This window comes from Zingiber officinale, chromosome 3A (assembly GCF_018446385.1).
Source record: "Zingiber officinale cultivar Zhangliang chromosome 3A, Zo_v1.1, whole genome shotgun sequence".
Classification (NCBI taxonomy): domain Eukaryota; kingdom Viridiplantae; phylum Streptophyta; class Magnoliopsida; order Zingiberales; family Zingiberaceae; genus Zingiber; species Zingiber officinale.
In genome coordinates, this window is record NC_055990.1 from 72,757,085 (window position 1) to 72,829,173 (window position 72,089).

General features: G+C 36.6%; 1 protein-coding gene across 1 annotated transcript; it reads right to left on the reverse strand.

Moving 5' to 3' along the window:
• Positions 1 to 10,517: 10,517 nt before the first annotated feature.
• On the reverse strand, positions 10,518 to 41,651 carry LOC122051996 (transmembrane protein 120 homolog). The gene is made up of 10 exons (XM_042613365.1): positions 41,265 to 41,651; positions 41,111 to 41,189; positions 40,910 to 41,004; positions 39,450 to 39,554; positions 39,276 to 39,355; positions 34,541 to 34,631; positions 34,356 to 34,463; positions 11,252 to 11,338; positions 11,015 to 11,083; positions 10,518 to 10,905 (listed from the first exon to the last, which is right to left on the reverse strand). The coding sequence occupies exons 1-10, from the start codon at positions 41,514 to 41,516 to the stop codon at positions 10,786 to 10,788; spliced, it is 1,086 nt and encodes a 361-aa protein (XP_042469299.1). The 5' UTR covers positions 41,517 to 41,651; the 3' UTR covers positions 10,518 to 10,785.
• Positions 41,652 to 72,089: the final 30,438 nt, after the last annotated feature.

Sequence of the window (72,089 nt, forward strand, 5' to 3'; positions counted from 1 at the left end):
TATTTTGAAAAAAAAAACTTTTTCAAAATCCTTTAAAAAAATAATATTTGAAAAACATTTTCAAAATCCTTTAAAAATATATATAAATATTTAAAATTCTTAGAAAAATATTTGAAAAACTTATTCAAAATTATTTCAAAAATATTTGAAATTCTTTGAAAAATATTTGAAAAACTTATTCAAAATCATTTCAAAAATATTTGAAATTCTTTGATTGAAAAACTTATTCAAAATCCTTTCAAAAATATTTGAAATTCTTTGAAAAATATTTGAAAAACTTATTCAAAATCCTTTAAAAAATATTTGAAATTATTTGAAAAATACTTTAAAAACTTATTCAAAATTCTTTGAAAAATACTTGAAAAATTTATTTAAAATCCTTTAAAAAAAATATTTGAAATTCTTTGAAAAATATGTGAAAAACTTATTGAAAAATCCTTTGAAAATTAATTTCAAAAAATTATTTGAAAATTACTTTAAAAATTATTTCAAAATAATCATTTCTTATACTTAGAATTTAGAAGAAATTTTGTTAGAAATTTTAAAAGAAACACTTAGACTTTGAAGCTTACAAGAAAATTTGAAAAGCCAAGTGTTTACTTCAATACTCATTTTTTTTTTCTCTCTCCCCTCTTTGTTTTAATATATGGCAAAGGGGGAGAGTATAAGGAAGTTCAAAGAAAACCAAAAGGTAACTAAAATCCAAATATTCAAAAATTCAAAACTAAAAGAAATCAGTTTAAGGAGGAGCTCCTATTAAGGGGGAGCTTCAATGTGCTTAGGCGTTATCTATGCTTGTACTCATTTATATTTACCTTTATTGCATTTTTTCACTTAACTTTGAATTTCGGTTGCCATAATCAAAAAGGGGGAGATTGTTGGTGCAGGAAGCATCCGACGATCGAACCATAGTTTTGATAATGGCAAAGGTATTCAAAGTTAAGTTAAATTGTTATCTAATGTGTATGACTGAGTGTTTCAGGAAAGTCCTAGCTGTGGTTAGGCAAAGGGAAAACCCAAGGGGGTGGTAACCCTAGGTCATAGGGGGTGGTAACCCTAGGTCATAGGGGGTGGTAACCCTATGCGGAAAGTCTTGGCAGGTCGATGGCTTCAGGCAAAAGTCCTAGGGGGTGGTAACCCTAGGTGGAAAGTCCTGGTGTCGCGAACCAGGTGAAAGACTGGACTATCCGGGAAGTGGATGTCTAGCAGAAAGTCCGGAAGCATCGAGTGCTGAGCAAAAGTCCAGTCGATCTGGAGGATCGCACTGGTAGCAGGAAAATCTCCTGAGTGGAGTAGGTGAGGACGCGTTCCCCGTAGAGAGAACAGTAGGCGTCGGGTCGACCTAGGGTTTCCGGACGGAAATCCGAAGTCAGACCCGGACAGTCCGGAGACTGTCATTACTCATTATCATATTTATTATATTTTATGTGCTAACTTTGTGTTGCAGGGTATATTTGGGATTAATGTATCTTGCAAGGACCAAAGTGCGAAGAATAGCCTCGGATGAACAGTGTCCGAGGCGCCTCCATGGAGCTTGGAGGCGCCTCGGGTGCTAAGGTGACATGGCTGCACAGATCCTCTGGAGGCGCCTTCATGGTGCACGAAGGTGCCTTGGATGCTCCATTGGAGGTGCCTTAAAGGTGGATGAAGGCGCCTTCAAGGCGATAAGCACAGAATGGTCAGCGCTCATCTGCACGGTGGACTCGAAGCTGTGGAGGCACCTTCAGAGGCTTTCAAGGCGCCTTGGATGCTCTTTATAAGGGGACTTCGAGCAGCAGTGAGGGATAACAACTTCCAAGTGATTCTTCTGCATTCAACGGCTAACGAACTCATTCCGAAGTGCTGCAACTCGACACCGACGACCTAGAGCTTCAATTTAGCAGTTTAGTTGTCGGTATAAACGTTTATTTACGTTCTTTATTTTGCTTCTTGTACTTAAACTTGTAAATCTATTCGAGCCTATAGTTGTTGCCCACAGTAAGCGATCAAGGATCGCGGGCCTTCGAGTAGGAGTCGCTACAGGCTCCGAACGAAGTAATTCTTCGTGTCCCTCTGTGTGTGTTTGCTTTCCTTTTTATTTACTTTCCGCTGCGTTATTTCTGAACGAGTTTTTACGATTCCGATAATCGAACGAAATAGCCGTGAGCGCTATTCACCCCCCCTCTAGCGCGTCTCGATCTAACACAAACTCCTACCCCAAATCATAAACGGGGGAGCACAATGCTCTCATCTCCCGGTACACCATGACGGGGAGGGATCCCTGACGTGCTACCACGCTGCATCACACTACCCATGAGCGGACCAACGGAGCACCAAATAGAGCAAAACTGACGTGCTACCACGCTGCATCACGCTACCCATGAGCGGACCAACCGAGCACCGAACAGTGATGAAACTGGCGATATGCTCTACAATAATGGAGCAGACTATCACACAGCATGCAATATGCGAATGGTGCATGACCATATCCTGAACCAATCCATATATATATATATATAAATGTGTACCCTAGTACCAGTAAGTCGAATCCACAGATCTAGGGTATACAGGTCCTCTATGGTATAACAACCTAGGTCCGGAACATATCCACCTCCATAAAATATGTACCAACAATGTACATGGATCAAAACAAAAGGGTCTACGTATAAAGATCAGATATGATATAAAAATATAGGTACACACGCCAAATAATAAAAAATCCAGAATCTAGTCCTACATCAGTAGAGCATGGTATGTCGCTTACTCTAGGAATTAAGGTAACCATGGCAATAATCACGAGGCATAAACATGGATACATAACAAACGACAAAAACAGAACATGCTATGGGTATCAAACCGTGACATACCAAAGGCAAACATGATCATTGCTTGTAGCTATAAAATACTATGCATATCCAAATGACAATATCATAAAAGATAAGTCAAGAGGTACCTGCCTCCGATAAGAGGATCGTATCTAGTCCAAATCCGACGTCGAGAGGCTCGTCTCGCGTCAAAATCCTGTGTCACCAATATGTATACTTTTATTTAGCTAACATTCAAAGGAATGGCTAAATAAAATCCTTAAGGCTAAATTAGGGTAAAACCCTAATCAACCTAACCATCTAGTACAATTCATCTACAACAAAAATGATCATACCTAACTAATATCAAATTCGAAACATGACTATAATTTACCATGTATCAAAACGTACCTAAATCATTCCACAACCAATTAGGTATGTAACAATTCATACCTAAAACAACATGTATCCAGAACGTGTCAACTCAATCCATACACCAAACCCTTACCTTACGGCTGCTGGACCAAGATTCTGCTAGAATGAGGGCTGCCGGAATAGGGGAAATTGCTGGAGACCCTCCTCTCTGCCCGGATCACTGATCCACCGAAATCTTACAACTGCCGGACCCGATCAGAAGGGAAAAAAAATCCAGAGTTCAATCAAGTGTTACAACCAACTCACCTTGTTGGCTCTACAGTAAGGAACTAGGGCACGGCTCAAGAACAAGGAGTAGGCGGTGATCAACCAAGCAGCACACAAGGGAGGCTGCAGTGGCCGCGGGATGATTACCTCCGACCGAGGTGGCGACAAGGCGGCAGTGAAAGGCAACCGGCGATGGCGACAGGGCAGGGTGGCGTCGTCGGACAGCGACAAGAGGGATGAGGGCGGCGCTAGGGCAGAGAAGGAGAAGAGAAGAAGAGGGGAAATCAGGTTCGGCGAGGGAAAAGATGAGAAGAGAAAAGGATTTGCCACAAACCCTAGGCTACGGCTGAGGAGAGGGGGAACTGTCGCGGCGAGGGTTTGGAGAAGAAGACGGCGTCGGGTGAGGAAACAGGGGTGCGGGCACGCGAGAAAGGAACCGACACAGTAGAGGATCAGAGGAAAAAGGAATAAAGAAAAAGAAAAGAAAATTAAAAATAAAATCATGCATTTCCTCATTTAAATGGGGAAGCCCAAACAGGCTTTCCCGAAAGCCTATTTTTATCCCCGTAACCGAAGTCATACGGTCTCCGAAAAATTCCGGAAAAATTCTCAGAAATTCTGAAAAATTCCCTTATCATTATTCATCATTTTTCGGTATTTTACATTCCCCATATAAGTATCCAATCCTCTCTTGACCTATTTGACTTCTCTTTCACATATTATCAATCATCGAAATTCAAGCTCGAGACAACTCGAGCTTAGTCGAACTAATCAACCTTGACCCGAGAATGATTGCACCAACATATACATCCCTACCCTCAGTATTATCAACACTAAGGTAGGCAACACCTCCTTGATATCTCACACCAGATAAATCTATAACCCTTCCTCATCTTACTAATATTATAGAATGTTATTGTAAATTATGGCCAATATCAGGTATATAAGCAGTGATTTCAAATCCAGAGGTTAATCATACTCTGACAACTTTATGTAAGATAAAGTTTGGTTTTTTGGAGGTGATAGTGGAAAAGTTGACAAATAAGTCACTCTACTGTCACTCTACAGAACCGTACATGGCATTTGAACTACTAGAATCGTTAGGTCATTGTGTAGACTATCACTTACGCTTCCAAATTTATCCTAGTAGCTGGTGGAAAACTTTCATGAGGGTCAAGCCAGTCACCTAGCTCAAGATTAGTCTAATCATAAGAGCTAATTATCTAGATTACAAAAAAAAAAAGCTAAGATTGGCAAAATTAAGGTAGAACTAAGAATAAATTACTCCCAATATGCGTTTATATCGAGATTAAAATTACTTAATATAAGTGTAATTTTCTATAAGATTATAGTAACAACTATTGGTTAAGTTTGATTTAGACATTTGGAGTGATTCTTAATTTAGTTTTACATTTCATATTCATGAGGAATGATTTAATTGTTAAACATCTCGTGTGGGATTGTAAAGAGGTTATATAAATCTTCTCCTCTTATGCACGTTATCAAAGAGGAGAAGGATAATAGACAAACATTTCCTGTGCATAGGCCTTTGATGTAGCAACTTGAGGGTTGTGAACCAAGTAAATGACTGTGTCCCTTATTTTATTTGTTCATTTATTTTGCCAATGTATGTGTCCTTGCTAAGAAGTTAGCAAGAGAAATAGAAGTCCCTGGGGGTAGAGTGTCATGATTAGGCCCTTTAGTGATAGATTAGAGATTTATAGTTTGAGACTCAGCTACAGTATATTATTAAGAATTTTTCTTCTTAATGGGCAGCGGACCTGAGAATGCTAACTGTCAAGATGGGCCTCCATGTGCACTTTCCCAATTACCCAGGTGGCTGGTGGAAAACTTATGTAGGGTTGAATCAGTCATCCCAGATTCAATGTTTCTTAGTTCATCATATTTCTTTTTTAGCAAGAGAAATAGAAATTTTTATTGTAGATACGTTATTCACCCTTCCCTTTTAGTGATCTAAACTGCTTCTATTACACCAATATTGTATGCAACGGAACGGTAGAAAGATAAATAAATTCAAAGAAGACGACACAAAGTAATGATTATATGATACTGTAGAATCTTATGATTGGTTGATGGATCACTCCTAATAGCATGCTAAAAAAAATTTCCTCTTTAGACACCTTCTAAAGGCTGAAAAATCTCTTATAGTCCTTTTTTATACCACAATTACAAGAAGAAATAAATATATAATGACACAAGAAATAAGATTATTCAAAAGAATTGCTTTTAGTCACTGTATATCGTTGTAAATGCTCATGAGGTCTTGAAATGTAGCAACAATCTCCCTAGAACTGATCACAAGCATTATCTTTAAAATCTCCACTGCTTACTTTTGATTAATCAACTACTCACATCAGTCAGCTCCTCCATGACATGTGGGAACAAAAGCTCAATGATTACCAGTAGACCAACTTTAAGGGTAGAAGCATTAAGTATACTGAATATTTGGTGAACTGCCAAATACTAAGGTGAGTTGAGAACGAGAGGATGCCTCATGGAAATTCACTAAGCACAACAAGTGCTGCAAGGGAGAGAATGCACCCAGGATGTCTCAAGCTTAGGTGGGAGAGAATGTCAGAGAATGTCACAACACACTAATTTTTAAGTCTAAGAGAGATCGAGGTTCTAGATTCACTCTTTTTCCCACCCTCTTACCGCATGGTTTTTTGTAGGATTGTCAATAATGCTAGCTGGAGTGAATAGTGTCTTTAGGTTTTAAAATTTTTCTTAATAGATTTTCAAAATTCTATTTTGAAAACTTTTTAAATTCAAATTCGAAAGATTATATAGAAAAAATAGACATTTTTCACAGTTACAACTATACATTTAAATAATTTTTTTTTCAAAAATATTGACTAATAAAGAAAATGTGTAGTAAGTAAAGTAATCAATAAAGAAAATGAACATAGTGATTTGATATGGTTCAGAAACCCCATGGCCTTATTGCAAACAAAAACAATATAAGTGGTACAAGAATTAAACAAAACTCTGAGAAGCCCATTATTTTCAAAAGAGCTTTTGGAGTGTACTGGAAGTAAGCTTAGAGTGAATTGATGTCTTGGTCGTGTAACCTCATGTCCCCTTTTATAATTGTAAATTATTATACTTCAATCAACTAGTTGTCACCCATCTGTCGAATGGTCTCACAGTTCTGATCGTTAACCATGTTACATGGATTGAGTCCACTAGTCTGATATCCATCAATCCACTGCTTGCATGAGTTAGCTCTAATTTATTTTTTGTCGACTCAAATCTACCACATTGATCGCTTCGACTTCGTCTGGATCAGGACTATGTCACCAACTCACTATGCCCTTAGTCACTGCTTAATTGGTTTGGACATGTTGCATCATATCTTAATATTATTCCCTCCTAAAGATTTCCAAAGTATATATAGGTATGTGTGTATTAATAAAAGCCATTTGTGTGCATTTATTCTCTTTGAATCCATAATTGTTCTATCTTGTCCCTGAAACCACAATGTAACTAGCACTGAACACATTCACTTGGCGCCCTTTAATTGTTAACCATGACTTTCCTATCTGATTACCATCCAGTCTAGTATCTGGCAGCCATCTACATCACTGTTTACTTGATTCCTTCTGTATTATGCTAAAGTAGCCACTAATTCAACTTATTTTATCTGCAAAAGGCAACTCATTAGGTTGCTGGCTGGCAATCATTGCCATTAATAATGCTAATCACGTCACTTGCATGTGTACCTTAAACTCATTTTCTTATTAACAAAATGATGATGACTTAAGACTTAAATCAGAGTTTTGGTTCTTTACTTAGCTCATTTAAAAGGGAGTGCAGGAAGGATTCCTTGCCTGCCCAACTTTAAAACAAAGTCTCAGAAAAACTTCACCAACTTCAAAGTTGAATAAAAATGATAGTCCGATGCACGAAACTCCCACTATACGGATCCCAGAAAAAAATTCATGTTAAAAACATGTTAAAAATTATTAAATAAGCTTATTAATACTTTTTTTAACATGTTTTTATAAAAATAAGATGGTTTACAATTACTAAATAATATAAAGATGATATTTCATTAATTCCACCAAGTTATATATAATTATACAGTCAATGTTTACTTCGGTCTTAGAATTGTTATCGACAATTTACCGAATGGTGTACTTAAAGTTGTAGAATTTTTAAAAGGCTCACCTAGCTTTTAGATTTTTTAAATGGCATAATTTTTTACATTTTACCCTTTCCACCCATCACAATGGTATTGCATTACAAAAATGATGCTGTATTTCAAAAAATAATATCACTTTGGTGTTATATAAATCTTAAAATCAACATCGTTATTATGGTACTATATTTTGAGAATCAATCACATCTTATTTTTAAAGACAGAAGGAGAGTATGATTTTATTTTTAAAAAATCAGCACCCTAATAATTCTTAATTTTAAAAATCAACATCTTAAATGTTTTTAAAAAAATGGAATTTGATCGGTCGTCGTGTGAAAGGGATAAAATAGAAAATAAATCCGTGTTTTTAGGAAATTTGAAAATTAAATGTATCGCTAACGCAATTTTATAATTTTAAATGTACCTTTAGTCAATTAATTGCCGAATTATTTTGGGATGAATTAGAGAATAGAGTAGATTGTCTTTGTCCCAAGACATCATCCTCGGAGTCACTTGACAGTAACATAACGCAAAGTAAACTTGTGATTTGTTTTATTATTTATCTTACTTAGACTTATTAACAATAAGCCTGCGACACGTACGAGTTGGATGTCAGTCCGAAGTCGGGAAGAATGTCGTCATCGTGACTGCACATGACAATGCCTCTATGTGCCAATTTAGTTACTATATGAGTTAACAATCAATCAATCCATGCATCTTGTTCTTTCTGACAACTGATAGGGAACCTGTCACTCTGACTGACATTCAAAAAATTTCAATCCGATCATTCATCCATGTAGTAGTACTCCAAGTCGGTATGTTCTTCTGCAGGCATGTTTTGTCACATCGACCCTTTTATCCCTGGCCATCTGTTCGGTTAAGTGGGGGACTAAAGCAACTCTGAGAGAAGGAATCACCGTGCAAGAATCCAAAAAGGACCGGTCGCCTAATGCCACTTTTTTTTTTCAAGTCTTTCCGATGGGCCGAAAGGCGAGATATTGTAGGGTAGCTTGTGAGGATGGCTGAAGGAAGAAAAGCAACTGCTCGGCACTCAAATTCTACTACTCCCCACCACTACGTTAGGACCACATCTTTGTGACGTTGAACCACCCTCACCAGAAACCACCGGTTCAATTTACTACAACCTTTGGCTGTGTGGAAATGATGCTTGTCTTGTAATGCAAGACCAACCCTTCGGCTTAATTTGCTTGGACGAGAACTTAAATGCAGATACTCTGGCGTTATCTGCTCGAGGTACTAGTTTACTGAAGTGCTGCTTGTTGTGACAAAAAGTGGAGGACAATTTTGCAATCATCCCACCCATACAGGAATTGCAGGTATAATAATAACATAAAGGCAGAAGCAAAGCTTCAAAGGCAATTTTACTGAATCACTTAAAGTTTCAGTGTTATTCAAATCACATACTTAATTTTCATAATATCTAAATCATGCATCATATTTCTAAAATATCTTCTTTTTTTTTTAAGTCGGGTTTGTCTGAATAGAAAACTCCAAATCATTTAAAATCAAAACCAATATATTTCTAAAAATCTCCTTAATGTATTTATGTCCTCGGATCTACATTTGATAGCGTCAATTGAGAGCAATAAATTTTTAAACTTGCATAGACTTAATAAAATTTATCACACTTATTATAAGGTTTAAGATAATGATACTCACTAACCAACATCACTAATAAGTTCCTAGAACTCTCATAATAAACAAAAAAAAATCAAACTTTTAAATTTTCAAATGATGTAGATCAATCAGTCAATTTCATCTGAAACTAACAGATGGACATAGAGAACTCTAAATCACTTCAAATCAAAGTCAATACACTCCTGAAAACCTCCTTAATATATTTATATCCTCATATGTAAATTCAATAGCATAAATTGAAAGTAAATTTTTTTAAATTAGTAAAGTAAAAATTTCGAGATGTCATCTCAATTTATCTCATTGCTCTCAATTTATATTTTCAAATTTATATCTAATGGAATAACTGCATTAAAAAGATTTTCAAGAGTACATTAATTTTAATTTGAAGTTATTCAGGGCTCTTTAAAATTATCAGTCAGTTTCAGATAAAATTAACTAATGAATCTATAAAGAAAGAGCTGTGGTATTTCGGGAATATGTTATGTGATTTAAGTATTATGAAAGTTAGGCATGTAATTTGGGTAATATGAAAACTTACTTACATGATTCAGTAAACCCGGCATTAGAGGACAAGGAATCGGTTTAATGGCTATATTTTTACACCTAGAGCACATGAACACCCGTGGCTAATGTAATATTTGAAATTGCACATTTGGTAGTCTCTCAATTAGTTTTAAAGTGTTGATTTGTGATGCTTGCTAACTGAGACACGGTGAGATTAAGAAGATGGGAACATTGGGATTGTTTTAGAGTTGCTATGAGATTGAAGTGTCTCGTGGTCCATCTAATTTGCAGCCTCATAATACCTCAACAGAAAATGTTATTTTACTCGAACTTCATATCTATCTATCTCTAGTCTAGTTCAGATTTCCATTATGGCAAAAAAGCACCGAGGAGCACAATCTGCCGTTACTGATTACACTTTAATATCTATGATCTTAGAATGATACAAGAAGGCATTCCAGAATGGTAGACCTGCTGGTTATATTGAAATCTACATTACCTTTTTCCATGATCCAATAAGTTAATAACTCTATATTTGTAAGACGGCATAATGCCACTGGCCCTCTATCCCAGAAAAAAGAATCCTCTAAAATTGATTCAGAAATATAAAACTACTAGTCTTAATAACTCTAATCTTGGGATTTTTTTTTCCAAAGCATCTACACTAAGCACATGTGTCTATATTCACATATAAAAGAAATCTGCAGCAACTCTAGTATCTTTTCATATAGGATTATAAAACAAACTCAATTGAAGGCGCAAAAATCTGAACAAGCTCAACCAACTCTCCACAATTTTCTTCCTTGAACAAAGGTTGTACGAAATGAGTGGCATCCTAGTTGCATCAAGCAAAAAACCTTCAAAGACGATCCTGTTACTCTGTAAACTTATTACAAATTTATCTTTAAAAATTATGTCGAAGAAGACTATACAAGGAGATAAATAATACATAAAAACAGCAGCAGATGGTAGGTCATTAGCCTACTACTACCCAATCTCGAGTCAGTTGGGATAAAGCTAACTTCATGATCTCTCCTATTTGCTCTTATTTTTCTTGACTCTGGCTTTTACCTTTGATTTTTCCATCAGGGTCTGGACTGTGTTAACAAAATTGCCCACGGCCATCACAATAAGCAAGATTCCACAAACTATTACCTGAAGTTAGTGTCAGATAACAGATCATTGTTAGGAAAACAAGAAAATGAAAAGCACAAACTGATTTATTAAGGAAAAAAACACTGAATGGAGAGAAATATGAGATTGCCTGCCACTCAGATACAGCTCCAACCAAAGCAGTGCGTAGTAATAGCACTCCAACATATCCTTCGAATCCCTGAAATCAAGGGATTTGGTAATGTAAAACTTCATCAGCTGCTCAACTTAAGTTTTTGCCATCCCATGAATGTTCAGTTTAATTCTCACAGCGAATAGAAACAAAATAGCCATCTTTCAATTTAGAGTTACATAATATTAACGAGTAGCACCACCATAAGACCAATACCTGCAAAGTGAATAGGATTGGACATAACAACAACAGTTGACCTCGTACTCCAGCTGTTTCTCCCCACACAACATCCATTCTCTTTGCCTGTTCAAGGATAATTTTCATGATTGCCATATTTAACAATTATAGATTGAAAAATACCCAAAACTAGCTTCTGAGAAACCAGTACATGGATAATAAATCTTGCTCAAGGGTAAAAGAAATGTTTTCACGTTTAATAAACCATCACAATATGGCTTCCTTTTACCCTGTTTCAGCATGTCATCTAATTTTAAAACATCTTGAGTAAAGTGTAGGAAGAATGCTATCCTATTAGTTGTTGCTAGTCAATTGGTTTCATTGACAAATGTATCTGTAGTTTGTGTTACTTTCCTTCTCCCTCCCCCATCATCTTCCTTCTCTCCATCCAAGTAAATCCAGCCTAAGAGCCAAACTTCAGCTCACTTCAGCCATGCTTTTCCTGGTCAGATAGATTCATTCAGTTGCAGAGCCTTACCAGAAGGTAGCATTTCAAAAGTGGGACTATAGGCACCATTTGGCAATGATGCTACTGTAAATTAATGGTAACAGCATGGTAGTGGGGTTTGTTTTGGAAAGAGAGGAAAATTAAACAGGGAAGAGCAGCCCCACTGTAGGCTCCTCCTGATACAGATGGTAGCTAAATGTTTCCATCCTTTGGAAGAGGTTGTTTTCAAGAAGATGCAACAAATCTAAATTCATAAAGTCTGCACATAACACTCCCCACGGCTAATACTGCATCAACAATTGAAGAATTTGACCTTGAAGAAGATGAGTATACCCAAATCAAAGAAATTATCCGGTAACTATGCTTAAGTCTATCCAGATATTTTTATCCAATGCTGCTCATATGGATTATGAGATTGGACAAATGAATGTCAAGACAGCTTTCCTTAACGGAAGTCTTGAAGAAAAATATGAAGCAACCAGAAAGGTTCATTGAAAAAGGCAAAGAGCATCTAGTGTGTAAGCTGAATCGGTCCATTTATGGACTGAAGCAAGCTTCAAAGTCTTGGAACATCCGGTTTAATGAAGTAATCCAGTCATATGGATTTTTTCAATGTCCGGATGAGTTTTGTGTATACAAGAAGTGTAACGGAAACGTGGTAGTATTTCTTTTACTATACGTATATGATATTTTGTTAATTGGCAACAATGTCAAAGTGTTATCGGACGTAAGGGTATGGTTGTCCAAATAATTCGATATGAAGGACTTAGGAGAATGTGCATACATTCTTGGGATCAAAGTCATAAAGGATCGCAAGAAAAGGATGTTGTGCCTATCTCAAACTTCATATATAGATACAGTCTTTGCTCATTTTATCATGCAGAACCTAAAGAAAGGTTTCTTACCTTTTAGGCATGGAGTAGCTCTATCTAAAGAGATGTCTCCAAAGACATCAAAGGAGATAGAGGACATGAAGGCAGTTCGTTATGCTTCGACTGTGGGAAGCCTAATGTATGCAATGCTATGTACGAGACCTGATATCTGTTTTGCCGTGGGCATGGTTAGCAGATATCAAAGTAACCTTGGACAAGGATATTGGACTACGGTAAAGCATATATTAAAGTACCTGAGAAGGACTAGAAATTATATGCTAGTTTACCAAGCAGACGATTTGCTCCCTGTGGGTTACACGGATTCAGACTTCCAATCAGATAGGGACAACAGTAAGTCTACATCAGGCTACGTGTTTACTTTAAGAGGTGGAGCCATTGCATGGAGGAGTGTTAAGCAGAAATGCGTATCAGACTCAACCATGGAAACTGAGTATGTGGCAGCCTCTGAGGCAGCCAAAGAAGCTGTATGGCTCAGGAACTTCCTAATGGACTTAGATGTGATTCCTGGTTTGCCCAAAATCATCACAATTTATTGTGACAATAGCGGTGTAGTTGCAAACTCGAAGGAACCACGAACCCATAAGGCAAGTAAACATATAGAGCGCAAGTACCACCTGATAAGAGACATCGTGAAGCGAGGAGAAGTTGTCGTCGCCAAGATTACATCAGCGGATAACCTGGCAGATCCTTTCACTAAGGCCCTACAGGCGAAAGCTTTTGATCGGCATGTGTAGGGGATGAGAATTAGATATATGGCAATAGATATGGCAGCTTAGTCTTTTAATATAAGTGGGAGATTGTTAGAGTGTATACTAAAAGCCTAGCTTTTGTAAACATTTATTTTGAAATAAAGAATCACTTTTGGTCAAAAATATCTACATTTATATTAAAGTGTAATTGTTCAATTAATTTATATCGTAGACAACATGATGTGTAGTGTCACATACAGAAGATCATGTTATCAGTTCTTTATAAATTATAAACAGTTGCTCACGACTAAGATGGAAAGGAACAGACCATTGGACTAGTCTTTGTGTAATTAGGTATTAGTTTATCTTGACTAATAAATTACACTAGTACACTCTAAGTGTATTGAGTAGGACCAATTAAGGCAAGTTCTTTTTATACTGACTTAATAAAAGAACAAGTCCTTAGTTATTATGAAGTGTGTGCTCTTAATCATAATATAATCACAAGCACATATATTTAATATTTAATTTTTTGACTTATCAAAGGGTGAGGTTTAGCTCGATAAATCAATAGACCTGATAAGTTAAGAAATGATATTACTTATAGTGTGTGTTGTTGATTATAGAAGAAAACTGTGTCCTAGTTATCTAGGTTGAGAATATCCCCAAGAGGAGCTCATAAGGATTGTCATGTTAAATCCTGTAGGTGGACTTAGTCTGACATGACGACAAAGTTGAGTGGTACTACTCTCGGAGATAGATGTTAATTAAATGAATTGTAGTAACTCATTAAATTAACGGACATTCGATATCTTAAATACAGGGAGACTAACACAATCATGATAAGGAGCCCATAATGTAATTTGGGATTGGTGCGGTAGTGCAATAATAACTCTCTAGTGGAATGAGTTATTATTGATGGACTTGAATTGTGTGTTCGGGGCGAACACGGGATACTCAAGCTCATCGGAAGGTCAAAACCAATTTCTCCTCTAGGACCCTGTCGTACCTTCATTAAAGCCTCAAATCCACTCAAGGAAAAGCTCATCTGGGTGTCCAAGAGAGGGCTGGCCCAAGGCTTGGTGACCAAGCCAAGGGCCGGCCACCATCTTCTCTTAAGGGGTCGGCCCCTTGCTTGGTGCCCAAGCAAGAGGGGGATGACCTTTGTAGAAAACTACAAGTTTTAAAAGAAAGGTTTTAAAATTAAAAACTTTCCTTATTTGAATTAGGCCACATGGTTTAAAAGAGAGTTTTAAAAGTTTTAAAACTTTCTTTATTTAACCATCCATATGGTTGTTTAAAAGAGAGTTTTAAATTTGAAACTTTCTTTTTCTGTAACCATGTTAAAAAAGAAAATTTTAGAAGAGATGTTTTAAATTTAAAACTTGGTTTTAATTTTTAAAACTTTCCTTTTTTTAACATCCACTTTAAGAAATTAAAAGAGAGCTCGTAAAAATTTTACGAGAGCATTCCTTCTTTGCTTGTAAATTTTTTACAAAGATATTCTTCCTTTCCTCTTAAGGCGGCCACCCTTGTTTGGGGTCTGCCAATCATCCAATCAAACCAATTCATGATTGGTGATTGAATCAATCAAGAGGAAAGAAAAGGAAAAATAAAAAGGGAAAAGAAAAACAAGAGGAAGATTTTAATTTTTTGTAAAAGTCGTTCCTTATTTGCCTTGGGTAAATAATATAAAAGAAGGGGAGGGGAGGGGAGGCCTCATGAGATAACAATTCTTATTCTCTTGCTTGGTGATCCTCTTGTGGCCGGCCCTCTCTCCCTCTCCTTTCTCTTTACTCTCTTTTCCTTGGTGGTGGTGGTGGCCGAAAATTAGAGAAGGAGGAAGAGGTTTTTGGGTGGTGTTCATCTTGGAGGATCGTCGCTCACACGACGTCCAAGGCAAGGCGAGAAATACGGCAGAAGATCTCGAGGTTATTAGCTTACAAAGAAGAGGTATAATTAGTAATTTTCTTCCGCATCATGCTAGTTATTTTTCTTTGTAAGAATTCCAAACACAAGAGACATTAGATTCAAGTTTTTCGAATTTGTTATTCGAGTTTGAGTTTTTTTTTGTTTTTCGAATTTGTGATTTGATTGTTCCTTTTGGTTAAACCTAGAATTATATAAGGAAATTAAATATTAGCTTTCTTTAAAAAGCTTTGTCTAGGCGGTGATGGATGCTCCCATACCTAAGAAGGTCATATGTCTCGTCATGCAGTCCTAGAAGCCAATTTTGAAAATTAATATTTAATTGAATTTATAACATAGGTGGATTTGAATCAATAGTGTTAAGTTCCGCTTGCGATCCAAGTCTAAACCATTAAGAACAGATAAGTTAAATTTGGAATCAATAATGTTAAGTTCCGTTTGCGATTCCTAATTTAACTTCTAAAAAACACAATAGGTTGTTTAGGAAAGGTTCGACACTTGTACAAAATTTTTATACAATGGAACCAATACGATCTTCCTAGGACTAACCAACAATTGGTATCAAAGCTAAGGTTTGCCTCTGTGTTTGGTTTTCAAATTAATTATGCACATGTCATACATAATTTAGACAAGATAATGGTAGGATATGCTAACTCTTTGGTTGCAAGACTCTAACTATTATGGCTTATAGATGTTGTGTGTGATTGGACCCTTGGACATGTCAAGGGCATTATTTTGTGTGTGCATGATTATATGTAACTAATACAGCAGGAGCTGTATTAGCCCTAGGATTTTAGAATTTTGTTTTTTTATCTTAGATTACATGTACATTCCTTCGTGGAATATAGGATCAATATATGTAAAATTCTAATTTTGTCGCGGATTGGATACTTGCGAGACGTGGTACTTTTTCAGCACCAGAAGCGCAGCGGAATAAGAAGCAAGATGGATGCGACGACTAGTCCCGATGGCGGTGGCTAAAGATGACAGCAGCTAGGGTTGGAGCACACGGAGAACAGTGACGGAAAATGTCATAATAGTTGGAAATTAATTTCCAAATTTATTGCTTTTATTTACTGTGATATGTGTGTGTGCATGTGATATATGCTAACATAGGTTAAAATTCCTCATCTTAAATAACTAAGTGGGAGAAGAATTTTTAAATAAATCTCATGGTCTCCATTACTGGTTTGTAAGTGATGCAATAAGCTTGCGTGTTGGCTCTGAATGCCTCCCTCCACAACGGATGGGCTTGTTGCGGATTACTAGATCAAACTTCCTTTATGGATGGTTATAGGAAATTATTTAGAAGCGTGTGATTTTCTCCAACTAAAGGGGCACAATCCTATTTAATGGACTAAGTATCAAGTAATGATATACACTTAGACGCATTCAATAGTATCCTCCCCAACGGAGTCACTGTTATTGTTTTGCGTGACCAAAGTATAACCGACTATTAATTTTATTTGTCATAAAGTTAGGATGACAAGATAATAAAATTAATGGATAAGACCCTCCTCTTACAAATGTTGAATTTGTATACGTCCACACTAACGTGGCATGCAATATTCACGGTGTTTTGAGGTGTTGGTAAATTTAAATAGTATTGTTTGAGGAATCAATATTATTTTAAATTTAGAGTCTTGACCAAAGTTATTTTTGTGATTCTTAGGATGACTTTCAACCCACTAGCCATCATACTAAAAGAGAACAAACTTACTGGTCCCAACTATATAGATTGGAAAAAGAACCTGGACATTGTTCTAACTGCTGAGAGCTATAAGTTTGTACTGACTGAGACTTGCCCTAATGAGCCTAATGATGAATTTACCCAAGAGAAGATTGAGGATCATAGGAAATGGGTAAAAGCAAATGAGATGGAGCGGTGTTACAGTTTGGCTTTAATGTCAAATGTATTGCAACATCAGCATCAAGATTTACCAATAGCTTATGATATAATGAACAATCTCAAGTAACTCTTTGGTCACCAGGATCGGGTCTCTAGGCAAGAAGCTATGAGGAAATTAATGACGGCCACCATGATAGAGAGTACTCCTGTGAGGGACCATATCCTAAAGATAATGGCTTATTTAAACGAAATACAAATCCTTTGAGGAGAAATTGATGGGGAAACCCAGATCGATATGATTCTCCAAACGCTACCTAGAAGTTTTGAGCAATTCCGCCTAAACTATAATATGAATAAAAGGATGTATTTATTGGCAGAACTACTGACAGAACTTCAGGCAGCAGAAAGGCTATTTCGTCATAATTCTCAAATTCACTATGCTGAAAATGGTTCTACTTCTAAGTCGAAAGGCAAGAAGAAGAAACAAGCTATCTCAGTAAAGAAGGTGAATAAACCTCAGAGTCCAGGGCCAAAGGCTGGAATGAAGAAGTCGAAGGGCAAGTGCTTCATCTACAAGCAGTCAGGACATTGGAAAGCAGACTGTCCTCGTAGGAAAGAGAACAATAAAGGTATATCTCATGCTCTAGTAATTGAAACATATTTAGCGGTGTTATCTACCAGCACCTAGTGTGTAGATACGGGAGCCACTGATCATCTTTGCAATTCTTTGCAGGGGTTTCAGGAAACCCGACGACTATTTGAAGGAGAGATAACCGTCTACATGGGCAATGCTACTAAGGTGGCGGCTGTTGCAGTGGGAGACGTCTACTTATCTTTTGATAGGAATAGAAGTTTAGTTTTAAGAAATTGTCTTTATGTACCCAGTTTTAGAAAGAATTTAATTTCAGTTTCTAAACTGTATTTGGATGGATATTCTATTTCTTTCAATAACAATGTGGTTATAAAGAGAAATAGGGTTATTATTTATTCTGGTGCATTGGTTGACAATTTATATACTTTAAATACAATTTCTCCCACAAAGCAACAAAGGGAAATTAATAACACATCTTCTAACTCTAATAAGATAAAAGAACCTTCGGAAATGAACCAGACGTATCTTTGGCATCTAAGGCTTGGTCATATTAACTTAAGTAGGATTCAAAGGCTTATAGCCGATGGACTCTTGAGTTCATTAGAGTTGGAAACTTTCCAACCTGTGAATCTTGCTTGGAAGGTAAAATAATCAAGAGACCTTTTAAGGTCAAGGAGTATAGAGCCAAAGATGCGTTAAAACTGATTCATTCTGATTTGTGTGGTCCTATGTCTATCCAGGCAAGAGGTGGTTATGAATATTTTGTCTCCTTTATAAACGATTATTCAATATACGGATACATTTACCTGATGCGCCGCAAGTCTGAATGCTTTGACAAGTTTAAAGAATATAGGGCTGATGTGGAGAAATGTCTTGGTAAAAGTATCAAGACACTACAGTCTGACCGTGGTGGCGAATATCTCTTTGGAAAGTTTAGGAATTACTTATCAGAGGTCGGGATTCAATCTCAATTGTCTGCACCTGGTACACCGCAACAAAATGGTGTGGCAGAACGAAGGAATAAGACTCTTATGGAAATGGTAAGATCGATAATGAGTTATTCAGAATTACCAAATTTGTTTTGGGGATATGCTCTGGAAACAGCAGTGTACATTCTGAATATGGTACCTTCTAAAACAGTTCCTTCTACTCCCATGGAATTGTGGAATGGGCGTAAGCCTAGTCTGAATCATATCTGGATATGGGGGCAGCACATGTGCTGAAGGGAGATACTGACAAGTTAGAATCACGTACAGAAGTGTGTCTGTTTGTGGGATATCCTAAGGGAGCGAAAGGTGGTTTGTTTTATAATCCTAAAAATCAGAAGATCATTGTTAGCACAAATGCTCGATTTTTAGAGGAAAATTATGTAATGAACCATAAGCCCATGAGTGAAATTGTTCTAGAAGAAATAAGAGAGGGCACGTCTACTTTAGTACCGACAGTACAAGATGAAATATCACAAGAAACTGTAACACGTGTCACACATGATACACAACCACAGACAGTGCCTCGTCGTAGTGGGAGGGTTGTGAGGCAACCTGAGAGATTCATATTTTTTGGAGTTTTCGGACTTGATCCCGGGTAAACATAAACCTGATCCACGGACAAATGACGAAGCACTCCAAGATATAGATGCAGCATCTTGGCAAAAAGCGATGAATTCTGAAATAAAATCTATGTATTCTAATAAGGCCTGAGAGCTTGTAGAACCACCAGATGGTGTAAAAGTCGTTGGATGCAAGTGGATCTACAAAAGGAAAAGAGGGACAGACGGGAAGGTAGAAACCTTCAAAGCAAGGCTTGTTGCGAAAGGGTACACTCAGAAAGAGATAATTGATTATGAGGAAATCTTTTCGCCGGTAGCTATGCTTAAGTCTATCCGGATACTCTTATCCATTGTCGCTCATATGGATTATGAGATTTAGCAAATGGATGTCAAGACAGCTTTCCTTAACGGAAGTCTTGAAGAAGGGTTCATTGAAAAAGGCAAAGATCATCTAGTGTGCAAGCTGAATTGGTCCATTTATGGACTGAAGCAAGCTTCAAGGTCTTGGAACATCCGGTTTAATGAAATAATCCAGTCATATGGATTTATTCAATGTCCGGATGAATCTTGTGTATACAAGAAGTGTAACGGAAACGTGGTAGTATTTCTTTTACTATACGTATATGATATTTTGTTAATTGGCAACATTGTCAAAGTGTTATCGGACGTAAAGGTATGGATGTCCAAACAATTCGATATGAAAGACTTAGGAGAATGTGCACACATTCTTGGGATCAAAATCATAAGAGATCGCAAGAAAAGGATGTTGTGTCTATCTCAAACTTCATATATAGATACAGTCTTTGCTCGTTTTAGCATACAGAACCTAAAGAAAGGTTTCTTACCTTTTAAGTATGGAGTAGCTCTATCTAAAGAGATGTCTCTGAATACATCAAAGGAGATAGAAGATATGAAGACAATTCATTATGCTTCGGTAATAGGAAGTCTAATGTATGCAATGCTGTGTATGAGACCATATATCTGTTTTGCCGTGGGCATGGTTAGCAGATATCAAAGTAACCTTGGACAAGGATATTGGACTACGGTAAAGCATATATTAAAGTACCTGAGAAGGACTAGAGATTATATGCTAGTTTACCAAGCAGACAATTTGCTCCCTGTGGGTTACACGGATTCAGACTTCCAATCAGATAGGGACAACAGTAAGTCTACATCAGGCTATGTGTTTACTTTAGGAGGTGGAGCCATTGCATGGAGGAGTGTTAAGCAGAAATACGTATCAGACTCAACCATAGAAGCTGAGTATGTGGCAGCCTCTGAGGCAGCCAAAGAAGCTGTATGGCTCAGGAACTTCCTAATGGACTTAGATGTGATTCCTGGTTTGCCCAAAATCATCACAATTTATTGTGACAATAGCGGTGCAATTGCAAACTTGAAGGAACCACGAGCTCATAAGGCAAGTAAACATATAGAGCGCAAGTACAACCTGATAAGAGACATCGTGAAGCGAGGAGAAGTTGTCGTCGCCAAGATTACATCAGCGGATAACCTGGCAGATCCTTTCACTAAGGCCCTAAAGGCGAAAGATTTTGATCGGCATGTGGAGGGGATGAGAATCAGATGTATGGCAACAGATATGACAGCTTAGTCTTTTAGTATAAGTGGGAGATTGTTAGAGTGTATACTAAAAGTTTAGCTTTTGTAAACATTTATTTTGAAATAAAGAATCACTTTTGGTCAAAAATATCTACATTTATATTAAAGTGTAGTTGTTCAATTAATTTATATCGTAGACAACATGGTGTGTGGTGTCACACACAGAAAATCATGTTATCAGTTCTTTATAAATTATAAACAGTTGCTCACAACTAAGATGGAAAGGAACAGACCATTGGACTAGTCGTAGTGTAATTAGGTATTAGTTTATCTTGACTAATAAATTACACTAGTACACTCTAAGTGTATTGAGTAGGACCAATTAAGGCAATTTCTTTTTATACTAACTTAATAAAAGAACAAGTCCTTAGTTATTATAGAAGTTTGTGCTCTTAATCGTAATATAATAACAAGCACATATATTTAATATTTATTTTTTTTACTTATCAAAGGGTGAGGTTTAGCTCGATAAATCAATAGGCCTGATAAGTTGGGAAATGATATTACTTATAGTGTGTGTTGTTGATTATAGAAGAAAACTGTGTCCTAGTTATCTAGGTTGAGAATGTCCCCTAGAGGAGCTCATAAGGATTGTCATGTTAAATCTTACAGGTAGACTTAGTCCGACATGATGATAAAGTTGAGTGGTACTACTTTCGGAGATAGAAGTTAATTAAATGAGTTGTCAGTAACTCATTAAATTAACGAACATTCAATATCTTAAACACAGAGAGACTAACACACTCATGATAAGAAGGTGCCCGTAATGTAATTTGGGATTGGTGCGGTAGTACAATAATAACTCTCTAGTAGAATGAGTTATTATTGATGAACTTGAGTTGTGTGTTCGGATCGAACACGGGATACTCAAGCTCATCGAAAGGCCAAAACCAATTTCTCCTCTAGGTCCCTGTCGTAATCTCAATAAAGTCTCAAATCTACTAAAGGAAAAGTCCATCTTGGTGTTCAAGAGAGGGCCGGCCACCATCTTAAGGGGTCGACCCCTTACTTGGTGCCCAAGCAAGAGGGGGTCGACCACATTAATTTAAAGGTGAGGGGTATTTTGAATTTTTAAAATCTTCTCTTTGTAGAAAACTACAAGTTTTAAAAGAGAGATTTTAAAATTAAAAACTTTCCTTATTTGAATTAGGTCACATGATTTAAAAGAAAGTTTTAAAAGTTTTAAAACTTTTCTTATTTAACCATCCACATGGTTGTTTAAAAGAGAGTTTTAAATTTGAAACTTTCATTTTTTATAACCATGTTAAAAAAAGAAAATTTTAGAAGAGATGTTTTAAATTTTAAAATTTGATTTTAATTTTTAAAACTTTTCTTTTTTAACATCCACTTTAGGAAATTAAAAGGGAGCTTGTAAAATTTTATAAGAGGTTTCCTTCTTTGCTTATAAATTTTTACAAAGTTATTTCCTTCCTTTTAAGGGGGTCGGCCACCCTTGCTTGGTGCCCAAGCAAGGGGTCGGCCAATATATTAAACCCATCATTGATTGATGATTGAATCAATCAAGAGGAAAGAAAAGGAAAAATAAAAGGGAAAAAGGAAAAACAAGAGGGAGATTTTAATTTTTTGTAAAAGTTGTTCCTTATTTGCCTTGGGCAAGTAATATAAAAGAAAGGGAGGGGAGGCCTCATGAGATAACAATTCTTATTCTCTTGCTTGGTGATCCTCTTGTGGCCGGCCCTCTCTCCCTCTCCTTTCCCCTTGCTCTCTTTTCCTTGGTGGTGGTGGTGGCCGAATATTATAGAAGGAGGAAGAGGCTTTTGGGTGGTATTCATCTTGAAGGATCGTCGCCCATACGACGTCCAAGGCGAGGCGAGGAATACGGCAGAAGATCTCGAGGTTATTAGCTTACAAAGAAGAGGTATAACTAGTAATTTTCTTCCGCATCATGCTAGTTATTTTTCTTTATAAGAATTCCAAACACAAGAGGCATTAGATTCTAGTTTTTCGAATTTGTTATTCGAGTTTGTATTTTTTTTTTGTTTTTCGAATTTGTGATTTGATTGTTCCTTTTGGTTAAACCTAAAGTTATATAAGAAAATTAAATATTAACTTTCCTTAAAAAGCTTTGTCTAGGCGGTGGTGGATGCTCCCATACCCAAGTAGGTCATGTGCTTCGCCATGCAGTCCTGGAAGTCAATTTTAAAAATTAATATTTAATTGAATTTATAACATAGGTGGATTTGGATCAATAGTGTTAAGTTCCGCTTACGATCCAAGTCTAAAACATTAAGAACAGATAAGTTAAATTTGGAATCAATAATGTTAAGTTCCGTTTGCGATTCCTAATTTAACTTCTAAAGAACACAATAGGTTGTTTAGGAAAGGTTCGACACTTGTACAACAGTAGAACCGGTACGATCTTTCTAGGACCAACCAACACCTTAACAGAAGGTAGCATTTCAAAAGTGGGACTATAGGCACCATTTGACAATGATGCTACTGTAAATTAATGGTAACAGCATGGTAGTGGGGTTTGTTTTGGAAAGAGAGGAAAATTAAACAGGGAAGAGCAGCCCCATTATAGGCTCCTCCTGATACAGATAGTAGCTAAATGTTTCCATCCTTTGGAAGAAGTTGTTTCCAGGATGATGCAACAAATCTAAATCCATAAAGTCTGCACATAACACTCCCCACGGCTAATATTGCAGCAACAATTGAAGAATTGGACCTTGAAGAAGATGAGTATACCCAAATCAAAGAAATTATTTCTTATTCGATTGAAAACTCCTCAAAAAATTTTACAGAACAGTTTAGGCCATTACTCAAAGAATTAAAGGATCAAGGTTTTATTAGGGAAACCCCCCTTCAGCATTGGTCCAAGAATAAAATCTTATGTTATCTGGATATTAAGAATCCAGACTTTATCATTGAAGATAGGTCGTTAAAGCATCTTACACCAAAGCAGAAGGAAGCATTTTCAAAGCATATACAATCACTATTAAAGCTTGGAGTGATCCGGCCAAGTACAAGCAGGCATCGGACCACTACCATTATAGTCAATTCAGGAACAACAATTGATCCTGAGACAGGAAAGGAAACAAAAGGAAAAGAACGAATGAATGGCTTGTTATGCCATTCAGGCTAAAAAATACACCCACAATATTCCAGAGGAAGATGGATAATTGTTTCAAGGGGACAGATGATTTTATTGCTGTTTATATTGATGATATCTTAGTCTTCTCTAGGAATGAAGAAGCGCACTCAAAGCATCTCAGAATTATACTCAACATATGCCAACAGCACAGGCTTATTTTAAGCCCACTAAGATGAAAAGTACTGTTCCTGAAATAGAATTCCTAGGTGCAGTCCTAGGAAATCGAAAGATTAAGCTACAGCCTCACATTATTACAAAAATCACAGATTTCAAGAAAGAAGATTTAATGACAAAGCAGGAGATGCGTTCCTGGTTGGGTATTCTTAATTATGCTAGGAACTACATCCATAACCTTGGAAAATTATTAAGTCCTCTCAACGTAAAAACCAGCCCTACCGGTGACAAAAGGATGAATTTTCAGGATTGGTCTTTAGTAAAGAAAATTAAAGAGACTCTCAAACAACTGTCAGATTTAGAAGTGTCTCCTGAAGATTGTTTTATAATACTTGAAGTAGACGGATGCCTTGAAGGATAGGGAGGCATATGCAAATGGAAAAGGTGTAAATATGACCCTAAAATCTCATAGAAGGTGTGCGCATACGCGAGTGACAAATACTCTCCTATTAAATCTACCATTGATGCTGAGATATATGTCGTCATGAACTCTCTCGAAGCTCTCAAAATATATTATTTAGATAAGAAGGAGATGATTATTAAAACTGACTGCCAGACGATTATAAGCTTTTTCGGGAAGACTGCTATAAATAAACCCTCTAGGGTTCGGTGGCTCGCCTTCACAGACTATATTACTAGAACTGGCATTTCCATCCAGTTTGAACGCATAGAAGGCCGAGATAATCAATTAGCAGATTCACTTTGAAGACTAATAAATTGTCTCTTAATCTCTTAATTTCAAAATGGCCAGCCCAGATTCGCGGAGGACTAGAGCTAGTACCCCAAGCATTGGAAGAAGTTCAGCAAAAGCCCAGCAGGGAGGCCCAGCAGGAGATGATCAAGATACTCGACAACCTCTCTACCTGGTTGATACCAGAGGCTCTTACAGAGATAATACCCAATCACCCTCAAGGATGATCAAGCCATCAAGGAACAGCTCCACCAACTACAAAGACAAGCAGCTGTTTAAACCGCAAATGCCCTTCAACCTTTATGGATCATCCATTCACTCAAATTACGGGAATGCAAAAGTCTAAGCACCAAGGATAATTGGTGGTCCGACTGGACCCCAACCACTTCGCAAGTGGACCACCAACTTGAGCTGGCAGCAAACTTTCTTAATGATGCTGTCAGAAGGATGGACAACTTCAAGGTGTGAACGTGGTGGACCCTTACCACTACAACCCCTAGTAGTAGCAATACCTAACGACCAGCTGTAAAGGAAGTGCAATAATATGAGCATCTAATAATGCTCTAGCTGTAAAGGTGCAATAATAAGAGCACCGAATAACTTTTGTGTGTCGTGTTGTACAGCACATAAGATTCCCTCTTATCAAGATAAAAAGTAAAACCTATCGATGGGGCCCAAGGAGCAGCCGAGGTTCCTCTTTCTAATCACATATAAGGAGGATATATGAGCCATTGCAGAGCATCAAGCAATACTTGAGCCCTACTTTGGTAATAGTTTGTAAACGCTTCTCTTTGGGGAATAAATCTTTGAGTTTGAAGTAAGCTGGGTCTGCAACATCAAGTAAGTTCTTATCTCAGTTATTTCTAACTTGTGTCTTGACCCCCCCCCCCCCCCCTCTTCCTATATCCTCCCCTCCGGACCTAACTATTCAAGTGAATTCTATTTCTTATAATTAGATCCACTAACATCAGAATATAATCATCAACCCTAAGCTAGAATACAATGATACAAATTAACTTTTTTGTTTACAAATATGAACTTAATACACACGAATTGCAAGGCCATTTGGCAATATAGAGGTGAACCAAAGAAGGATCCATATTATTTTGTTGGGATGTGCGTTGGAGGGTTGTGGGGCGAACTGACTACAGTGACATCTATTTTGGAGACCTTTAGAAAAATAATATACAATTATGAAATCAATGTGAGGGCATGTATAACGTTAAAGCTACTGAATAAAGGGAAGGTGCACGAAACTCCCACCAATGTGGGATACCAGAAAAGGGTCGGACGGTATTCGGTCTATTGTACACAACCTTATCCTACATTGTATAATGCTATTTCTATGACTCGAACCCATGAACATAAGGTCACGCAACAACTTTACCGTTGCACCTCTTCATACATATTTACCCAAAAGGTTAGCTCAAGTTTGCATGTTTTACATTGGTACTTGATAAACTCGCTAACCATATTAATAATAAATCTTCTAAGTATGTACTTTTTTTTAATGATATTGCATTAGTTGATGCAAGCATTAAATTCTCTTAAAGCATAAGGGTAGAGAAGGCTAATTAAGGTCAATTAACCTGCATAAGGACCTAAATGTACATCTCCATAATACAATTGAAATAAGGGTACAGAAGGCTAATTCAGGTCAATTAACCTGAAATTTCTGCATCACTCAATATCAGAGATACAAAACCAACTCTCGAATGTGTTCATTAGTTCTTTCCTCCTACACATCAGCCTTTGTAAAGACACCATCTGCTCCTCGTCTTCTTGATAGACAAAATAATCCAATGCTTTTGAGCACATTCTGCTTCTCGAGGTCTTCTCATAGATTTATGAAGAGCAACATATTCTTTCTTGTCTTCCCTTGGGCTTTGAGATCCTTAGACTCTTAGAGGCACCATAAGTGACCAGAAAGTCCAGCTATGGATCAACACCTAAATGTAAATACTATATAATAAGGATCTACTTGAAACTTTATATTGAATTGCAAACGCAGCCAGGCATCTAAGCCTAATCTTTTTCCCCAATTACTCTCATATGGAATATGAGTGGTGATACATAGACTAAGGCTAAGGGATTCACCCAAATCTATAGTATGAACTATCTTGACACTTTTCTCTTCTGACCAAGATTATTTCATTTTCCCTTCTCACCTTGATAGTGATCCTTTAATAGCGCCCTTCATCAACTCAACATTAAGAATACTTTCTTTTAATTACAGTGATTTGATGCTCAGGGAAGGAAAGGCTGACCTATGTGTTGGTGCAATCATTCTCTACCTCGGTCCTATTAGACCAAGAATTACGAGTAATACTTGGGCAATATAGTTTGATGTTGGAGCTATCATGTTTGGGAAATATTGAGTTTGAGTTAGGTTGATACATAAAGTAGGTAAGGGTGACTAGATTTACATTAGATAAAGTCCAAGTGGGTTAAGGTTGATTGGACACTTAACAATAGTGAATGTTCGACATGTGTTGGCAATGGGAAAAATAAGTGGAAAGTCCAGTGTTAGCAAGTGAAGGTCCTAGCAGATAAAGGTTCATTGGACGCTTGACAAGTGAAGGAAGTCTTAACAAATCAGGATTGACTAGATGCTAAACAAGTAGAAGTCCTAGAGGCTAGACATTTAAGCAAGTAAAAGTTCTGGTAGGTCAAGGTGGACCTAAGGCTATAGAAGTAGAAGTCTTGGCGAATTAAGGTGACCCTAGGTTGGGCAAGTGGAAGTCCTAATGAGTCAAAGGTAACTCACAATGGGCAGATGGTGAAGTCCCAAAGGCTAGTTCTCTTGGTAATGGAAGCTTTAATAGGTCCAGATCGACTAATCCCCGAAACATGATCTTTTGGCATAAGTAGTCATGGAAGCAAGGCCTCTTAGCAAGGCAATGAAGAATCAAAGTTGTGGTCTCTTGGTAGGAAAGTCTAAGGGATACGAGAGTTTACAAGTGACTGGTACTCTCGGTTTTGGGTAGATTTGACTTGGGAGAGAACTCAGCCTTAGAGTTGGTCGGAGTCTATGTTTCAATCGACTGAAAGTTGGTCTTAGTTAATTAATGGTTGAATCGACTAAGCAACTGACTCAGGTTGGATTGCCAACGAACACAATATTTTTGCTTATGGCAAGATCTTGGTCAAATGATGAGTTGAATGGGAATAATCAACTAATGAAAGAGCAGGAATCCAAAAAAGTCATCGACACTGATCTGACAAGATTGGTTGCAACTGACAATGATTCAGATGCTACAATAGGTCAGTCAACTAGCTAGATGATCAATTGACTCAAGCAGCCATTGGGAGCTAGACAATCGACCAGATGCAAGTTCAATCTACTCAGCTTATACAATGGAGAATTTAGTAGCATTTACAAGTGATTAAATGTGAATGAAAGCGTCAGTTTCATGTAAGTGTTCGTGTAAAATTTAAATTGAATCATTTCAACCTACACCCACCTCAGTTCAATAAAGAACATCTATTGCTTCCCTAACGTATATTCTAGATAGATAACATTAGATTCTAATTCAAGGAGACAAGGACCCCTTTCATGTCTAGTAACTAAGGTTTAAAATATTATTGTATGTCATATCGTTCTAATACCATGTTATCATGATAGTTGACACATTAAAGCATATGAAGATAACTTTTTACGTTAAAATCTTTTTTCACATAGCTTGTCTACAAAATATGAGCCTTTAACAATTAGAAATTTAGTTAAATTAAAAAATTATAATAAAAAAATATAAAACATATTACAAGCATCTTCACTATGATTATACCTTCCTTCCAAAATGAAAATAGGTATCATGCATCAAATTAGAGTATTGATCTTGTAGCAGTTTTGATCTGGCATTTAACACTATAATTTTGCAAGACCCAAATTAGATAACTCTTCTAAGACATTTGTTATCAAATTGACTACTACCCAGTGTGTGATTGCTAAACTATTAACACACTCATATAATATGTCAAATAACTATTAATATTCCACACACACAAATATTAAACCACTATCCATGAGACACATAATATGACAAGCAAAACAACACCATGATAAAATTAATAAAAGTTTCAAACTTTCAAGTTTCAACTTTCTAATCTAAACTAACGAAGTTCATCAAAACAAGTTTAACAAGTCAAATTAATCATCAAGCTCAAGATCATCCTCGTTGTATTCTTCTTCTTTATCTTCATCTTCATTTTCTTCAAATTCAATTTCTTCTTCTTCTTCTTCTTCATCTATAAGTCTTAGAGATAAGTGTCTCATAGAGGAAGATGTATTTCTCTTCTTGACTTGTTTAGGCCTAGCACGTGAACTAGAGGTTGTGGATACAATATTTTTTCCTCTAGTATGATATTCAGGCTCTTCAACTCCACTACCCTAGCAACGACATCCCATGTCAAGTCATCACCTTCAAAAACCAACTCATCTTCTTATTATCACTTTCTCCATCCATTCTACCCATCAATCATTCATTAGTATCATCAATATTTGCAATCTTATCATGTGCATCATACCGAAGTTTTAAGGCACAATTGTATTTCATAAATACCAAATCATTTAAGCGCTATTGTGCTATTCTATTCTTTTTTTTTCTGTGAATCTGCAAAATGTCAAAAATCACAATAAGTATAATAAAATAGCAAATAATATTTTCTACTTATAAAAGTAACATGCTAATAGTATTATACATTTATATTTATTGCATACCTGTCAAATACACTCCAATTACGCTCACAGCCGGAAGCACTACAAGTGAGACTAAGCACTTTAATAGCAAACTTTTGCAATTCTAGTATATTTGCTCCGTAGCATTCCTACCATTCAGTTGGAGATAATGCTCTTCTATGTCTAATTGTCACATTCCTCCCAAATAGCCCTTCTGCCTTTCGATATATAGAGAGTTGGGTAGTGATTTTATCTTGTTCAGCAACACTTGAACCTAATCTCTCCATAGTTCTAAACAAACCATTCACCACTTATCCACAGATATTTGAATCCGTGTATGAATAAAAATATTCTGGATTCAAATAATGTCCTGCACCATGCAGAGGCCAATGAAGTTAGCATTCTCATCTCTTATCAATGATCTCAAACACTTCTTTGTATTTCTCTTCTTTCTCCTCGAAGACCTTCATAATTATTTCTTTTGCCTTATCCATAGCCTCATAAATATAGCTCATTGCGAGTTTTCTTTCGCCATCAACCAATCTCATAACACATACTAAAGGGTCATATATCTCTAAAATATGCACAACATTGCTCCAAAATCTAGGTGTCATGATGATTTTAGCTACCTTCTTCCCTGCAACTTCTTTTGCCCATTTGCTCTGTCCAATTCTTTAAAATGAACATTTTTCTTAAATTTTTCTTCTGTAGATGCGTCTTTCAAGGGTGAGAAAAGCAATAGCAAATCTTGTGACACCTGCCAGACAAAGCTCTTTTTGTCTTGTGAATCGCCTCAACATATTTACCATGCCTGGGCGAACATAAATGTAGGCATTCACACTTATTGCCTTCTTCAATGTTGTTTTAAAACTAGGCAATTTCCCAATATCTTCTAAGATCAAGTCGACACAATGAGCAACACACGGAGTCCAATACAAGTGTGACATTTTTGCTTCTAATAATTTTCCTACAAAAGAAGTTACAAAACTAGATAAATTTAACATATATAAGAAAAATCATATTGATAAGAAAGAATTAAATAAATTCTTACCGGCAAGCACATTGTTACTTGCACTATTCGTAACGACTTGAACAACATTTGCTTCTCCTACACGTTCCACAAATCGATCAAGGAACTAAAATATTTTATCTCTAGTCTTTACATAATCAGAAGCATCAACTGATTCAATGAAAACTAAACCTTTAGGAGAATTCACTAAAAAATTAATCAATATCCTCTGCCTTTTGTCTGCCCACCCATCTACCATCAAACCACAACCATACTTGGCCCATTCTGTTTCACATGACTTAACATAATCATTTGTCACACTATCAACAACCTTTTTTAGAAAAGGAACTCACACCTCATGATAACTAGGTCCTTTTAGACTTATACCATATTGGCCAACCAAGTTCAACATCCTTTTAAAGCTTAAATAGTTAATGACATTAAAAGGAAATGTCGCATCATACATCCACTCAGTTATGGTCATACAAGCTTTTTCCCTCAATTCTTTCTTGTATGTCTCATTATCACAGTTTGTCTCTCTTTACCCTTTCTACTTTTAACATTTTTTTGCATATTAGGAGCAAAATACATATCCATTGGACCTATTTGTCTTGGCCTTTTTCACATATTCACTGATCTAGAAATTGTAGGCAGCATAGCTTTAGCTCCAATATCATCCATATCAATATCATATATCCTCAAAAGTCCAATGCCGCAAGTTTAGAAAGATTATTTTTCTCTGTCTTTTTCTCCATGAAAATTTTAATTTCTTCATGTACATGGGTCGAACATCTTTTGCAAGTCATAGTACTTCGCAACCCCCCAACATGATGTTTTGCACGATAGATACCCCCTTTTCTAACTTTTTGACAAAAGTTACAAATCAAATCATTTTTGTTATCCGGATTAACTCTTTGAAAATAATTCCATGCCGAATCTTTTGATGCATATGTTGGAGCATCATTACTACCATCCATGATAATTGAACAAGAAAATAGCCTGAAAATTAAAAAAAAAAAAAAAGACAAAATCAACACAGTACAAAAAAAAAGGAAAATAGGATAAAAATTGGAAAAATAGGAAAAAAAATATTCGATCCAACGGCAATCCAAGTAGAAACCTAGACTGATCTAGGTCCTGCTTGGATCGATCCAGGTAGAAATTCTACCTAGATCAATCCAGGTAGGAAACCTGGATCGATCCAAGCAAGCAAGAAACCTGGATCGGTCCAGTTTCTACCTGGATTGATCCAGGCAGGACCTGGATCGATCTAGGGGAAGCGCTAGATCGATCCAGAACAAGTGCTAATCAGCGAACACTTTGTAGCGTTCACTGACAAACAGCAAGAACACGCACCAGCAAGAAGAAGGAGAAGAAGAACAAGAAGAAACGAAGAAGATGAAAAGAAGAGAAGAAGAACAACAGAAGAGAAGAGAAGAGAAGAAAAGAAGAAGATAACAATAGAGAAGAACAAAAAAACATTAAAAAAAGGAAGAAACACATACCTGGGTAAGGTGACACGACTCAGGCAATGCCAGCGGCGGACGAAAATGCTTCGAGTAGGCTCGGGTTCAAGTGGTCGTGACTTCTTGTGTTCTTTTCTTCTTCCTTTACTTCATGCCCTAATTCCAACCTGGGCGAAAGTTTTTTTGGCAAAAGGTTAATAATGCGTTTTAAAAAACACTCAAGTTCAAGAGGCATGCCTCGTTCGTGCCTCAGATGAGCTCCAAAGGCACGCCTGAAGAACAGCGCCCGCCTCTTGCGTAAAAAACATTTTTGGAATTGCCTCGCGCGCCTCTGGCACGCCTTTCACAACACAGCTACTACCAATGTCGATAAATATGTTTTGGTTAACTAATGAGTGTTAAAGTCAGGTTGGAATCTCGAACCATGTTAGACAACTATGTTGAAATATATCATTATGATAAATTCAGAAAGATACTATTCAACATAGAAAATTTTATTTTGTCATCATGTCGATAATGTGGAATATCGTATTGTGTCAATACTTGGCACTCCTTAGCATGCTACATGAGATATCTGTTGGTGCAGGTTGCACTAATAATCTGATTTTGATATATGACAAATAGGTTAAAGTTAGATGTGTTATTTGTCTAACCCTTCTACCAAGTGTGCAGAAATTGACTGCTCTGAAGGAACCTAACACCAGGCTGAAATCCAGCTAGACCCGTGGGACCTAGTGCGAAGACTAAATAGGTTCATGGGGCCCAATATCTGGTGGGAAGTCCGGTTGGGTCCACTAGACCTGATAACCGGCCGAAGTCCAGTTGGGTCTGTGGACCTGACAACTGGTGGGAAGACCTGGTGGGTCAAAGGCAAATCAAGCGACTGCAATTGATAGGTGGAGGTAAGCATCTGAAGGAGAGATCCTGAGGACGCATTCCCCGTTGAGGGAACTGTAGGCGTCGATCCAGCTTAGGTCCATTTAGGAAACCTAAGTTGAGACATTGACTAGATCCTGGTCTCGAGAAGACAGGATCTAATTACTAGTACTATTTTATTATGTTGTACTAACTCTGTTTTGTAGGGTAAATATATTTTATATTGCCTAGACTAACCTTTTTGCAGGGAAGAAGCTGCTGAAGAAAAGGAGAGTTCGGGCGCTCAGAAGGGATCCAAGCGCCCAGAGCTAGTCCGGGCACCCGGACCAGGCTCGCCCGGACGAGTGTCGCGGGCACTTGGGCGATCCGGGAGCCCGGGGTCGATCCAGGTGCTCGGACCCAAAAACTCATCCACAAGCTGATGTGGAGCGCGTCGACTAATCGAGCCATGTGGTCCAAGCACCCGAAGGGGTTCCAAGCGTCCGGAATGGGCTTATATAAAGGCCTCCAACCAGGAGCTTCAGAACAACTACTAAAAGTTTTTTTCTTACGTGCTGCTCCGAAAAGGCTCCAACAACACCGAAAGACTGCTCCGAAGTTCGCGGAACTAGAGACTGCATTTTGTTTCCTTTCTATTTGTCGGTAACTTTTATTTCCAGTTTTTGTACTCAATTATTGTAACACTTTTTGTGAACTTATAGTGATTGCCTAACGAAAGTACTCAACGAGTGCGGGTCTTGGAGTAGGAGTCGTCGAAGACTCCGAACCAAGTAAAACTTGATTTGTTAGCATTGTTTTTTATTCTTCCGTTGCATACTTCGATTTAGTTCGCTCTCGATTTTCGACGATCGCTATTCACCCCCCTCTAGCATCTTTCCAATCCTACAATATCAAGACTAATTAAAATAATATTTTTTATTTTTTATAGCTCATGTCCATACAATATAATGCCAAAATTGTATTTAGGTAAGGCACTATCCAAACTTAGGTATATAACTTCTCTTCTCTTCTTTTTTTCATCTTCCTCCAATAACCTCAAATTCGCTATTGGTACCATGTATCAGAATATCAATATGATACCAAAATAAAATCATTCTTATTAAACTCCAAAACTCCAACACAACTCAAGATTTTGAACCTTGGTTAGACTAAACGACATGGATACATTTGGATTTCTTAACATTTTTAGCACTCTATTTTGTTGGCGCTCAGATTTGTGCTTCCCTTCCCTCTTTTTTTATACCGATAGTAATTCAAGTAGGCAAGTCATAAAAGGGTCGTGTTTTGTCAACCCGCATGTTTAATACTAACTCAAACCCAACCTAGAGATGTCAAAATGGATTGATTGGACTGAGCATGGCCTGGTCCCAGTTGGCCAGTTTTCTATATACTAATACATCTGAACATATACTCACTATATTTTTTCAATAAAAAAACACAACTATTCTCAGATGGCCAATACAGAAAATTGATTTAAACAGGGGAAGAACTGTAGGATGCAACACTACCTTTCCCAAAGCAATTCGAGTATACAGCCTCTGCCTTTGGTACCTATTTTGTAAAAGCATTGCAAAACCTTGCATAACAGCCCATGCCAAAAATAGTTGGACACCTCTCTGCATAGAGTTTGTATTACATTAGACTAATAGAATATAAAATAAAAATCCTACATAATCATGAATGAAATTACTACCTGCTTGAAGTTACAATCAGGTTCCCCTTTTATCTCCCATGTGAGACTAATAAGGGCCATCAACATGGCACAATAATGATGGTAAATCCACCTTCATAAACACAACTAATGAATCCAGAGAGAAATTACATACTGCCTTGCCAAAATAGATTTCAGAAAGCACTTATCATTAATCAACTAAGGTGACCCCAAGTTCAAATGGAAATAAAATTTAAAATTTCTTAAAACATAAAATTTGAAGAGAAGTTGCGATTAATTTAATTGAAAAATGATATTGTATTAAATGCCCGTGAACCATCACTAGATAAGGAAATAAATAGAAAGTGAAACAAAAATAGATCTGATTCTGCATTAGCAGTGGTAGAGAAAGCAAGAAGCTTTCATGGGGTAAGTCACATGCATATAATTCAAGAATCAATAAGCATGATTGCTTCAACAAGAATATACAGCAAAAAGTATCCATATAATTTGGATTTGGAAATTTACTATTCGTCAAATAGTCTAGGGAAATCATAGATTATATAAGTGAGTGATAAGGATGCCTCTCATAACAAGATATACAAGTGTCAAATTGAGTTTTCAATTTGCATTTTTCATCAATTATTGATTGATTAGGTTCCTGAGTTCAAGAGTATGTATGAAAGGAGATATCTACTTGAAACTACGCAAAGGTCAAAAAAATTATGCATTGAAGTTCATAAAGTAACCAAAATTCACAAATTTATATTGTACGAAAACAATCAAATTTATAAAACATGATTTAGCACCATAATCAAACAAAATGCAATAGATATTTTAACCAAATTGATTTAGTATGGGATAACTCTCCAACATAGATAAATTAGACATCTCATTGAGCAACAAAAGCTCACAACGAAAAGATCTACAATGGGTCTAGGACACTTTTTATAGAACAATTAAAGGGCAGTCTTCTTAACTGATCCTTCTTGAGACAAGGACTTCACCCTAAAAGTTTTTAAAAATTAAAACAATCTTTTAAAATTTAAAATTTTCTAATCCGCAATTTTTAATTTAAACTTCCTAATTTTAACCTATCTAAACCCTAATTTTAAACTGCTTCATTCTCCCCTTCCCCGGGAAACAGCCTCTTGCAAAAAAGCAGGATAAAGCTGCGTACAATGAATCCTTCCCCGGGACCTCGCATGGCGGGAGCTTCGTGCACATGGCTGCCCTTTTTTTTTCATTCTCCCCTTAACCATGGAGAAATCCAAGTTGTCAATATTCATTTCCAAGCATCCTTTAAAAATCACTTCATCAATTTTGTTAAGCATGATTTCTTCTTAGCATTACTTGGTTGAGCTTTCCAAGGTTTAAAATCTCGACCCGTGCCGAGGTTTCGGTCCCAGACTGAAACGATACGGTTTCTGTATCGTATCGTGCCGTGCCGATACGGTTTTAGTATTTTTTTATTTAAATATAGTAATTATTAGATAAATATATTTATGATGTAGAATTTAAATATAAGTTGTATATTAATTTTATATAAGTTCCTCATTATTAAACAACTTAATATTGTTAAAAAAATTAATTAAATATAATTTTCTTTAAAAAAAATTAATCTATCAATGACTCGAATTAAAATTGATACATAACCTTTATAGTTCTCCAATGTCTAGATTAAATATCATAATTATATAAATTAATATAAAATACTATTTTATATATAATAATTATATAAATTAAATATTTATTTAATTAATTAATAATTTAAATAATATATATTTAATCAGAATATAAATTTGATTTATTAGAATTTTTATAAATTTTTTTAGAATTCTTTAAAAAAATTTTAGAACTTTTTAAATTTTTAAATAAAATTTAAAACATAAAAACAATTTCAGAATATTATTTAATAAAATTTATTAATTTTTAAAATTTTAAATATATTTTTTATATTTTATTAGGATAATTTAATTAGTGTTTATAAAGCCTCTTTAAAATATCACACTTGGGAATGGGAATTGTTTGATTTATTAAAGTGTAATATTAGTTTTACGCAGTAACCCACTCCTGCCCGCGCATCCCGCGACGCCCACGACGGCGCCATAGGCATCCAACGACACCTCCAGCGGCACCGGAAGCGTCCGGTGATGCTTCCAACGATGCCGGAAGCATCCCGCGATGCTTTCGGCTCCGCCATCGTATCACGACACCCCACGGACGCCATTGCCCGCGACGCTGAAAGCATCGCAGACGCCTCCGACGGTGCCAGAGGCATCCGACGACGCCTCCGTCGGCACCGGAAGCGTCAGACGACACCTCCCTGCTGCTCGAGACGCGCCCGCGTGATGTGCCGATTTCGCTTGGCCGGCAAACGACGGTCGCGCCCTCACTGTCATCGCTGTGACGAACGCAGCGACACACGAAACAAAGTGGCTCACGGTGCTGGTTTCGTGTGTCAAGTGGAACGGTAAATTTCGTCCGTGCCCGGCGGCACAAAACGAAATTTTAATCCATGGAGCTTTCCCATGAGTTGGGAACTACACTATTTCTTTGTCAATCTAATACTTGAGGAATTGAAATAATTTTATTTCTTCCCTTTTGATCGCTCTTTCCAATGACATTGTGACGGATCAAAAGAAGAAGAAAATTTGACTCTTTTATGAAAAAGTCAAGTAAAAGCATGAACGTCTCCATGAAAATTTGCATATCTTTAATTTAAAAAGTGAATTAATATTTTAAAAAGTTGATAAATCTAACAAACATGCATTAGAATCAATTTTCTAGCCATTAAAGATGGTGGAATGAATGTAATATTTTTGAAGTTTTTATAGGGATTCTTTGGGCTAGTGAATTTATACGCATACTCAATATTTATTATGGTTGTATGTAAGTCTAAAGGACACATATAGTAATCATTACTTGACTCATCCTCTCATTATCAATATGTGCATCTCTCACGCACTTGTCCTCTCGGGACGATATAGTGGCTAGCGCATGAGGTGCTACCACCATGAGGTCTAGAGTTCAAATCTTGGCATAGCTAAGGTAAATATCTCCCTTATGCGCCAATAAAAAAGTCTCTCGCGAGGCGCAAGACCACTGTGGCGAACGCGGCGCTAAAGTGAGGCCCACGTGTGGAGATGTGGAGCATGCCGGTGTCATCGCCGTGCCAATTGACGAAACGAAATGTTTTGCTCATGTCACTTATTATAGCACGAGATTTTAAACCATAGATCTCAATGTTAAAAGTTAGTAGAGAAATAATTGAGCCAATTATGACAACCATGACTTTGATACCAAGTAGGGGTTGATGGAAAATTATTAGGGTTGGATTATTGTAATAGTGTTCAATATTGTATCTTTACATACTACCTAACTTAAACATATTTAAATAAGGTTCTAAGCAAATGAGAATAAGAGACCTTAAAGCTACATAATTGTCATAGCACAATGGTTGATGTTTAGCTACACTAGAAGACACCATTTAAGATCAGTGATTGGATTGCTGGTTTCCATAAGCACTTCAAGCCAAATCATAGATAACTTTCTGTAGACCAACACCTAGCCATGCATATAATCCATAGACTTGTTTCTAACAAAACAAATCAATATATTTTTTTTTTTTTTTGATGATGGACAAGTTGAACAAGGCCTCACTAATGATCATGTTATTAGTAAAGAATTAAATGAAATTTGAATAAATAATATCAACTCCTCAAAAACGACAACGACAACCAAGCCTTATTATACTAGGTGGGATTGGCTATATGGATCCTTTTATGTCATTGAGTTCTCTCTCCAACTATATCATCATCTATACTTAAATAAAATTTATCTTGTTTTATTGTTGCTAACCAAGTCTTTTTTAGTCTTCCTCGTTCTTGTTTGATATGCGTGTTTATCATAGTTTTGCATCGCTTATCTGGAACATTTATTGATCGTCTAAGTACATATCTGTACCATCTTAAACGTGTCTCTCGGAGTTTTCCCTCAATAGATGCAACTCCAGTTAGGCGACTGGAGCATTTATTGGTCGTCTAAGTACAAGCTCGTACCATCTTAAATGTGTCTCTCAGAATTTTCCCTTAAATCATATCAACTCCTACTTCATACAATATTTTGCCTCATGGTTTAGTGCTTCAATAATAGTATGTTTCTCAAGCACACACTCTATAAGTTATAAAGATAACAAGATAAACTAATTCCATTGTAGGAGACTCATGGCCTTGAACTTTGTTAAATTGTGTCTCAACTCTCAAGTATCAAAATATAGAGTGAAACAGCTCGATAGAAAGTACATCCATCAGAATTTGAAGTTAAAAAGTCAATTAGAAATAGCATACTCAGAGAGTTTGGTCAATTATGTTAGATCCAAGGGGCTTTCTGGCAAAATGCAGATTTCAAACAGGCAATGTTGGGAGTATTTTAATTTTATTGCTATCATGGCACTATCGCTCCCACCCCAAATGGAGAATAGTCTCACATCCAATGGTGTGGGGACACCTCGCAATCAAGACAAAAAATAAAAAAGAATTTGACTCGACAATGGCAAATTAATCATACATGATAAAATGATTCGACTTTGCAAATAATTTGTTATTTGAGACAGTTTAACTGAACAACAAATTTTTGAGGGATAAATGGAGATAGGATAATGCAAAACAAACTCTAGTCTACAATATCAATATCAAACTACAAGATAGTGACAAAATTTTCTATAACTAGACATATGAGTAAGGTAATGAGAAAAACATTAGGCATAGAGCATTACCAAGGCCTGATATCACTTCCATTTGCCCTCAGTACGTTCTCTCTCAAAGCTAAACTTGTATAGAGAAATAATAGCCAAACCTACAGATACAAAGGAAATCAAGTATATTTATTTGACATTTCACATCATGCACGCAAAGTTGGGATTAAAACTTAGCATGTATTGTAGCTATACTTGGTAGAGTTGGACTGGCAATATAGGGAAGCACCCATCCCAAATCCAGGACCTCAGAAGAAGTAAAGTAGAAGGAAAAAGAACAAACAATATGGCTGTCCTGTCCTGATAATAAGACAAATAGAGCATCAACAAGATTTAACCCCTTAAATTTGCATAACAATATCGAAACCATTAAGCCAACAATATACAATCTTTGAGTCACTATGTGTTTCCTTCTTGTCAAAATTTTCCTGTACAAATGCCCAAATATTTCTACACCATGTATATCAAGACAAATGTGAAAGTGCAGATAAAGGTGACTTTTTTAGCTTATAGACCTTTATTAGTTATTATGAAAAGTAAATTTGTTTAGTAGGAGAAATCACAAAGTGACATTTGGTATTTAAATGGTAATAAACCAGAACCTGTGGGGATCGCAAAAACCCTTGTGGAACCTCATAGAAGAAAAGTTTGATTGCCATGAGAGAGAATAAGTCAAAGTGGAGCTGAAGGCCAATAGCAATTATGGGAAATTAAGAATTATTTTATCTTAATGAATACTAGAGATCAAAAGATGTGTGCCAAATTATACAAAATTTCTTAGTAGAACTTGATAAAAGAGGAATGTCTGATGTGGATTGACTTACACACTATTTCATGGAAAGGGGCAATTGGATGATAGAGAGCTAGAGAACGGATTTGGTGTTCAAAGCTTGACCAAAAGGAAGCTACTCTTTCAGCCAAAGTGGTCAACATGCAGAGGATAGACTAGATTTGCATGAGTTCTTCCTAGACACATGGAGCTCCGTCATTGGATGAGTACTCACTTTGAGGCTTATAAATGGGGAACCAAACCTAAATTTTTTTAAAACAAAAAAAAAAGACATTTTGGATGGAAGATTATCAAGAGTAACTTGTAATGTCTAGACAATTGGGGTAACAAAATAATCATTGTAACAGGATTTCTACATATTCACAACCTTGACACAGTTGACCTGTCCCATTCTAAAAATTAGATAGACATCAACCTGACCACTGTAAGTCAAAGCAATCCTATCTCTCACCTCAGATGTGTTGCTCCTAACTTGCCCGAACCCAACTCACACCATCTGAAATTCAAGCACCTCGGTTGAACTAAGCGCATCCAAAATCCAATTAGCCCAAACTCTACTTGTAGCTGCACTAATAAGCATTCCACTGTGCTGTCGAACCATGCCCATACCGCATATGCAGATGGACCTAGTGTAGTGATTAACTTTTGTTATCAATACAATTGCTATGTGTATTCTGTTTGTTGACAGTTTTTGTGAAATTCAATTTGTTCGAGTAATAGCTAAAGAGAAGTTGAGCATCAATGCATCTCAGCTGATCAACAACCATGATTAAAGTCATCTAGAGTAAATCATGAATGAAATAACGATGGCACAGAAAAATTAAAATGAACTTAATTAATGCAATGAAACAGGGAAGAATCATACTTTGTAGTTGTTGTACTCCTCCTTTACTTTCAATTGAACGTCTTTCCTGGCAGCACGTACGTTCACAGGGCCAAGAAACATCCTCAGAAACTTACCTATAACAAGATGACGACATATAAAGCCAAACACGCTGCGTCAGATAAACCATTAAACGAGAGAGAGAGAACCACATCCAGTTATTCTAAAGGATGGCAATAGTACCCTGAGTCTTGCCAGCAAGAAGAAATGCAGCATCGCCCTCGCTGAGTGCATAACTAGCTCTATCCAATTCCTCCTCCACCTGAAAACACAGATCTGCATCGATATGTTCAACAAGATCTCATTAAGAAAAACACCAAAACTGGAATTCGACCACCTTCTCGGCGACCGTCCGATTGACCTCCCGGTTTTTGATGGCGGTGCTGAGAGAAGATCGCAGCCGTCGAAGATCGGATTCAAGCGCCAGCGCGCGCGCACGGAGGGAATCCTCGTCGGCGGAGGTCCTGGAAGCGAGAGCCGCGGCGGCGTCGTGAAGCTCGCGAGCGCGATCGGCGAGGCGTGCTGACTCCTCTACGACGGCCCGTTCGGGAGGGCCCTCTCCGCCGTTGGCGCCAGCGGGGGCTTCCATATCTCGCACTGAAGCGGCGGGTGAAAAAGGAGAAAAATAACGGAAGCGATCGAGAGGAAAGGGAGAGGGAGGCAGAGAGAGAGAGAGAGAGAGGATGAAGCGTGCCCTCGGTTCGTTTTCCACTTCAAGTTGCCCTTTCTCCTCTTTTATGGCTGATAAGAAAAAGAAATGAAAAATAATCGCGGTGTAGATTCATAGCTGAGAGGGTCCAACGGCTGGAGGCTCAAGATGGTCATATCATGCGGGCTGTCGATGTTAATTTTCCACTAATGGGATTGCGTATGTTGTTGTTAATCAGCTGATTCCATTGCTAATAAAGTGGGTAATTTTTCGACTCTTGTTTTTTTGGTTTGTATTTAACTACCAGATAAACAAAATAACCAACATTACAACTAAATGGGCAACGTCATAATCATTTACCTAACCCGAAGACTCTAATTTACTCCTTGGGGGATCAATACTATAATATTGCTATATTTTTTGCTTTTCGGAAAACTGTCAAAGGGGTAGCAACTTCTTTTATAGTAAATACAAGAAGAATGAAAGTACCACCCGCGGTGTCAGATAAGGCACTCCAACAGATAATAAAATGGCCGAAAGATTTTGAATACAAATTATATTGTCGGATAAAGCACTCAAATAAATAATAAACTGATAAAAAAAACTTTTAAATTATATTTTAAATTCCCCCAATAAGTAAATTAAGAGACAATAGTTTATCTTAGGTAAAATTTGGAAACCTTTACAAAAAAAAATAATAAAAGCAAAATAAAATATAAGAATATTAAAAATTACAAAAAAAAAAAAAATTACTTCCTAATTTTTTTAGATGGTTCACGAAGTCTCTAAAATATAATAGCACTTTCTTCCTAATCAATCATAAATATTGTTTTGAGATCTCCACCATATCAACTTTAATAAGTCTCTTGTTTGGAATTAATCTCCGCCATATCAATCATAAATATTTTTTGCCACGATTGTTTGGAATTAATCTCATTTTTTGGGAGTGGTGCGATGATTGAGATATAGAATGTTACCATATTAGATCATCGAATCGAAATTTAACATGTTTGAGCATGTCTTTCTCTATGTCTTAGTTACTATACCAATAGTTAGTAGTCATCTGTAATTTATCTTCTCTGTGTTGACCAAAGAACAGATTGACGGAGACACTAGAGATGAACGAATTATCTTTTACCACATTATTTGTAATTAATCCCTGGGCACAATTGAGATGGTAACCATAAGGTAAAATTATTGAATGGTACAAAGATCGAATCCTAATAAAATTGTATGACCATACCCTCTTCCATAGAGATCATCTATAATTTTCTAATTTATTTCACATTAGTTGCGATTGTTTGTTGATTATCAATTGACTCCTTGAATTTGTTCTTCACTTAACTAGTTTATCATTCAATGATTGCTTATTATTAGTAAGCAAATAAAACCATGATTGAATCTTCTACATCATGACCTCGTCATCCACTTTAATTGTCCATATTGTCTACTAATTATGTCATTAGTCAACTATTCTACAATAGTGGACTATTTAATTGGCTAATCCTTAAATAAAAACAAATTTATTTATTAGCACATTGGCTTGAGTGACTACTTGATCAATCAATTATCATCATCCATAATTGACTGCTCAAACCTTAAATTTGTCCAAACAATAATTTTATGATTTCAAATTCATCGATTGAGTAGACCATTTCCATAGTCAACTAATATTATCTGAAATATGACCTAACCAAAACTTTGAGATTTTAGATTCACTAGTCGGTTGCATTTTTAACTCCAGTCACACCAAGGCTAAGTAAGTTTGTACCATATTACACTCTGCAATCGAAGGCACAAACATCGATGTTGCTTCCAAAATGCATATTCAAAAATAACAAACGTCAGAAGTACAAAAACAACATATAAACTCATCTTTATTCAATGAAATCATAACTATCTGCTTACATCTTGAAATAAAATCATTGCAGTGGAATTAACAATAACAATAGAAAATTAAACTAGTAAGTAGCGAAAGTTTTTCCTATACACCAGCAATTGCTCAATAGGTCGTAGTTGAAATTTCATCATCTCCAAAATTTGGTTCCTCCTCCTCCTCCTCCTCCTCCACCTCTTTTTCTCCTTCTTCTGCTTCTTCTTCTTCGATTTCTGTCTCATTATTTTTGAGGAGGAGAGGTAAGCTCTGAATGTTTTGTAAAATACTTAGCAAGTAGAGGATGCTCCATCTAAGATTATATATATTTATTTATAATTTTTAGGATAATTTAATTTTTTTTCCTTTTATATTTAAGATTTAGAGTTTTTAACTTAATTATATAAGATTTTATACTCTATATTTATACATATTAGTTTTGGATTTAATAATATGACTAATTTTTTTATTTTTTTTAAAATTTTTACATGGTATCAGAGCAGTTCTCTTTTTCTGATATAATTTTTCTGTCACCCCTATTACAACTTCATATTATCGCTGTCATCTCCTACTGTTATTGTCAATTTCAACGTCGACACCCTTCTCTGTTGATTTCGGTGCCAACACCCTATGATGTCAATTTTGATGCCGACATCTTTTTCTACCAATTTTGGGTCCGACTCCTTGTACTGTCGATTTCGGCACCGACGCTCATTTTCTACTGATTTTGACACCGACGCCATGTACTGTCGATTTCGGCACCGACGCTTTTTTCTGTCGATTTTGACGTCGACGCCCTGTACTGTCGATTTCGACGCTAATACTCTTTTCTGCCAATTTTAGTGTCAATGCCTTATGTTGTCGATTTCGGTACTAACGCCCTTTTTTATTAATTTCAGCACTGATCCCTTGCGTTGGCTATTTCTACATCAACATCCTTTATTGTCTCTGATTTTTCGTGTGACCATGGGTCATTCTGACACCAATTTTTACGAATCGTATAAATGTATATTCTTACAGTTTGGTTATTCTGAGCATTATTCATTCTATCATCATGCCTAGTCGTAGATGCTTCATCAAAATTTGATCTATATATGTTAGAATAGTTTCAACAATTCCTTGCCTCATAGCCCTCTACCATGTCAGCTTCCTCTCATATAGGTTTGTCATCATCCGGTATTTCAGGTATATCTTCATCCTTGTGAATTTTGGACTCTAGTGTCTCCCATCATATGTCATCTAATTTATCATCTTTTATTTCTTTTTTCTCCTAGTTCATCTATATCTATTGTGACTGTTGATGGTACTCCTATGTCATTAGTAGGTGTTGGTTCAATTGTTACATCTTGTTTATCTTTTACTGATGTTTATTATATTCCAAGTCTTACTTTAAATCTTATTTCTATTAGTTAATTATGTGAGCCTGGATACCTAGTCTCTTTTTCTTCATCCAATTGTTATGTTCAAGAACTGCAATCTCAGAGGCTGATTGAGACAAACTTTAGGCAAGGATAACTCTATATTTTAGATCAACTCAAAATACCAGAAGTTGTAGCTTTAAGTGTGGATTTATCATCTTTTTATTTGAGTCATTCATCTTCTTATTTTTATTTGTGGCACTCTCATTTAGGCATGTTTCAGCATCTCGTTTGTCATTTTTTGCTTTTACAGGAGTATTAGGACCTTTAGAAAGTTCTAATATTTCTAATTATAATGATTATAAACTGGCTAAATTTTCTATTTTACCATTTTTTAGAAGTCTTTCTTTTTCTTCAGCTCCATTTGATCTTATCAATTTTGATATGTGGAGACCCTCTCATATTCCTATAAAAAGGGGGGGTTAAGGTATTATGTTTCATTTATTGATGATTGCACTCGTTGGTCTTGGATCTATCTTATGAAGCACAGGTCTAATTATCTTACCATTTTTAACAACTTTAGAGCTCTTGTGAAAACTTAACATTTTAGTGTTATAAAGTATTTTTGTTGTGATTTGAGGGGTGAATACACTTCAAATCATTTTTTACATTTACTTGCTTCTGATGGTACTATTCATCAAACCTCGTGTACAGATATTCTTGAACATAATGGTGTGGCTGAACGAAAATATAAGCATCTTGTTAAAACAACCTATTTATTTTTATTGTCTGTCAGTGTTCCTAGTATCTTTCGGGGGAAGTAATCCTTACGGCTACTCACATGATTAATAGAATTCCAACCTCACATGATGGAGTAGCTTGCTTGTTGAAGATGGAGCGCAGTGTAGAAGCACGAACAGTAGTTTTGTGCAGAGATGAACCGTGAATCGATGATGTGCCTTGGACCTCGAACTCCCCTTATATAAGCCTGGTTTGGTCAACTGAAAAACCATTCGGTCAACTAATCCTTTCAGATGGCTGATCCTCCTATCGGTCGACTCGACCAACTTAGACTTCCTGCCTAGCTTCCATAATTTGCTAAGACTTTCCTGGTTGAGTAAACATCCTGCACACTTAGTTAACTTGTTAGATCATAACAAGACTTAACTTGAACCTTTGACAACATCAAAACTCATGTTCGATCTAGTGCACCAATAATCTCCTCTTTTTTGATATTTGACAACCAAAATTCACAGTTACGTTATAACATATGCAAAGATAAGTAAACAAGCATTTTAACTTAACTCTTCCCCTGAGTTTGTTAACTCTCCCTGAATTTATTATCTCTTCCTCTTTGACATACATAAACAATAGGGGAAATACAAATAACAAGTTTGAAGTATTATAAGATTTAAGTGGTGGAGTTAGAAAATTTTGAAACCAAATATGTATAAGCATATGAAAATATGATTTGAAAAGAGTTAGTTTTAAAAATTTACTCAAGTCTCTAATGAATAAGTTTTGAAATTATATTTTTGAAAATATTTCTGAGTATAAATATATGATTAATAGAATTATTGAAAATATTTTAAGAACTTTAAAAATAAGAACCGTTAACAAAAATCAAGTGATGAAGTTAGTTGTTTAGAAAATTAATTTTTAAAAATATTTTGTAAAGAAAATTTTGAAACAAAAATGTGAAGATAAAATATAGTATTCTACAAAAACATAAGTGCAAAATTTTAAAGTCAAAAATTTTAAGTTTTAAAATAAGATAAATTTTGAAAATAATAACTTTTGAAATATTTGGAGAAAAAAAATTTAAAATGTGTCATTGAAAAACATTAGTGTAAATCCAAATATTTGAAAATTTATAAATTTTGAAAAATTGATAAAGAGGATAAAATATGAAGTTTAGAATTTTCTTAGACTTAAAATAAATTCAAAAATGATATTTATGCTCCCCCTTTATTTGATATGTACCTAAAAGTCCAAGTATGGTTTAAAAATTTAAAAAATATCCTTATTATGAAATGTTTAACTTTTATACCAAGCTGACTACCATAAGATAGCAGATGTTGACTCAGGTTGGTTAATTTGATCTTTTGGTTCTAACTAGTTTGTTACTAGTCAGATTACTCAAATTGATCAATGTATTTTATTTAAAGCCCAAATTTATAGCAATGCACTGACTTAAGCATCTAAAATCTTAGGCTAAGTCTTAAGTATCTCACATCATTTTATATTTTAAAATACACAAGCGAGGTATCCTATTGTGCTTATGAAATGTTAGCTACTAAAACTATAGGAGCATGCAATTCTATGGTAAGTCCTACACTATTCCATAAAGATAAAATATTTTAAAAATAATTTTAAAAACAAATTTTTAAATGGGAATTTTAAAAAAATAATAAGTAATAATTTGTCAAAAACATATTTTGAAATAAAGAAAACTATTTTATAAAGAATATTCCTAAATGCCTTCGTAAATTACTAAATTCAGTTTCAAGTAAGAGTTTAGTAAATATATCAGCTATATTAGATATAGATTCAATATAGTTAAGTTCTATATTTCTTTTAGTGACATGATTCTATTGGTGCAATTTGCACTAATGGTATAACTCATATTTTGATGAATGACAAGTGAGTTAAGTGAGGTGTTGTCGTAGTCTAACCTTGCTATCAAGTGTGCAGGGTTGACTAAATCTAGTTAGGATATTCGATTTTTGATTGGTTGAAGACCAAATGTGTGATTCCAACAAGTCGAGATGTTCAATTTCTGACAGGTTGAAGTCCAGATGTGGGATTCTGATAAGAGTCGAGATGTGCGATTTTCAATTAGAGAAGACCAGATATGCTATTCCGGTAGGTCGGGATGTGCGATTCCCAATTAGAGAAAACCGGATGTGCGATTCAGGTAGGTTGGGATATTTGATTCTTGAAGTCCGATGTGTGATTCTAGAGGTAACTCTCACTACAACAAAATCCCTCATAGACATTAGTGGAACAACAACGGTTTTAAGTTAAAACCGATATCTTTGAGTATTTTACACCGGGTTTTCTAAAAACTGGTGTCTATGAGCACAGATTTTAGCTCATAGACATCGATTTTTTAGGCGATGTCTATGAGCGCCCTTTTTTTCGTTAATAGACACCGATTTTAACAGCAGTTTTTAAAATCCTATGTTAATAAACCAAAATAAAATATTTTAAATTCCCCCCAAGCTAAAATCTGTAACACTGTGAAGTTCCCTCCAAACCTAAATCTATATCCCGCCCCTTCCTCCGTGCGACCATCTCTCTCGCGTAAACCTAAACCTAAAACCTCCGACCATCCGACCATCTCTCGCAGCCTAAACCTAAACCTCCGACCATCTCTCTCAACCTCATCTCCCTCTTCCCCCTTCCTAGATCCTCTCCCGATCAGGATCAAGACACGACGAACTTGCTTCTCCGTCCAACCACACCGCATCTCCTCCAACTCCTCCATTTGGTTGAGAAGAGGAGGCCTTCTTCGCATTCCAGTAGTTTTTGCTTCATCCATCTCCGGTCTAGCATTCACTGCCACCGCTCGAGTCCTTCTTCACATTCCGGTAATTTTTCCTTTATACATCATCGCTACTGAATTTCTTCCTCATCTTCGACAGTTTCATCTTCTTGATATCTTGTTTGTAAGTATTAATTGATTGATGCATGCAATGTGTTTGATGAATTTCCTCAAACACTACCTTGAGTTGATTTTATCATTTTTGTTTGATAGATTGAGGAGTTGTTAGTTCCTGTTGCTAAGTTGGTTTTATGTAATCCTTGAACTATCAAGTTTCTTTTATGTCTAGGCTAATTCTTTTCACTGATATGTCATGGTTTCTGGTTTAGAAATTTATTAGTATAATGATGAAGTAGTTGGTTTCTGGTTTAAAATTTATTGGTATAATGATGAAGTAGTTGGTTTCTGGTTTATGAAATATATTCGTATCCTTTTCTTGGTAAGCGTAGTTGGTTTCTTGGAGGACCCGCATAGTTAATTTATTTGTATAATGATGGATTAAGAATTTTGGCTCATTGTTGTAATTGTCTTGATATTTTTGATTGATTTTAGATTCATTAGTACAACAAAATGGACAAGGCATGGATGGCAAAGGATAGATTATCACATGAGTTTGAACTTGGACTAGAATCTTTCTTGCAATTTGCGCTGCAACATGCTACTAATCCTACTAGTATACCTTGTCCTTGTACGAAATGTGGCAATCTATGGAACACTAATATTAATAGCATAAGGGCACATGTGTACTGTAATGGTATAGACTTAACATACAAAAAATGGATATGGCAAGGGGAAGAATCTGTATTAGGAGATTTAAAGAAAGAGAATGATGCAGCTGGAGAAAGTGAAAACTATTTTGCTGATAAACCTATAGATATGGTACACGCTGCATATGAAAGTTCAGAGAATCCAGATCAATTTATAAAATTACTTGAGGATGCTGAGAAACCCCTGTATGTTGGGTGTACTAAATTTACAAAGTTATCTGCAATTGTGCAATTATATAACTTGAAAGCGAAATACAACTGGAGTGATAATAGTTTTACTGAACTACTTGTCTTGTTTGGAGAAATGCTTCCCGTTGACAATGAATTGTCTTTATCTTTATATGATGCAAAGAAAAGCTTATGTGCAATGGGGATGACTTATAAGAAAATACATGCTTACCCTAATGATTGTGTCTTATACTGGAAGGAGTATGAGGATTTTACCGATTGTCCTACTTGTGGGTTGTCTAGGTGGAAGTTGGCCAAGAATTCTAGGATAATTGAAGGAGTCCCTGCAAAAATTTTATGGTACTTTCCTCCTATTCCTAGATTTCAAAGAATGTTTCGGAGCAAGGAAATATCTAAGGAGTTAATTTGGCATGCTAATAAAAGAGTATGTGATGCCTATATGCGACATCCAGCTGATGCACCTTGTTGGAGACTTGTGGATCATAATTGGCCAAATTTTGCTTCTGAGACAAGAAATCTAAGGTTGGCCATAGCAGCTGATGGGATCAATCCTCATAGTTTGATGAGTTCTATATATAGTTGTTGGCCAGTTATAATGATCACCTATAACCTTCCTCCATGGTTGTGTATGAAGAGAAAATATATGATGCTCACGTTGTTGATTTCTGGTCCTAAACAGCCGGGAAATGACATTGATGTGTACTTGACGCCTTTGATTGACGATTTAAAAGAATTATGGGAAGTTGGTGTTGAAGCATATGATGCACACCGAGAAGAAAGATTCTTGCTTAGAACTGTCCTATTGTGGACAATTAATGATTTTCCGGCATATGGAAACCTGGCAGGATGCACTGTAAAAGGATATCAAGCATGCCCTATCTATGGTGAGGAAACTTGTGCAAAAAGGTTGAAGCATGGTAAAAAAATGTCATTTACAGGTCATAGACGGTTTCTTCGTAGAGATCATCCTTATCGAAGGCAGAAGAAGGCATTTGATGGGACGCAAGACTTTACTATGGCCCCAAAACCACTAAGCGGTGATGAAGTTTTAAAAAAAGTAGAAGGAATTACATGCCGATGGGGAAAAATTAGAGCAAATTTTCAATCAAAGGAAAATGATGGTAAGTCCTGCTGGAAAAAAATCGATATTCTTTGAACTTGAGTATTGGAAAGATATGCATGTTCGACATGTTCTTGATGTGATGCACATAGAGAAAAATGTTTGCGAAAGTTTGATTGGTACATTACTTGATATGCCAGGAAAGAAAAAAGATGGAATTGCAGCAAGAAACGACCTAGTGGATATGAAAATTAGGGGAGAATTAGCACCACAAAAAGGGGAGAAAAGGACATTTTTACCCCCAGCATGTTATACATTAAGCAAGGATGAGAAAAGAAGACTTTGTAATTCATTGTTCGGAATTAAGGTTCCCACGGGTTACTCCTCCAACATCAAAAACTTTGTCTCAATGAAGGACCTAAAACTGGTTGGTCTTAAATCACATGACTGTCACACCTTAATGCAACATTTGCTTCCAATTGCCATCCGTGGTGTTCTACCCAAGCATGTCAGAAATGCTATCACAAGGTTTTGTTTCTTATTCAATGTGTTATGTAACAAAGTAATAGATGCCTCAAAGTTGGATAATGTACAAATAGAAATTGTGACGACGTTGTGTTTGTTTGAAAAGTATTTTCCACCTTCATTTTTTGATATAATGGTTCACTTAACAGTTCATCTCGTGCGTGAGGTCAAGTTGTGTGGACCAGTTTGGTATAGATGGATGTTTCCATTTGAAAGATATATGAAAACATTGAAAGGTTATGTGCGGAATAGAAATCGACCAGAAGGATGCATGGCTGAATGTTATATTGCTGAAGAAGCTGTAGAGTTTTGCTCAGAATTTCTATCTAATATGAACACGATAGGGATTCCATCAAAGCATCGTGAAACAATACTCACTAAGTCCTTGTCAGGTGCCAAGGTGCACTTCTGTTGTCACGATGAGTGGGAACAAGCACATCGGTATGTATTGGAAAATGAAGCTGAGGTTGATCCTTACATTGTGTAAGCCCTCTAGTTCAGTAATAATCTCCTGAAATTGTTTAAAAAAATATCTAATTAATCTCTTCAAAAATTTTTGATTAGGGAACATATGACACACTTGAAGCAAAAATTTCCTATTAAAGGTGCAAAGTGGTTACAAGATAAACACCACAGAAGTTTTATTTCTTGGTTCCATGAACATGTAAGTACCATAAATATTAGCATGTTTATTATTGAACACAAGAACTTTAAGAATTTTAATAATTAAACCCCCTTATGATGAATTGTAGGTTACAAATACAACATCATCTTCCTCCAATCAATTATCAAAAAAAGTGAAGTTGTTGGCAAATGGACCTAGCAAGCAAGTGCTAAAATACTCTAGTTATATGATCGATGGGGTCACTTATTACACGAAAGAACGTGATAATGTTACAGTTGTTCAAAACTCGAGTGTAAGCTTGCTCGCACAAACAATGCAAGTTGCAAGTTCAAAGGATAAGAATCTAATTATAACAGACATGATGTATTATGGTGTGATACAAGAAATATGGGAGCTCAATTACCATGATTTTCGAGTTCCAATGTTTAAGTGTGATTGGGTAGAGAATAACACTGATATTAGAGTAGATGATAATGGTTTCACCTTGGTAAATCTTAAGAGAATGGGATTCAAATCCGACCCATTTATCTTGGGCACTCAAGCAAAGCAAGTATTTTATGTAGAAGACCCTCAAGATCCCACATGGTCTATTGTACTTTCAACTACAAATAAAGAGTATTTTGAATACATCACTGATGATAAGTTGGGAGATCCTTCAATCCACTACCAATGCTTCACAAAAGGGATGCCATCAATGGATATTGACGAAACTGATGACAATGAACCATCCTGTATTCGTGGAGATTGTGATGGGATTTGGGTTGACAATGAGAATTTTTAGTTTGGTAACTTTATTTATAGTTTATATATGTGACTATTTACTTTATTTTGGTAACTTTGGTTCATTGTTTGGTTTATTGTTTGGTAGCATGTTATACGAATGTTTACTTTGTTGTGATTTTGAATGATATGCTCTGCTCTATTTCAAATTCTCACTGTTATGATTAGGTTTTCGACACAATGAACACTAGAAAAAGGCCCATTTAGCACGTGATGATGATAAGTATTCACACACAAATGCAAAAGACAAAGAACAAGATCAAAAAGAGGGTGCTGAGGATAGCCAGGACATAGGATCAGACGGGACGACCCAAACGACAAAATCAAAAAGAGGTCGTACACAAATGAATAAGCTTGTTGTTCAAAGGATTCAGGGAGTCAAACAAAGTGTCAAATTTAATGAGTATGGACAACCAGTTGGCCAAAAGGCTTCTGAATTGCAAAGTTTTATTGGTGTGCTTGCTCGGGAAAAAGTTAATATTAATTACAACTCTTGGAAGCAAGTGCCGAATGAAGTTAAGAACATGATATGGGAATCCGTCAATGTAAGTAACATGATACTTTCTTATGTGATGTATTTTTTTCTGTTCTTTTATTTATATACTTAAGATATTTGTTTGTGTAGTTGACATACCAACTGGACCCAAAATAGAGGAATGAGTGTTTGATCTCTGCAAACACCAAGTGGCGTCAGTATAAAACTCACCTCACCAGGACATTCATCCAGCCAAATAGAAATAATCCGAAGCTTCTCAATAAGGTACCTCAAGGGCATTGCATTTCACGTGAAGATTGGAGTAGTTTTGTGATTAATCGGATGTCTGAAGACTTTATAGTAAGTTGTTTAAGGTGGTCTTTTTAAATTCTAGTTGATATATGTGGTTATAATTCATCTATCACTATGTAGAGGAAAAGTGAACTACAAAGTCAAAGAAGCAAGGCAAACTTATACCCTCATCGTCTTTCTCGAAAAGGATATGCGGGTTTGTCTGAAGAAATAGTAAGTATTTAGTTAACATTAAAGTCCTACTTATGGTTGTCATAGTTGGTGTTGAGTATGTTGACTTCATGTGATTTTTTGCTTACAGTCCAGTGTTTTATGTGATGACGAAGAGATAAACAGAGCCATCCTCTGGAAGAAAGGGTGGCTCAACAAAGCCGGGGAATTTGTTGGCGATGAGTTGAAGCAAACAGTGAATAAGATTGTAAGCAAAAGTATACATAAATTGCTTATTTTGTACATATATGATATATGTATATATTTAAAGTTATTGTATTTGGATGCATGACAGGATGATTATATTGTCCAAAAGAAGGATGGTAAGATGCCCTTTACCAAACCATTTGAGGATATTCTCACGAAGGCCTTGAATTCTAACGAACATGGTGGACGTGTGAGAGGCATAGGAGCAAATGTCACTCCATCATCCTTCTTCAAGCTTGCTAGAGGGAAGGTGCAAATTGATAAGGCTGCCTATGAAAGGCAACAGAAAGAGTTTAAGGAGGCAAAAGCTATGCTTTCTGACCAAGGTGACAGAATAGAAAAATTGGAAGCAATGGTGTTGAAACTTTCTGGTCGAGAATTTGAGAGTGAGGAGAAGGGTAGCTGCTCAGTTAAACCACAATGCCTCCTCGATATAAAACCTGAAGTTGAACGTCAAAGGCGCCTCTCAAATGAAGGCCTAGAAGAACATGATGATGATGATGTGAAAGTTATTGAGAAGGAATCGGCTTTATAGGTTAAATATATATTTCACGTTGATATTATTATCCCATCGTTAGTATCTAATGAATCTTGTAAAGCACTATCTGTTGAAGATTCATGAATTGTTTGTCTTATAGGGAAAAACAGTGATGTTGTTATTGCAGCCTAACGACAAGACTGTTGCATATGGGACAGTTGTCTCTGTTAATGGACCTGGCAACTTTATTGATGATGTTCCATTACTCGTGAATTGCATGAGGATTGCTATTGATAAAGCAATTGATCAATCAACACCACTGCCTGTTGCAATCTCGTCTGCATGTCAAAGTATTGGGGATGCTGTAGGTGGCCATGTGGCTTGGCCTGTGCACTTAATCAGCATGTGGGATGAGGTAAATGTGATAAAGTGTTGTCTAAATTTTGTGTACATTTAAAGTATGTCACATATCTAATATATATATGGTTGCATCTACATATGTAGATGACCAGGAAGAAACAAGTTGACAACAGACAAGAGAAGTCTAAGTTACAATCGTCCAATGTGCCAAGACCCTTACACATCTTATATAGTTATTTTCAGCGTCTTGATGAAATAGAGAATGTGATTTTGGAATTAGTTCCTGATGTATTTGGCATGGAGCGCACAGTCCATGTTAATTGCGATGACATATTTCCCTTTTGTGAATTGAAGCCAATCACAAACACTTGCATAGTTGTGTATATGTGGTAAGCTTTCAATTGAATTGGACTTTATTTATGTGTTTCATTAATTTAGATTTCATCATTTTTTTGGGATATTTTCCAATTGTAGGCATCTATATAGAAAGATGCAGGAAAAGATGTTGCTGCAGGAGTTCAGATTGGTGGATCCAGTGCCTGTGGAGTATGTACCATCAAGAAATCCGAATAGATATTTCATCCAAGAATAGTTGAATAAAAGGGCTTGTTACTTAAGCAGTAGGCTAATTGGTACCTCATCTGGTCAATTGGTTGTTGTCCCATGCAACGTTGGGTGAGTAAGAATAACATTATATATCACTCTCACTTGCATATTTTGAGAACTTGCAAGATGCATATATACACTAATTATATTTCTTTATGTAGTTTTCACTGGATTTTGACTATCATTAATGTTGAGAAGGAGATTATTTTTTTGTTGGATCCTCTTAGTCACTGCATTCGTGATCAAGATTGGAAATATGTTGTCAACATGTAAGTTTTTTGGCTTCTTTTCTTACCTTTGTTGAAACATGTAAGTATTTTGATGTGGCAATACAATTCCCATGGGTTATATGCATGTAGGGCCTTGAAAATGTATAATGCGGAGGCTGGAAGGAAAGGGAAAAAACAACCAACATGGGTAGTTGTCAAGGTATGTCCTTTTGATTAGCAACTGTTTCACTATCCTTGAAGGAGTTATTCCAATATTTCTTTTCTAACATAGGCTTCTCAACAACCGGATGCGGAGCAATGTGGTTTTTATATCATGCGATATATGAAAGATATAATTGAAAATTTTGGAGTTGACCACAAGGATTCACTTCCAGCAATGGTAATAATACAATATTTTCCATTTTGCATAAGCCCTAAAGATAATTTGTTGCATTTTCCAACACTGTTTCAGTATCATAATTGATACAAACTCATTGATTTTGATTGATTATGAACGTCTCTTAGCTTTTGAGATCTTGCTGCTGTTATGCTTTTCCCCTGGTGCTTGATGTGTTTCTATGTTACAATGATTTTTTTGTGAACAACCGGATGCTTTTCCCCTGGTGATTTTGATAATTTCTATGCTTTTCCCCTGGTGCTTGCTATGATTTTTTTGATACAAACCGGATGCTATGCTTTTGTTACAAACCAGATACTAGTTGGAGACTAAATGATTGCCTAAGAAGAAAGGAATTAAAGATTAGGAGCTGCAGTGAGTAGAGTGGCTGGATAAGCTATCTTAAATGGTAACCTTAGGATTAAAGGATTGATTACATTTTTTGAACCTGCTCAACTTCCTCTAAATATCTAACACATTGATACTCGAATTTAACCTAACCTATTAAGATAAATGGGTAATCAAACCTAAAGGGTACCCATTACCATATTTAGCTATACCAATGAATTTCAAGTTCAACTAGAAGTAAGAGTGAGTGTCAATATGCCTGTGGGTACCTCAAGAATAGGGAACTCTTTGTTTTTATGATTTTATGGAATTTATATAGAAATTGCAAAAAAGAAACACACTGAATCATAGTGAGGAAATGATCATGTTGATCCCTAATCTTATCCCTAGCCGATCATTAAACATTAAATGTGTGGGAATTTACTAGAATCTACTCCTACATGAAGCAAATGAATAAAAACTACAAGTAAAGTTTACCTACCTTGTTATGAATTCAGAAGAACATGCTGAATTTTCCATGTATGCTGGCCTTTAATATAGAGGGCTATAAGAGGATTATATCTTAGGTCAAGACACTCCAAATCCATCATAAACCAAAGGGAAAATAGTTTCTACTTACTAGAGGATTGAATGCACCCAAAAGGAAGCTCTAACTTGCTGTTTTGGGTGCTGAACTAAGGAGGCAGCTGCCTTCTTGCCGCATTCCAGACATCAATGGTTGGTAGCAGAAATCACAGAAAATAGGGGGCTTAGTGCAGGATATTCAGGATACCAAGATGGCATCAGAGGTAGTACAATAAATAGTATATCTCTTCATCAGAGGTAGCTTTGTTCTTCTATGCTTCCTTCACTGGATTTGTTGTGTAGTCATATTTCTTTGTTCAACCATTATCATGCCTAGTAAGTTGTTGTATGATGCTGTCGGTTCTTATCAATCTGTACACTTGAATTAGAAGGAGCAAATTATCTATGTTATATTCTAAGCAGCATATACTAAGTGTCATATATGAAAGTTTTAGATTCTATGTTATATTCGTTATCTTCCACAGCAGCCTTTAAAAACTCAGTATTCTATTTTATTTGATACATGTACACATTTGTTTTAGTTATTTGACATATGGTGGATTTATGTGTTTTTATAGTTTACAAATCTCAAGTACTCCAGAGTTGAAATTGATGAAGTGCGGTTCAAGTGGGCTGAATGCATGCTAGATTACATTTGAAGTGCGGTTCTACCTTGATGTGTTAAAAGAATGTTCTACCTTGATTTTGATATCTATTAGCTAGCTTTTGATGTAAAAAGAATGTTTGGGTATTGGATATTGTTGTAAGAAGATTATTTATATAATTTGTGAATATTTGTGTATTTTATGGATATTATTGAATGAAGAATATTTGTATAATTTGTGAATATTTGTGTATTTTTTTTTGTTATTGTCGATTTTTCATTGTTTCGGAAATCAAATTTGTGCTGTTAAAAAATATACATATTACATCGGTTTTCCACTGCTGCAAAACTGGTGTTATTAACTAATATTACATCGGTCATTTACCGCTGCCAAAACTGGTGTTATTAACATACAATATTACATCGATTTTACATCATTGATGAAACAGTGTCGTTAAGTGATACTACACCGGTTAATAACCGATTCGAAGATCGGTGTCGTTAAGTGATACTACACCGGTTTTAACCCGATGTCTAAAATGGCAGACTTTTAACATCGGCTTCATAGACATCGGTCGAAAATGAAATAGACACCGGTGGAAAACCGATGTCTATGAAGGTTTTTATTGTAGTGTCTATACCTGGTAAGTAGAGGTAAGTCATTGGAGGAGAGTGACTAAGTGAGGGCACATCCCCGTTCGAAGGGACAGTAGGCGTCGATCCAATTTAGGTGCATTTCGGAAATCTAAATTGGTAGATCCTAATCTCAGGGAGACAATGTCTAATTACTGCTTCTTATTATTATTGTGCTAATATTGTCTTGTAAGTTATTGGACTAACACATATTGCAGGGCAGAAGAAGCACAAAAGGCCTCGGGTGAACAGTGCCCGAGGCGCCTTCCATGGTATGAAAGGCGCCTTCAGTGTCATGGAAGGTGCCTTCTGTAGGATAAAATTCAGACCATCACAGATAAGGAGCGGGAGGTTTGGGATCAGATTCTATTGATGTAGGTTGCACTAATGCTCTAACTCAGGTTTTGATGAATGACAAAGTAAATTAAGTTATGTTTAAAGTGATATAACAATTTAACTAAGTGTGCAGGAGAAGTCCAGATAGGTCGACGAGCTGACCAAATATCTAGTAAGAAATCTAGCTAGGTCGACGGGCTAACTGGATAGCTACTATGAAGTCTAGATAGGTCGACGGACTGACTGGATATCTGACACAAAGTCCAGCTTGGTCAACAGGCTGACCGGATAGCTGGCATGAAGTCCAGACAGGTCGACGGGCTGACCGGATGTCTGACAAAGCAGTAAGTTAAGGTAAGTCACTGGAGGAGAGTGACTTGGTGAGGACGCGTTCCCATTTTAAGGGAACAGTAGGCGTCGATCCAACTTAGATCCATTTAGAAAATCTAAGTTGAGATCTTGACTAGATTATAGTCTTGAGGAGACAAAATCTAATTACTACTCTTGACTATAATTGTGCTAACACTTATTTTGCAGGGTAATATAAGTTTTATTATCTCAGACTAACTTCATTTTGCAGGAAATAAAGGATGCTGGAAAAGTTGGTCCGGACGCCCGAAAGGGATCCGAGCGCTCGAAGTGGTTCGGGCGCCCGGAAGTGATCCGGGCACCCGAAATGCCCAAAATCTATCTTATCGCCAGCTTAGAGCGTGTTTATTGGATGACTGATATCACGGTCCAAGCGCTCAGAACTGCCTATATAAGCAGCCTTTCATCAGGAGCAAAAAACAACAATTTCTCTCTGCAATTGTTTTCTTGCGCGCTGCTCCAAAGATGCTCTTATGATGCTGTGAAGCTTCTCTGACAACCTGCGACTCTAGTTTTTATTTCCTTATTATTGGTAACTTTATTTTATAGTTTTTGTACTTATTGTGTAACTCTTTTGTGAAAGTTTAGTGGATTGCCCAACAAAAGCACTCTCATGTGTGAACCTTAGAGTAGGAGTCGACAAAGGCTCCGAACCAAGTAAAACTTGGTGTGTTAGCATTGTTTTCGTTATTATTTTCCACTGCATACTTTGATTCGATAACAACTTTTCAATGATTGCTATTCACCCCCCTCCCCCCTCCTCTAGCGCTCTTTTTGATCCAACAAGTGGTATCAGAGCAGGTACCACTTTAATTTGGTGCACCCACCAATCAGGCAAAGGGGGTGATTTTTTTTTTATTTTCGATTTTAAGTTTTTCGACATAATCCAAATTGGTATAATTACCTCTTTGGAAATATTTTCTCGTAGTAAACCAATCTAAATTGGCGCGGCACCAATTCGGTCTTAATATTTTTATTTCTATCTCATACTATTAATCCAAGACCAAAAGTCTTGGAACCATCTTTGTTTTTATTTAATGTGTGCAAGAGCCATGGCCTAAAACGAGGGATACGACACTGCCTGTCCTCCCCTCTTCAATGACAACGACTTCGCGTACTGTAAGAAGTGATTGGAAGTCTATCTAAAGACTGACTTTGGCCAATGGTTCAGCATCATCAGAGGCTACAAGATTCCGGTCGATAACTCTGGAATTCCGATGGACCCGGAATAGTGGAATCCAGAGATGAAGAAGAAAATCCAAATAGATTTCAAGGCTCTCAACACCATCCAGTGTGGGCTAACGAAAGAAGAACTGAACCGCATCAGCCCACATGAAAATGTGAAGGAACTGTGGGACAAGCTCATCGAATTGCACGAGGGAACTAGAGACGCGAAGGTAACCAAAAGAGACCTTTATTTAAATAAACTATTTAACATAAAAATACAGAAAAGAGAAACTGCGAGTCAACTCCACATGAGGATAAAAGACATCCTTAACGGGCTTCACAACATCAACCACCAAATGGAGAACTGCGACCTGATAAAGTATGCCCTTAACGCGTTTCCTCTGTTGGAATGTATACTAAAAGCCTAGATTTTGTAAACATTTATTTTGAAATAAAGAATCACATTGGTAAAAAATATCTACATTTATGTTAAGTGTAGTTGTTCAATTAATTTATATCGTAGATAATATGGTGTGAGGTGTCACGCACAGAAGAACATATTATCAGTTCTTTATCAATTATAAACAGTTGCTCACGACTAAGATGGAAAGGAATAAACCATCGGTAAAGTTGTAGTGTGATTAGGGATTAATTTATCTTGACTAATAAATTACACTAATACACTCTAAGTGTATTGAGTAGGACCATTTTAGGTAAGTTCTTTTTATACTGACTTGATAAAAGAACTAGACCTTAGTTATTATGGAAGTGTGTGCTCTTAATCCTAATATAATAACAAACACATATATTTAGCATTTATTTCTTTGACTTATCAATGGGTGAGATTTAGCTTGATAAATCAATAAGCCCGATAAGTTGGGAAATGATATTACTTATAGTGTGTTGTTGATTATAAAAGGAAACTGTGTCCTAGTAATCTAGGTTGAGAATGACCCCAAGAAGAACTCATAAGGATTGTCATGTTAAACCTTGCAGGTGGACTTTGTAACACCCATAGGGTACTTAGCAAGATTTTAGATATTTTTATCATGAATAAAAATAAATAGGCCTTATATGTAAAAATTTCAAAAACAATAAAATAAGAGAACTAAAAAGAGATGACCAAGGCTTGAACCTTGGATCTCTTGCTAGATACATGTATGTGTTAACCAATAGACCAAGAGTAATTATTGTTAGAAAGGAGAGGGAAATCATAGTTAAAGGTAAGGAAGTAAAGGCTCTCTTCACTTAGAAGGAGAAATTGGAGTTGCCTTCTTCCTCTCCAATGAAAAGATGAGTCTTGCTTCTTCTTTTCATTTAGAGTGAGTAAAAGAAAGGGGAAGGAAAAATGTAATTTCCCTTCCTCCACTCATGTAGAATAAAAGGAGAAATTTAAGAAGAGAGTTCATTTTCTTTCTCTCTTCCTCCTTTCCTCCTCCTTCTCACCGTGACCAAGAACTCTTCCCCTCACCAATGCCGAACCCAAGCAAAGGAAAGCTTCCCTCTAGGAAAGCTCCACAAATCAAGGTTACTTCCCTAAGGAAAATCAAGCGAAGGAAGTGAGTATCCCCTCACTGCAGTACAAGTAGTTGTCGATCGTTTTATATGTAGATGTTCTTGTTTTCTTTTGAGAAGGAAATATGTAGTTCATACCTCTTCATGATATATATATATTTGTATATGTTGATAGCTTAGGTTTTTATGCTACATGTGGTAACAAAAAAAAAATGATGAAAACCTCCATGTAAGTCTCGGCCAAGTTGAGTTACAAGAGTTAGAGCAAGAATTTTGAAAAGGGAATATGTTATTTATGCTTCTACATGACATATGAATTTTTATATGTTGATAGCTTAGGTTTTTATGCTACTTGTGGTAACAAAAATGATGAAAACCCCCATGTAAGTCTCGGCCAAGTTGAGTTACAAGAGTTAGAGCAAGAATTTTGGAAAGGGAATATGTTATTTATGCTTCTACATGATATATGAATTTTTATATGTTGATATCTTAGATTTTTATGCTTCATGTGGTAACAAAAATGATGAAAAACCCTAATGTAAGTTTCGGCCAAGATGGGTTACAAGGGTAAGGGCAAAATTATGTAAAGGAAATATGTTGTTTATGCTTCTTCATGATATAGGAATTTTTATATGCTGATAGCTTATATTGTTATGCTTCATGTGATAACAAAAATGATGGAAACCCTAATGTGAAGTTTCGGCCAAGACATGATACCAAGCTTAGGGTTAAAGATTTGAAATCCAATCATGCTTATTTATGCTTGTTCATGAAGTATGATATCTTGTATGTGGTTAGGTTAAGTCATTATGTTACATGTTGCATTAGAAAACCTAAAACCCTAAATGAAGGTCTCGGCCAAGAAGGAATGCCAAGCTTAGGGTAGAGTTTTGAAACTCAATCATGCTTATTTATGCTTGTTCATGAAAAATGATATCTTGTATATGGTAAGGTTAAAGCACTATGTTACATGTTGCATTAGAAAACCTAAAACCCTAAATGAAGGTCTCGGCCAAGAAGGAATGCCAAGCCTAGGGTAAAGTTTTGAAACCTAATCATGATCTTTTATGGTTAGATAAGTTTTATGCTACATGTTACTCAAATGGAACCTAGCACTTCACTTTAGGGCTCGGCCAAGCAAGGGAAGAGACCTAGAGCCATGTCTTGTAAACTAACCATGCTTGTTTATGCCCATTGATGATATATGGTTACTTATCTATAGGTGGCTTTAGTTTCATGCTTCTTATAGTGGAAAAAAATGGGAAACCCAATTAGTAGGGTTCGGCCAAGATGTATAAGTGGGCCTAGAGTGAATCTAACCAAACATGCTTATTGTTTTCTCATGATGTATGGTCTTTGATAAGTGATTAGTTTAAGTTCATGTTCATGATATGATATGTGATGCCTTATGTTATGAGATAAGCTATGTTCCATGATATGATATGTTATGCTCATGATATGATATGCTATGCTCATGATATGATATGCTATGTTCATGATACGACATGTTATGTCTTATGTTATGAGATAAGCTATGTTCCATGATATGATATGTTATGCTCATGATATGATATAATATGCTTCATGATATGATATGCCATGCTTAGTGTTATGAAGATCACATGTTATGTTTTATGTTATGATACGAACATGTTATGTTTCATGATATATGTATGAAAGGCTTATGTAAGAAGGAAAGCCTAAGAGTTGCTTCCCTTAAGTTGGGATCAAGAGCACTCTTCATGGTATGGCAAAGAGATGCTTCCCTTAAGATGGGATCAAGAGCTCTCTTCACGATATGACAAGAAATTATGACATGTATGATAAGTTATGATATGCATGATGACATGATATGTATGACATGATATTTTATTTTATGTGGCTTGTACCAAGGGTGGGCACCATAAGCGCCCCTAGGTCGACGGACTATGAACGGACCTAGATCCCTAGTAGGTTCGGGGCTAGCTACCCTGTCCTAGGGATTGCGGGTATTTATGTATGTATGTGATACAAGCCGGGCCCTCATGATGATTATGTTATGTTCAAGTATGTATAAGATATGTTTTAAAAAGAGACATGATGCATATGTGTATTCCATAATACATGTTTTGAAAATATACATCTTGCATTTACATGCACATGTTTTATGAATTATTGGTTATGTATTATTATGAACAAGTATGAGTTATGATACATGATTACAGGACATGATATGTTTCCATGATATATACTCACATGCTATGCCATGCTATGTTATGCACTGTATTTCATGTTATGATTCTCCATGCTATGTTATGTGATGCTATGTGGTATTACATGCTTTATGTTTTATGAGTAGGAAAGGAGCTCATTAAGCCTTTGGGCTTATAGTTGTACATTTCCTTGTACTGCAGATAAGTGCAAGGAATGGATGAACTAAGGGGAGCAGCAGGAAGGGCGATGATGATGTGTGTGGAAGTGGCATGGTGGATAGATCAATTAAGTTTAAATTTATTTTGACTAAATTGTGCATGTGAACTAAGTTTGAATCCTATGTTGATGATGATGGTTGAACTAGTATGTTATACTCTCATGATAGTTTACCGTATTAGATTTATTATGATATGGTAGAAGTTAAATAAGTTATGATTCACATGTCATGTTTAAGACAATCAAATGCATATGATAAAATTTTTAAGTATGTCTTCCGCTGCCATGAGTTCATATGCATTGGTATGTTAGGTAAATGTAAGTAACCCTGTTCCTCTTAGGGTAGTCAGAGTGTCCTTGGAAGGGCAGGCGTTACAGGTTGGTATCAGAGCAAGGTTCTACCTTCCACTACACACACATCAAGCCTACATCCTGCCGCTCCAAGTAAGAATTTCTATGCTTAGTATGTTGTTTTTTTTTTATGATGCTTATGCTTAGTTATTTTTATTTATTTTATTTATGATGCTGTAGTAGTATGCATGCTTACTTTATTCTTTTAAGTCACAGTTTTAGTTTAGGTTGCATGATGGTAGGTTAGGGACGATAACAAAACAACTTTACAATAGTTAGAAATGATGATAACCTTACGTTAGTCTGGTAAGAAATGATAATAACTTACGATAGCTATGTTGTCATTAATGAAGATAAGGATGGCTAGAAGACGTAATACCAGAGCAGAGGAAACAACACCTCCACCTGATCTGATGCATGTAGTCACCGAACTCCAGCGTCAAGTTACAGAATAGCAGCAGATGATCACTGCTCTGCTGAATCAACAGGGGAATCCTGCTACCCCGCCAGGACACCAGAACGTAGTACCAGTAATACCTACAGCTGTACCAGTACCACCAGCACCTGCACCACCGGTAGGCCCAGTTCCAGTGGTTCGTCAGGAGGCATATCTGATTCAGTGGCAGGGACTGAAGCTGGAAACTTTCTCCGGTGTCTGTGAACCATTGGACACACAGGCCTGGTTCAAGACTGTGGAGAGCATAGTGGAGTTACTGGATTGGCCTGAGCATGAGAAAGTCAAATGCGCATCGTTCTGCCTTAGGGGCGATGCCAGAATGTGGTGGGACCGAGTCAAAGCAAAATGACAGATAAATCAGATGAGATGGACAGACTTTGAGACAGAATTTTTCGAGGAATTCTTCCATATGAGGGTGACAAACAGGCATTATGACGAGTTCACCGAATTTCGACAAGGCGATCTGTCAGTTAATGAAGCGGTCAAGAAATTCAACCGTTTAGCGCGCTTATGTCCAGAATTGGTCAGCACTGAAAGAGAAAGGGTCAAACTTATGCTGAAAATGCTTAGACCTAAGATAGCTCTGAATGTGGCCGGCGGAGTTAATAGACCGCAGACCGCCGAAGAATTAATCAGTAGTGCTCTGATCACCGAACACTATCAGAAAGCAATGAGCGATGGCAAGAGTCAAACTTAGTCGGGAGGACAGAAATCTCAGAATAACCAAACCAACTGGAAAGGAAATCACAGTGGCAAGCGGAAGCAATGGACTGACTCCAAGGGTGGACCAGAAAGCAAACAACTCATGTCTCCTCAATGTACCACCTACGGAAAGAAGCACCCGGGAATATGTCGGATAGGCACAAATAGATGCTACAACTGTGGAATGGAAGGGCATATGGCTCGAAACTGTCCTACTCAGATTCAGGCACCCCCTCCACCGCATGTTCAAAACAAAGGTGCGCTTCCACAGCTACACCTAATGCAAGCCGCATTAGAAGGCCCTCAGATAAGTCAAGGGAGATTGGAAGCTCCGTCATTGACGACGAATACCAGAATTTTCTCCCTCACCAAGGAAGAAGTGGAGAATGCTTCTACTGCTGTCACAGGTCAGATATTTATTTTCAGTCAGCATGCTACTGTATTATTTGACACTGGGGCAACACACTCGTTTATCTCTACACCTTTCACAAAAAAGATAGACATACCATCCCAAGTCTTAGATTGCAAGTTTCTAACAACTTTACCTTCGGGAGAGGTGATGCCATCCACTCATATGCTGCGAGCCACACCCATCAGGATCGCAGACAGAGAACTCTACTGCGACCTGATAGTGCTTGATATGCAAGATTATGATATTATATTGGGCATGGACTTCTTGAGCAAGTATGGTGCTGCAATAGAATGCCGTAATAGAAAAGTAATTTTCCGACCTGAAGCAGAACCGACTTTCGAATTTATCGGAGAGACCAAGAAAGAAGTTAAAAAGTTTTTATCAACTTTGAAGGCACAAAAGATGTTAGACAATGGATGCACTGGGTTTCTAGCTCATGTGGTTGATACAAATCAGGCAGGGGAACTGAAGCCGGAAGATGTCAAAGTCGTATGCAATTACCCAGAGGTATTTCCTGATGAACTACCAGGGTTAGCACCTGACCGAGAAATCGAGTTTGAGATCGAATTAATTCCTGGTACACAGCCGATCTCTAAAGCACCTTACCGTATGACGCCGGCTGAATTGAAGGAACTTCAAGAACAACTATGGGAGTTACTCGACAAGGGACTTATCTGCCCTAGTCACTCTCCATGGGGAGCTCCGGTACTGTTTGTTAAAAGGAAAGATGGGTCTATGCGAATGTGCATAGACTATCGAGCGCTAAATAAGGTTACAATCAAGAACAGATATCCTTTACCACGAATTGACGACTTGTTTGATCAGTTGAAGGGTGCCACCGTCTTCTCTAAGATAGATTTGCGATCCGGCTATCATCAAGTAAAGGTGAAACAAGATGATATACCGAAGACGGCGTTCCGGACAAGATACGGGCATTATGAATTCGTAGTAATGCCCTTCGAAGTAACAAATGCTCCTGCTCTATTCTTGGACCTGATGAACCGGGTGTTCTCAACATATCTCGACAAATTTGTGATAGTTTTTATCGATGATATTCTCATCTATTCGAGAACCCAGGAAGAGCATGCCAAACACTTGGAAATAGTATTACAAATTCTTCGGGAAAAGCAACTGTATGCAAAATTCTCCAAATGCGAATTTTGGCTCGACCAAGTATCATTTTTGGGTCATGTTATCTCTAGAGATGGAGTAATGGTAGACCCAATCAAGATTGAGGCCGTCAGTAACTGGAATAGGCTAAGGAATGCCAGCGAAATCAGGAGTTTCCTTGGACTAGCAGGTTATTACCGGAAGTTTGTAGAGGGTTTCTCCAAAATCGCAGCACCGATGACCGCTCTCACTCGGAAAAATAAGAAGTACGAATGGACAGAGGACTGTGAGAAGAGTTTCACAGAACTGAAAAGGAAACTGACCAGTGCTCCAATTCTTACTCTTCTGAAAGGCAACGAGGGATTTGATATGTATAGTGACGCTTCTAAATCAAGACTCGGAGCTGTCCTCATGCAGAATGGCAAAGTCATTGCTTATCCCTCCAGGCAACTCAAGGAACACGAGAAAAATTTCCCCACACACGATTTAGAGCTAGCAGCCGTGATCTTTGCTCTTAAGATATGGAGACATTATCTATACGGGGCACAGTATAAGATTTATACAGATCACCAGAGTCTGAAATATTTCTTCACACAGAAGGACCTGAACATGAGACAACGAAGATGGCTTGAGCTAGTCAAGGACTATGACTGCGAGATCTCTTATCATCCAGGAAAAGCGAACAAAGTAGCTGATGCACTCAGCAGGAAGTCATAGGGGTGAGCAAAAATTCGGAAAAACCGAATTAACCGAACCGAACCAACCGATTTTAGAAATTCGGTTTTCGGTTTTTTTTTGAAAATTCGGTTCGGTTTTAGATTAATTCGGTTCAGTTTCGGTTTTGAATTTTGTAATTCGGTTAAACCGAATAAACCGAATAAACCGAATAAGAATATTATTTTAATTAATTTTTATTTTAAAATATAATTAATTAAATAAAATCTTTATTTTTAAAGGTAAAACCGAATAGAGTTTTAAAATTCGGTTAATTCGATCTATTCGGTCGAAAACCGAATTAACCGATATTTTATCGGTTCGGTCGGTTCGGTTTCATAGGGAAATTCGGTCGGTTCGGTTGGTTGAAAAGAAATTCGGTTTATTCGGTTTTCGGTTTATTCGGTTCGGTTTTGACCGAATGCTCACCCCTAGGAAGTCATAGACAAAAGCACCCGGAACTATTTTAAGTTCGAGGATGAACTTTTATGAGGTATGGGGGACTGTAACACCCATACGGTACTTAGCAAGATTTTAGATATTTTTATCATGAATAAAAATAAATAGGCCTTATATGTAAAAATTTCAAAAATAATAAAATAAGAGAACTAAAAAGAGATGACCAAGGCTTGAACCTTGGATCTCTTGCTAGATACATGTATGTGTTAACCAATAGACCAAGAGTAATTATTATTAGAAAGGAGAGGGAAATAATAGTTAAAGGTAAGGAAGTGAAGGCTCTCTTCACTTAGAAGGAGAAATTGGAGTTGCCTTCTTCCTCTCCAATGAAAAGATGAGTCTTGCTTTTTATTTTCATTTAGAGTGAGTAAAAGAAAGCGGAAGGAAAAATGTAATTTCCCTTCCTCCACTCATGTAGAATAAAAGGAGAAATTTAAGAAGAGAGTTCATTTTCTTTCTCTCTTCCTCCTTTCCTCCTCCTTCTCACCGTGACCAAGAACTCTTCCCCTCACCATTGCCGAACCCAAGCAAAGGAAAGCTTCCCTCTAGGAAAGCTCCACAAATCAAGGTTACTTCCCTAAGGAAAATCAAGCGAAGGAAGTGAGTATCCCCTCACTGCAGTACAAGTAGTTGTCGAACGTTTTATATGTAGATGTTCTTGTTTTCTTTTGAGAAGGAAATATGTAGTTCATACCTCTTCATGATATATATATATTTGTATATGTTGATAGCTTAGGTTTTTATGCTACATGTGGTAACAATAAAAAATGATGAAAACCTCCATGTAAGTCTCGGCCAAGTTGAGTTACAAGAGTTAGAGCAAGAATTTTGAAAACGGAATATGTTATTTATGCTTCTACATGATATATGAATTTTTATATGTTGATAGCTTAGGTTTTTATGCTACATGTGGTAACAAAAATGATGAAAACCCCCATGTAAGTCTCGGCCAAGTTGAGTTACAAGAGTTAGAGCAAGAATTTTGGAAAGGGAATATGTTATTTATGCTTCTACATGATATATGAATTTTTATATGTTGATAGCTTAGATTTTTATGCTTCATGTGGTAACAAAAATGATGAAAAACCCTAATGTAAGTTTCGGCCAAGATGGGTTACAAGGGTAAGGGCAAAATTTTGTAAAGGAAATATGTTGTTTATGCTTCTTCATGATATAGGATTTTTATATGTTGATAGCTTAGATTGTTATGCTTCATGTGATAACAAAAATGATGGAAACCCTAATGTGAAGTTTCGGCCAAGACATGATACCAAGCTTAGGGTTAAAGATTTGAAATCCAATCATGCTTATTTATGCTTGTTCATGAAGTATGATATCTTGTATGTGGTTAGGTTAAGTCATTATGTTACATGTTGCATTAGAAAACCTAAAACCCTAAATGAAGGTCTCGGCCAAGAAGGAATGCCAAGCTTAGGGTAGAGTTTTGAAACCCAATCATGCTTATTTATGCTTGTTCATGAAAAATGATATCTTGTATATGGTAAGGTTAAAGCACTATGTTACATGTTGCATTAGAAAACCTAAAACCCTAAATGAAGGTCTCGGCCAAGAAGGAATGCCAAGCCTAGGGTAAAGTTTTGAAACCTAATCATGATCTTTTATGGTTAGATAAGTTTTATGCTACATGTTACTCAAATGGAACCTAGCACTTCACTTTAGGGCTCGGCCAAGCAAGGGAAGAGACCTAGAGCCATGTCTTGTAAACTAACCATGCTTGTTTATGCCCATTGATGATATATGGTTACTTATCTATAGGTGGCTTTAGTTTCATGCTTCTTATAGTGGAAAAAAAAATGGGAAACCCAATTAGTAGGGTTCGGCCAAGATGTATAAGTGGGCCTAGAGTGAATCTAACCAAGCATGCTTATTGTTTTCTCATGATGTATGGTCTTTGATAAGTGATTAGTTTAAGTTCCATGTTCATGATATGATTTGTGATGCCTTATGTTATGAGATAAGCTAGGTTCCATGATATGATATGTTATGCTCATGATATGATATGCTATGTTCATGATACGACATGTTATGTCTTATGTTATGAGATAAGCTATGTTCCATGATATGATATGTTATGCTCATGATATGCTATAATATGCTTCATGATATGATATGCCATGCTTAGTGTTATGAAGATCACATGTTATGTTTTATGTTATGATACGAACATGTTATGTTTCATGATATATGTATGAAAGGCTTATGTAAGAAGAAAAGCCTAAGAGTTGCTTCCCTTAAGTTGGGATCAAGAGCACTCTTCATGGTATGGCAAAGAGATGCTTCCCTTAAGATGAGATCAAGAGCTCTCTTCATGATATGACTAGAAATTATGATATGTATGATAAGTTATGATATGCATGATGACATGATATGTATGACATGATATTTTATTTTATGTGGCTTGTACCAAGGGTGGGCTCCATAAGCGCCCCGAGGTCGATGGTCTATGAAACGGGCCTCGTAAAAAGGGATGGGCTCCTTAGTACGCCCTAGGTCGACGGACTATGAACAGACCTAGATCCCTTGTAGGTTCGGGGCTAGCTACCCTGTCCTAGGGATTGCGCGTATTTATGTATGTATGTGGTACAAGCCGGGCCCTCATGATGATTATGTTATGTTCAAGTATGTATAAGATATGTTTTAAAAAGAGACATGATGCATATGTGTATTTCATAATACATGTTTTGAAAATATACATCTTGCATTTACATGCACATATTTTATGAATTATTGGTTATGTATTATTATGAACAGGTATGAGTTATGATACATGATTACAGGACATGATATGTTTCCATGATATATACTCACATGCTATGCCATGCTATGTTATGCATTGTATTTAATGTTATGATTCTCCATGCTATGTTATGTGATGCTATGTTACACATGCTATGTGGTATTACATGCTTTATGTTTTATGAGTAGGAAAGGAGCTCATTAAGCCTTTGGGCTTATAGTTGTACATTTCCTTGTACTGCAGATAAGGGCAAGGAAGGGATGAACTAAAGGGAGCAGCAGGAAGGGCGATGATGATGTGTGTGGAAGTGGCATGGTGGATAGATCAATTAAGTTTAAATTTATTTTGACTAAATTGTGCATGTGAACTAAGTTTGAACCCTATGTTGATGATGATGGTTGAACTAGTATGTTATGCTCTCATGATAGTTTACCGTATTAGATTTATTATGATATGGTAAAAGTTAAATAAGTTATGATTCACATGCCATGTTTAAGACAATCAAATGCATATGATAAAATTTTTAAGTATGTCTTCCGCTGCCATGAGTTCATATGCATTGGTATGTTAGGTAGATGTAAGTAACCCCGTCCCTCTAAGGGCAGTCAGAGTGTCCTTGGAAGGGCGGGCGTTACAGGTTGGTATCAGAGCAAGGTTCTACCTTCCACTACACACACATCAAGCCTACATCCTGCCGCTCCAAGTAAGAATTTCTATGCTTAGTATGTTATTTTTTTTTATGATGCTTATGCTTAGTTATTTTTATTTATTTTATTTATGATGCTGTAGTAGTATGCATGCTTAATTTATTCTTTTAAGTCACAGTTTTAGTTTAGGTTGCATGATGGTAGGTTAGGGACGATAACAAAACAACTTTATAATAGTTAGAAATGATGATAACCTTACGTTAGTCTGGTAAGAAATGATAATAACTTACGATAGCTATGTTGTCATTAATGAAGATAAGGATGGCTAGAAGACGTAATACCAGAGCAGAGGAAACAACACCTCCACCTGATCTGATGCATGTAGTCACCGAACTCCAGCGTCAAGTTACAGAATAGCAGCAGATGATCACTGCTCTGCTGAATCAACAGGGGAATCCTGCTACCCCGCCAGGACACCAGAACGTAGTACCAGTAATACCTACAGCTGTACCAGTACCACCAGCACCTGCACCACCGGTAGGCCCAGTTCCAGTGGTTCGTCAGGAGGCATATCTGATTCAGTGGCAGAGACTGAAGCTGGAAACTTTCTCCGGTGTCTGTGAACCATGGGACGCACAGGCCTGGTTCAAGACTGTGGAGAGCATAGTGGAGTTATTGGATTGGCCTGAGCATGAGAAAGTCAAATGCGCATCGTTCTGCCTTAGGGGCGATGCCAGAATGTGGTGGGACCGAGTCAAAGCAAAACGACAGATAAATCAGATGAGATGGACAGACTTTGAGACAGAATTTTTCGAGGAATTCTTTCATATGAGGGTGACAAACAGGCATTATGACGAGTTCACCGAATTTCGACAAGGCGATCTGTCAGTTAATGAAGCGGTCAAGAAATTCAACCGTTTAGCGCGCTTATGTCCAGAATTGGTCAGCACTGAAAGAGAAAGGGTCAGACTTATGCTGAA

What these genes read in the sequence shown, in the direction of transcription:
- LOC122051996 (XM_042613365.1), bottom strand. Translation starts at nt 41,516, where the DNA reads ATGGAAGCCCCCGCTGGCGCCAACGGCGGAGAGGGCCCTCCCGAACGG. An exon ending in ATCGGACGGTCGCCGAGAAG is followed by an intron (nt 41,190 to 41,264) that starts GTGGTCGAATTC and finishes CTGTGTTTTCAG; the next exon opens with GTGGAGGAGGAATTGGATAG. An exon ending in CTGATTGTAACTTCAAGCAG is followed by an intron (nt 34,464 to 34,540) that starts GTAGTAATTTCA and finishes AACTCTATGCAG; the next exon opens with AGAGGTGTCCAACTATTTTT.